This window comes from Palaemon carinicauda, chromosome 4, assembly GCF_036898095.1.
Source record: "Palaemon carinicauda isolate YSFRI2023 chromosome 4, ASM3689809v2, whole genome shotgun sequence".
Lineage (NCBI taxonomy): Eukaryota > Metazoa > Arthropoda > Malacostraca > Decapoda > Palaemonidae > Palaemon > Palaemon carinicauda.
Window position 1 is genome coordinate 60,072,839 of NC_090728.1, and position 66,388 is coordinate 60,139,226.

Here is a 66,388-nt window from a genome sequence, read left to right on the forward strand (position 1 = left end):
TCTCTTAGCATATCATAACTACTATATTTCTACATGGAATACATTGATCATAATTATGTAGTCATCACTACAACAACAATTACTTCAAGCACAAAAGGCATAACAAAACAAAAGAACGTACAATAAAAAGTCATTTAATCAATATACAGTAATTACAATTTTGTAAAAGTAAGTGAACTATGAAACCTCTAATCACAGAATTCTTTGGCAGCAGTGCCTTGACCACTGCTACTTTTTACACATAGTTATATACAGTAAAATACAACAGCATTAAAAAATACAGAGAAAAATTATACTCCAATGCATGGATACAAACTTTGTTCCATAGAATAACATGTAAAACAAAGCATATTCTATAACATTGGAATTGAAACACAAAAACAACCGTATCTTTAGTTGGAAGAATCATGGAAATAGTATTCAACACAACAACTCCACTTCTAATACCAGTGTGAGGAAGATCGTGCCACACAAAGAAAGTGAATCCAGAGCTTAATAAAGCCTTTCAAATAATCACTGGCACACTAAAGCCAACATGCCTACTATCTCTTTATAGACTGTCCAGTATTGTATCACCTCAAATTCGACGAGAAGCTATTACCAAAATTGAAACGGTCAAACAGATGAATGATCCAAGGCATTCACTTCATGGACATCAGGAAACAAAACAGCAACTAAAATTAAGAAAAACCTTCATAGACGTTGAGAGTTCTGTAACAGAAAGGAATGGATCACCTCTAAGTAGGGTAAGATCCAAGGTCGGGAAAACAGGAGATAGACTTCAAAAGTAGGGATATGTCACAAATGCTGATTATCCTGTGGTGGACAACATCCTTTGCTGCTGCCCACTGGAGCCTGCATGTTCTGATTTAGATCTACAGGAAGCAAATGACAGAGTAGTCCATTTGATGCACGAGTGGTGCGATGAGACATGATGATAAATAACCCCTAATACTCTTCCTCTTTCGATACCCATGTTCATAGTTTGAATCTATCAATTCTAAACACACAATTGAGAACGTTAGAAAAAATTTTCCTTATAAACAATAAGGAAGAGAACTTTACCCATTAAAATAAGTTTTTCAAATTAATCATACGGAAAAGCTATACAACAATACACTTTCCTCCCTTGAAAGTATTTTACTTATAAAAAAATATAATTACATTCCTCCTGTATAAAAGAAAAAGTTGCATTCCTATAAATTGAATCATTATTTTTTTAAAAATCACTACTGCCAAAAAAAAAAGAAAAAAAAAATTGTGGGTAATCTCTTTAATATACACAAGGCAACAAAAATTTAATAATTAATAACACAAAAATAGAGTTTCGAAATGTTTTCCTTCATTAGAAAAGTAGTAAAAACAAATTGAAATAATATCTCCCACACTTTTAAATGAAAACTCCAAATTGGAATATTTAATCATTTTAAAAATAGTTTTCTATTTCTGCATATTCCACAAGACTAAATTGTAAAATAATGAAATAATGGGATGCATTTTGCTATCAACTTAACAAGCTAATATTTTCGAATATCCCGTTTCTTAAAAGAGACTTAGGTATCCTGTCCAAAACTGAGACTACTCTACTGTAGAGATATTAATCCAAAATTAATGTTCACTAAGTACAATGAAATAATCAAGTCTGTCGATTGCACTGTAGTGCGTACCGTACATTAGACTGGGTTAACCAGAAGGCTTCTACATGCAGAAGAAACTTCATAACTCAGGTTGTCAATGGCATTTACAGAAAGTCCTTGGAGATGAACACAGAGCATTAACCTGAATAATTGTCTTAAAACACTTGATTGTGTCATATTTGCCGTGCACTTCAACAATAGAACCAGAAAATACTGAAAAAGATATTGCTCTAAATATTACATCACAAACTATTCTTATAAACTAACTGTTTAAGTTCCTCAAAGAGAAAAGAAAAAAAAAACACCCACATAGGAATTTAAAACTTGCATAAATAAATATTTAGCAGGCAAAAATTTAATGAGCTTTAAACTGATCCCAAAATATAAAATCTAACAGCATTTACATTCTAAATCCTCATATTTCACAGGAATAAATCTAAACTCATCAACAATAGATTTCAAAATAATTCAATGAGGCTACTACATCACATTTTGAGATTGGTTCATCTCACAAAAGAGAATTTATTTATGAATGAAAATTAAAATGGAAATAAATTTTCCAACGAACTAAATTATATCTAGTTAAATAAATGTGTCATTAGCAAAAATAAAAGACGACACACGAGAATTGAGGGAGGTTAGTTGCCCTACGAGTTATATCTTTTTTTTTTTTTTATTGTGAAAAGAAGCATAATACTGAAATTCATTTAAATTTTCATTACTTGAAAAAAAGTTTTTCACACGATTAGAACAGAGGAACATACGATTCCTAAAGAGTAAGATGTTCTCTCTCTCTCTCTCTACACTGGTTGGACAACTAAGTGGGAAGAAATCACAGGGAATTGGTGAAAAGCAATAACAGAAATTAATTCAGTGTGTTTGGCGGACCTTATGCAGCACACAGTAATCAGTACCTATGTAGGGGTAACTTTCCTACTCAAAGCATTATCATTAAGCATTTTAAATTTTGGAGAAATCAAAAACTTGTCTATGGTAAATCAGACTTATAACTTATAACAGAGCAACTTTTTTCTTTAATTGCTCACAGCAAATATAATGTATTTTTCCCATGTACAGTATATAGCTGGTTATGGTCTTGTTTTGGAACTAAATAGTGCTATACAGTACTAGAAAATGTCAACAACTGTAAAAAAAAAAATAAAAGCACACACTAAAGTTATCCAAAAAATACTCCATGTATTACTTAATTTGACATGATCGAAGTGTCAGTGGTTGTGAATCGGATAACGTCACTAGGCCTCATCGTAATCTCAACGGGTTAACTATTCCATGGTATAGTAGGTAGGTAAGAGGGCAATTTTACCTACGAAAAACATGTAAAAGACTTTTGAATCTTTTTAGAATTATTTCCTCTCAAAAGAAATTGAAGAGCAATAGTGCTTAAATCCTCCTCTAAGAATAATTAATGACTCACAAGCTTTTGCCATTTTTCCATTTTGTTGGAACTACTGTACTGTATATACATTTTGGTTTCCAGCAACAGCAAGAAAAATAGTTGGTGAAATACATAAACTGTAAGCATAAAAACAAACCACAAGTTTAGTGACTGTAGAAAAAAAATGAACTAAATCACCTTTACCCTACAATACTAACTACATAAAATTGGTTGCTTCATCATGAAAGGAATTACAGTATCAATTTGTAATAAATGCTCCCACACATGCATTCCCTTTCCTTGTCAAAATTTTCAACACTACTTATTACAAAGTACATGATCACAGTCTAATAACATAAACGATAGTCCTCTGATAAATTCCTTTATAATCTCAAGCATTATCATTGGCCACAAATATACAGAGGCATAAACAAAAAGGCTGGAGATGGAGTCACTATGAAGGGGATTTCATTGAGAAAAAAAAATAGTTAATGAAAAAGTTTATCAATATTTTTTTCATTGTAATTCCCTTCAACTACAATCATTGAATAATCAATTTGCCTATGCTTCCACAATAATTTAACAAACGTCCTTTTTTTTTTAACAAAATCTTCACACAAACCACATAACATTTGGAATTTTAATTTGGTAGTCTCGTTAAATCCTCCTCTATAGTAAATACTGTACTGTAACAGCCTCAGTCCGTATAACCCTTGCTATGTCATCAGTTAGTAAATTAACTGGTCATGGTAATTAGACGAAGATATCTCGCAGGATAAACTAAAACTTGAAAGTAGAATGCATAAAACAAAATAGTCTACTGTAAGTTAATGAATCTTAATCTTTTCAGCAAGCAGCATTTAATAACAGAGCTTAGTATTCCTATGGCCCAATACCAATTCAATATCATGCTCCAGAGGTGGGGTAACTGCTGCTAATAAACAAACTCTACACTATAGACACAACACATAAAAGACTCAAAAATATCTAGGATACAGGAGACTTTCCTATATCTTTGGTGCACAGTACAGTATCAAGTATCAATAGGTATTAGTTCTTATCTTTATTTTACAAGAACTTAGACCAATATTACTATCCTCAATGTCACTAAATCTAACTTTATCAAGATGTGTCCAGATATTTATCAATAGCTGGTCATGTCAAGCCCAATTTTGCTAATACTATCGTAGCTCCATCTAAGACACTATTATTCACATTTCTTTAAAGGAGGTCCTCGGGTTACAACAATTTACCGTTACAAATTGGCTCACATCAGGCACAGTACCTAAAAATACAATGCAACTCAGTTTCAAATAATGATGTTTGGTCCATTAATAATGCAAATTACTTGCCAACACAAGAGCTGCTAATACCATTGCCTGGCCACGTAGTAGTGTGTTACAAATCACCTTAGCATCAGTTCACCATCTTAGCTTATAACAAGCATTCGGCATTTATGAGTCACTCTTTTTTGGATATTTTTTTGCCATTTTTTTTTTTTGCATCATGTCTGGAAAGCATAAGGGACACTCTTCTGATGGCAGTGCATCCAAGAAGAGGAAAGTCATTGATGGAAATTTAAGTGGACATAGTGAAGCAAAACAAAAAAGGGGAGACCCCTACGAACATAGGTTGTGCATAAGGCCTTAGTCGTTGTGCGGTTGTGACTATTATCAAGGATAAACATCGAATCCTTGAGCATATGAAAGTATCTACCCATATGAAGTCGACCATTATTATCAAATAACACAGGTCTCGTCATTGATATGGAGAGGTTATTAGAGCTCTGGCTGGACGACCAGGACCAGCCGCGTATCCCAGTGAGCGTTACAGTGATTTAGGAAAAGGTTAATCGTTTGTTTGAGACTTTGAAAAGTCAAAAAGGGGGAGGGAGTGAAAGTGAAGAGTTTGTGGCCAGTAAGGAGGGGTGCATGAGATTTAAGGCTCATGTTAATTTGCATAACCTTAAGGTGCAAGGTAAAGCTGGTAGTGCTGATAATGAAGCAGCGACTTCCCTAATGAGTTGGCAGAGATTATTAAGGAAGGTAGGTTTTGTGCTGAAAAAGTCTTCAATGTAGATGAGACAATCTTATTGAGGAATTGTATGCTGAACCAGACCTACATAGCTAAGGGGGAGAAGACTGCACCAGGACACAGTTGGCAAGGTGAGACTGACTTTGCTTCTTGTGGCTAATGCTTCTGGCAACTGCAAGCTTAACCCCATGCTTGTGTATCATAATTAGAGCCCAGGACACTTGAGGGGGTTTGAAAGAGTTAGCTATCCATTATCTGGAAGTCTAATAGCAAGGCATGGGTGACCCTCTTGTTATTTGTGCCTAAAGTTGAGCGATATTGTACTGACAAGGGCCTACCCTTTAAAGTGCTGCTATTGCAGGACAATACACCTGGTCACCCTGACAATTTAGCTGACTTCCATCCCAATGTCAAGGTGATTTACTTGCCACCTAACACTAATTTTGTGTTAGAGCCTATGGACTAATGGGTAATTGTTTTCTTCAAGCCCTACAGTTGGAGGCAACAAAGAAGGAGGACATGTTCCCCAAGATGTTCTGGGAGTCCTACACCATCTGAGATGCCATCAAGAACATTGCTGAAGCTTGGATGAGGTGAAGCAAACCAACATGAATGGTGTATGGAAGAAGCTTGACCTTATTTTGTCAACAACTTCTTTAATTTTGAGGAAACAGTTAAGGCTGTCACCAAGAAGGTTGTTGACCTTAATAAGCAGCTGGATCTTGAGGTGGATGCTAATCATGCCACCGAGCTCCTGGCATTTTATGGAGAGGAGTTGTATGCTGAGGACATCATTGAGCTGAAGAGCAAGATGATTGTAGAAGAGGAAGATCACCCAATCTCAGAGCCAAAGAAATTTATAGCCATGGCCTTGGCAAAAGGTTTTCCCTTGCTAGAGGGAGCAATGACAAAGTTTGAGGTACAGAACCCCATCATGGAGGCTTATGAAGCTGTTCAGGTGGGTCATGGTTGCTATGAGGTGTTACAAGATCTTGCAAGAGAAGAGGATGCCATCCCGGCAGACAATCCTGTGTATATACTTTAAAAGATAGAGAGGACTGCACCTGAACCTCAATCTCTGCAGCTTCTCATCCTAATTCCCCAGCATCTTATCCCAAGTACCCAACTCCTCTTTCAGGTTTTCCAGCACCTTCCACTTCTTCCTCCCAATAAGCACATCTCTCTATCACTTGCAACACCCCTTCCAGTGTGCAAGCCAACCACAAGAATAAAGGTAAGAAATTGTTATATGTACAGTTTTACTTATTATCTACTAACTGTATTAATGTAGGTATACTTCTAACTAAGGTAAAAGATTGTTTTCACTTTTTAAACTATAATTTACAGTACATACACAGCAAGTATGTTTGTATAAATGTACAGTATGTTACATATATAAACCAGACTTATGACAAAACTTGACTTATGAAGCACCATAAGAACGGATCTCATTTGTAACTCAAGGACCTCCTGTATGTTACAATTGCAATAAAATTCCCTAAAAGGCATCGTTATTTTCGTTCATTTCATTATATTCAATGTTTGGAACATCATATACATACACTAATATATATAAATACTTTTTGGATTAAAGATCCCAGTCAGAGAAAATACAGTTTAGTGAAATAATCACCAGTCACCACCTTAGACGTGTCAGTTATATTGCATGTAAAGTGTGCTTCACGGCGTAAAGGAAATAAACTTTCTACACTGTTGAAAAAGCTTTGGATATTACCTTACAATCAAGAAATGATACTTCAAATAATGATAGTGGTAATGACTTTTCACTAAAAGAAGAATTTCCCAAGAGCTCATCAGAGTCAAATGATATTTCTGATGGCAAGGATGACTCCACTATACAAGAAAGTACTTCTCCAGATAGAAATCCTATCAATATTCTCCAAGGGATTGTATGGGTACCATTATCATCATCACGGAGAGGAAGATCTAGCTATTTTCTCTGTTGGAGCCCTTGGGCTTATAGCATCCTGCTTTTCAAGCTGGGGTTGTAACTTAGCAAGTAATAATAATAAAAACGCACATATTCAAAGCTCCTCCTGGTATGTCAAACACTGTAAGAAACGTGGCTACAGAATCACCATATTCAGCCTGGAGACTTTTCGTTGATGAAACGGTTACGGAATATAATAAAATAAACGGACAGTGAAGGTCGAAGTCATGATTAAAGTTGGGAATTATCTGGAAAAACTTTAGGTTTTCATTGCTCTGACATATGCAAGGGGATTGCATGGAAAATCTCAAAGTACTGATTTCTTGTGCAATAGGATTTATATGGAGAAACAATGTTTAGAAATTACTTCAAGGAAATATGAAGATATATACAAGCACAAGATCAGGAGGGATCAAATGTGACAAATTTAGGGAAATTTTTAACGTCTGTCAGAAAATGCAAAGGTGCCTAAACACCAACATAGTGACAATTTGCAAACACCTATTAAGCATGAAAAATAGGTACCATTTCATTGTTTTTAAGCCAAATAAACCCGATAAGTTTGGAATTAAATTTTGGGTCCTTGCAGAAGTAGAACACAAAATATATTGTAAACATGATTCCCTATCTAGGAGTTCCATTAGCAGAACATTTGCTCAGCCTTACTGAAGTAGTGAAGAATAAAGGCTATAATGTGACAATAGACAACTTTTTTACAGCACTCCAAGTAGCAAGGAAATTACAGGAAAGACTGTATTGGTACTATACAAAGAAACAGCAAGCAACTGTCAAAAGAAATTACTTCACAAGAAAGGGTAGAAAGTGGATCCAAGTCTGTGAATTACAAAAGCAAGAATAATAATGTATGCCCTTGACAATGATACATAGTTCTTAAACTGTTTCTGAAGGTAAAAAAAAAAAGCAGTTATAGATTTCTATGATACAAATAAAATCAGCGTAGATGTTCCTAATTAAATATTTAGGGAGTACAATACATGTGCTACAAGGTATTAGCCACTTGGATTTTTTTATGATGTTCCTGATATGGTATTCATAAAAGCATGGATTATCTACAAGCTTGCACCAGGGGAAAAATCAACCAGGAAAGCATTAATTTCACAGCTCATTGATAGTCTTAGGGAAGCTTATGTTTGTAAGCGTAGTTTGCCAGATCCTGCTGGGGTACCATCCACTGGGTCTTCAGAAACCAAAAATCATTGCTAGTGCCATGGGAAAATTTTTTAAATACTATGATAATAGTTTAGTTTGTCAAGAATGTAAAAACCCATTTGTGGTAAAGGCATAAAAGAAGAAAAAAGAATAATGTTTGTAAGTTGTAAAGATTGTGAAATTGAAAGTAATATTGTTCCTAACTAGTACAGGATTATAGGAAATAAGTTATAAACTAATTCCCAAGGATGTTCAAAGGACTGTATGAATACCTTCCTTCATTAAAGTTCAATATATTCCTTCATTGAAGTTCAAAACACTAACAACTAACCATCTTATTAATAGAATCTATAGTCAATGATTCAAAATATAAGAGTGATATGGTAAGATGTTTTAAACACCTCGGTCATCCTGGTGTTAATCTCACAAGCTAAATGTACAAAGCTGAATACATTACTAGATTTCTTAAGGCCAAAATCACAACATACAAACCAGACTCTAAACTTAACTTGCCAGTATACCTGCTGTCTGTAACATTAAGCTGAAGGAGACTGAGTTTGAATTCTGTAACAGTAAGGTGAAGGAAAGCCTGAACTTGGATTCTGTAACAGTAAGGTAAAGGAAAGCCTGAACTTGGATTCTGTAACAGTAAGGTGAAGGAAAACCTGAACCTGGATTCTGTAACAGTAAGGTGAAGGAAAGCCTGAACCTGGATTCTGTAACAGTAAGGTGAAGGAAAACCTGAACTTGGATTCTGTAACAGTAAGGTGAAGGAAAACCTGAACTTGGATTCTGTAACAGTAAGGTGAAGGAAAGCCTGAACTTGGATTCTGTAACAGTAAGGTGAAGGAAAGCCTGAACTTGGATTCTGTAACAGTAAGATAAAGGAAAACCTGAACTTGGATTCTGTAACAGTAAGGTGAAGGAAAGCCTGAACTTGGATTCTGTAACAGTAAGGTGAAGGAAAGCCTGAACTTGGATTATGTAACAGTAAGGTGAAGGAAAGCCTGAACTTGGATTATGTAACAGTAAGGTGAAGGAAAGCCTGAACTTGGATTCTGTAACAGTAAGGTGAAGGAAAACCTGAACCTGGATTCTGTAACAGTAAGGTGAAGGAAAACCTGAACTTGGATTCTGTAACAGTAAGGTGAAGGAAAGCCTGAACTTGGATTCTGTAACAGTAAGGTGAAGGAAAACCTGAACTTGGATTCTGTAACAGTAAGGTGAAGGAAAGCCTGAACCTGGATTCTGTAACAGTAAGGTGAAGGAAAACCTGAACTTGGATTCTGTAACAGTAAGGTGAAGGAAAACCTGAACCTGGATTCTGTAACAGTAAGGTGAAGGAAAACCTGAACTTGGATTCTGTAACAGTAAGGTGAAGGAAAACCTGAACCTGGATTCTGTAACAGTAAGGTGAAGGAAAACCTGAACTTGGATTCTGTAACAGTAAGGTGAAGGAAAGCCTGAACCTGGATTCTGTAACAGTAAGGTGAGGGAAAGCCTGAACCTGGATTCTGTAACAGTAAGGTGAAGGAAAGCCTGAACCTGGATTCTGTAACAGTAAGGTGAGGGAAAGCCTGAATTTGGATTCTGTAACAGTAAGGTGAGGGAAAGCCTGAACCTGGATTCTGTAACAGTAAGGTGAAGGAAAGCCTGAACCTGGATTCTGTAACAGTAAGGTGAAGGAAAACCTGAACTTGGATTCTGTAACAGTAAGGTAAAGGAAAACCTGAACTTGGATTCTGTAACAGTAAGGTGAAGGAAATCCTGAACTTGGATTCTGTAACAGTAAGATGAAGGAAACCCTGAACCTGGATTCTGTAACAGTAAGGTGAAGGAAATCCTGAACTTGGATTCTGTAACAGTAAGATGAAGGAAACCCTGAACCTGGATTCTGTAACAGTAAGGTGAAGGAAATCCTGAACTTGGATTCTGTAACAGTAAGATGAAGGAAACCCTGAACCTGGATTCTGTAACAGTAAGGTGAAGGAAAGCATGAACTTGGATTCTGTAACAGTAAGGTGAAAGAAAGCCTGAATTTGGATTCTGTAACAGTAAGGTGAAGGAAAGCCTGAACTTGGATTCTGTAACAGTAAGGTGAAGGAAAACCTGAACCTGGATTCTGTAACAGTAAGGTGAAGGAAAGCCTGAACTTGGATTCTGTAACAGTAAGATGAAGGAAAGCCTGAACCTGGATTCTGTAACAGTAAGGCGAAGGAAATCCTGAACTTTGATTCTGTAACAGTAAGGCGAAGGAAATCCTGAACTTTGATTCTGTAACAGTAAGTTGAAGGAAAACCCGAACTTGGATTCTGTAACAGTAAGGAGAAGGAAAACCTGAACTTGGATTCTGTAACAATAAGGTGAAGGTATGCCTGAACTTGGATTCTGTAACAGTAAGGTGAAAGAAAGCCTGAACTTGGAATCTGTAACAGTAAGGTGAAGGAAAGCCTGAATTCAGAATATCGTAGAAAATATACTTTAGACGTGTAAAGAGAGCTACAATGAAGTGTACCAACAGAGTCCTGACATTTACAATGCAGTATTTCCCAAGCTACTTTGTAATCCTTTACAGTTATTCATAAGACATAAATCAATTATTTTTACCCAGACCTCTGATGAGACCAATATAGATCATTGCAATTCTCCATTTGCAAATACATTACACCTCTGAGCATAATATCTTTCTTTCAAAGATGTGAAAACAAACCTCTCAAAATATTATTCATCTCCAATAATGATCCCTACATGAAATGAATTTCTCAACTTTAAATGCCAAAGAAATACACATCCTAATTTTAAAATACGTAACATTATAAGTAATATAAAAATTACCTTGACATCATGTAACTTTTATAGTACAAAAATATTTACACAGACATTAATTGTGGCAAAATTTTTACAACTGCCTAATGTAATTATAAAAAAATAGAAACAGACTCAGCTCTTTCAAAAATTACCAATAATTTGATAGACCATCTTATTCTACGGGTATACATTTTGACTTTTGTGCTTCTACAACCTACTCTTCCCTGCTTTCAACAGCCTTTGGGAGTTCCTCTTCCTTTGCAGAATCCCTTGGGAGTTCCTCTTCCTTTGCAGAATCCCTTGGGAGTTCCTCTTCCTTTGCAGAATCCCTCGTGTCATCATCATCTGTGTTAATGAGAGAGAGATCTTCATTATCCCCATCATCGGGGAGAGGAATATTGGCTCCGAGCTCTCTCTCTATTGAATCTGGCGAGGGTGGGTCGCTACTAGATGAATCTTCTTGAGGAGAGGGTGTTTTTTCTTGTATGTTATCAGTATCTTTCAAAGTGATAGGGGCATGGCACATTGGGCATTTGTCTTGCACATATAACCACTTCCTAAGGCAAGGACCATGGAAGAAATGATGGCAATGAGTGCTTCGAGCCGACGACATTTCTGCGTAACATATAGCACACACATCATTGTAAGCTTCCAACTGCTCTGGAGAAGCTTCAGGCAAAGCTGATATCTTCTTGGCAGCTTCCAAACGTGACAAGAAGCTTTTCCAACCTTGCTGTAAACGTTGCCACACATTGAAATAAAAATGGATGAGTAGAACGACAGCATTAATCCAGGACCACATGCCGGTTATGCATTCTTTCACTCCTGCCCCTACAACGAATACTGCAACTATAAATTCAAATACCCGTGTTGTCACTCTAGTGTAATAAACTAAGTCATCTAAACCAGGCCATGGCTGGGCACATACAGCATCCCATGTAAGGAGTATATAAATGGCCAAGAGTCCTAAAACTTGAACAGATGTCATAATACTTGTGGACACAACTAGCAATAGCCAAAAATCTTGCTCAAAAATGAGAGTGAACATATATACCATGTATAAAGGAAGAATTAAGAGCAGTAAACATGCAGAGATTGCTCTGGCATGTCTGGAAAAAGAGACTACACCCTGGGCACTAAGTGCTAGGACTACAGGTTCCACTAGTTCATACATGCTCTGGACTAGTGAAGTTACAACAATCAGCAGAATAATCGCAAGAACTGCTAAACGTTCACGCGTTTCCATGCTAAGTAAAGATGTTTGCACAGCTAAAAGAGCCATCGTAACTCCCTCAGTCCACCCTGAATGGACTAAATCATCTGGAAGGGGAGCTGCCCCTGGTCCAGCTGTATATGCCCTCGTTAAGGATAAAATTAATCGAGATGCATATGAGACAGCAACACATGTACCAGCCAACATTAGAGGAGTGTAACAAACTTCAGCGGCACTTTGAATAATCACCAGATACCACACCTCACCTGGTGCCCCATTTCCAACGGACGATACTGAGGACCCTATACCATCAACTACTGGGGATGAGACTCCCAAAACAACACCACTTATAGTAGTTGCTGTATGGGATCCTGATTTAGGAGCAACAGCAGTATTATACGAAGGTAGATAATGGTTGTATAGCTGTGTTGAAAACAGCACAAGCCAAAACAAAAGAAGCTGTATGGGCACAAAAAGTCTACTCCAAATATTTACAACAACCCCAACGGGCCCAAAAAACTCAATCATCTCTACCAGTGAAGTGTACATATTTTTTAAAAATCTAAATACATGAGGAACACAGAGAAATATATACTGAACTGTTAAGAATATGACAAAACAAGAAGCAAAGTTATGGGTCAAATGAAGTTCTGTGACAGGGAAACCTGCCAGTCGTGCAAACACAGGAACCAGGTACACCAACAGGAAAATCTGAAAGTAAGATAAATATATCACATATTTTCATTTAGCTTTAGTATTCTAGAAACATATCAACAAAGGTAAATTTGCATATATATACAAGTGGGCTATGCCCAGTAATATAGCGTGCTAATAAAAAAATATAAATTTTCTAAAGTAATTTGTATTTTTCCTAGTTATACAAACCCGAATCATTAAAAATAGGGAACGTGTCTCCAGTAGAGGTGGACAGCTGTTGAATTCGTTACTAAGCTAATTATAGACAGGAGATGACCATGGGCTCTTCACTTTAGACCTTTGGCTCAAGACTGAGAGGAGTGGTTGAGGTGAGAAGTTTAACTTTAAAGGACTAAGGTTTGTATAGCTAGGAGAAATACAAATTACTTTCAAAATTTGTTATTTATTCCTATGGGTATACAAACCTTTTGTCCTTTAAAATTGTGACACTCACTGATTGGTGTGGTTTTAAATTATGTAGTTTCTGGTCACGTGGTTTCTGAACACATAATTCTGCCAGCTGTACAGTTCCGGATTGCGGCTGATGATCATATGGTTCCTGATCACGGCTGCCAATCGTATGGTTTCCGATTACGGCTCCCAATCGTATGGTTCCCGGTCACGGCTATCAATACTGAAGCATGGTTTGTGATTGCAGCTGCCAATCGTATGGTTCCCTATTGCAGCTGCCAATTGTATGATTCCCAATCGCTGCACATGGCCATTATTATTATTGCTATTATTATTATTATTATAATAACTAGCTAGGCTATAACCCTAGTTCAAAAAGCAAGACGCTGTAAGCCCAAGGGTTCTAAAAGGGATAAATAACCCAGTGAGGAAGGGATACGGAAATAAATAAACTACATGAGAAGAATAAACAATCAAAATAAAATTTTTCAAGAACAGTAACAACATTAAATTAGACCATGGGAAATGAGAATTAAGGAGAGCAAGCACAGGGAGTCTTGTCTTACCGGGAGAAACATGAAAGGAAAGAGCTAGAGGAAAAATCTGCTCGTGAATGGAAGACCTCATAGCCTGTACAAGCGATGAAAATGGTCATAGCTTCCCCTTCCACTGGTATTGTGTACTTGTACAATACTGGGAAAGCTGGAACAACGCACATGGCAGAAGCTCTGTGCCCCTAAAGCCACTGAAGAACAGGCGTGAGGTGCATACATGAACCGTGTACTGAAACGCATTCCCAAGGAAGGGAATGTTCCCGATAAGTAACCCCTCACTTTGCGTAAGAGGTGAGAATGTACTAGGGGCCCCTCATAAGTAGATACATTCCTGGAACAAACTGTCCCTTTCAAGCATACGTGGGTTGAGATCGATCAGGAGTGTTCTTGTCACTCAGCTGAGCCAAGTAGATACCTTCCCGGAACATACTATTCTTGTGATCCGGCTAAGAGAAAGAAGACTAATCACTAGGCACACACAGACTGCTCACGATGACGGAGAGTTTGGACACCAGAGATAATCTGAAACTTAGCACGGGGAAATACTGTGTGTGGCGATTGCGCTCTTGAATAATTATGGGTATAGACAATCGTGGTCCGGAGCCATCATGCACATGGATGACCAAGGGCTTAGATGATCATGTCTGGAATTTGTGGCATGGGTGATCACGTTTGTGGTGGTCGAGCTGGTGGACGACCGTGTGCGTGGTTGCTCTTATGTGGATGATCATGCATATAGTTCTTAGTGCGTGTGGATGGTCGTATTTATAGATGATTGTACACATGGCCATGATTGTGTGATAGTACATAATGAATCTTGTGAGCATGGACGATCATGGGTGTAGAATAAGATGAATGTGGGCACAGATAATCATGCGGGTAGCAACAATCTAGTCTGTGAAGGTGATCATGTTTAGAAGACAAAGCATCTAGCAGATCTAACATAGACATCCTTTGAGGTTCATGCTTGTAGAGAAGGAGTCACCGAAACATCCGGGGAACATCCTTGGCAAGAGAGGGATGAGAGCAAGGCTCTTTGTCATAACGAAATGGGTTCGTGCCTCATCTCTTTTGAGACTTAGAAATGGTAGCAGGGTTGTGTGCCTTTGTATCTTGTACCTCAATGTCTTCCAGGGAGGTCAAATTTGTGTAAAGTACTGTTCCTCCTGAGAAGTCACGCAGAGGAAACAGAGTGAGATTACAGCGAGTCAGATTGATCGGTTATGTTATGCCTCAGTTATTTCTTCCTTAGCAAGCATCAAATCCAAAGGTTTCAGCAGTCATCTCTGCAACTCTGCAACAGGCGAAGAGGAAACACCAGCAGCAGCGCGTACCGATATCTCTTTGGCATGCACCACTTTTCTTTCCCCGAGAGAAAGAGAAAGAGATATATCATCCAGGAAGAGGAAAGGAAAGGCAGCGCCCTTCATCCAGACCTGCAGGGTGTATGATCAGTTTATATGAGAGTTGTTAGAACCAATGTTTCTTTCTCGCTATGGGACAACTCTTTTTTTTTTTTTTGTCCTCACTCCTCCTGGCATGAGATCAAGCTGAGGAAAAAGGTGGGAAAACAATCCCACCGAGTACCCAAACACTTCCTTAGTTTCTTTCCACTAAGGAAAAACTCTTGGTACTCACTCAAGAAGGGAGGTTCCTGGTACGGTGCTGCACTGTCCCTCCCATTGGAAGAGAAAGGGTAGGAGTTACATATACAGTACGTAACTTGTATCGATCAGACTTCCTGGCCTTCTATGATGTCTTCTACTTGCTCTTCTCCAGAAGTTATAGCGAAGACTCGGCGAACATGAGGCAGGGAAGAAGGGAGAACTTGAAGTTCGTCTTATTCAGTCTTGCAGGCCAATGATAACACTCACAGAAAAGAAGACGCAACATCACAGCCAGGTGATACATTCCTAGCGCCTTATGAGGTCATCAAATGCTGAAGGAATGAAGACCGGCACCAGCAATATCCAAGGAAAGCCATCTTTTTTAGGTTCACATTGTCATCACTGTAGTAGAGCCACACACAAAGGATAGAACAGCGACAGATATGCTGCCTGACTTGAACAATTACTGTACACTGGATAACAGCAGGTAGCACAAAAAACTGTAACACAATTACAGCTATCATGAATCACTCCATATCCTTGACTCGTTCCATTAATCTCCCTCAAACATGATTCTCTTTAAAACAATCATACAATTTGAAAGAAGAATCAAACGATTAAAACAGCCACATGTACGCCTGCACTCTCTGGTGGCAGAAGTCAAAGTAATGGTTACGCTACATGGTACATGGGCCACACCTATACACCAACTGCTACTACTACTATACTACCTCGTTAAAAGTTTAAATGGCCGTTCTAGCTTCTCTGAATTCCTACTCCTGTTATAGGTCGAAGGTTTGTATTACGGGCAGGAAAAAATCAATGCTAGCCTAACTTCTTAATGGTTTTACTTCAAAATTCTTGGACATATATGACTGCAGCTTCTCCTATGAGTGAACAGTGTTATATACATAATGTCATCTTTGGTAAGCCATAGTGGTCAATAACTAAGGCTCCAGATCAGCCTGCATCTTGGCAGTCTAATATCTCCAGCTTGGTAGCCAGAGACAAAACTGTTTTCTGCCGTTTGGCAGCTATAAGCACGCATACAAAGATGCATGCCAAACACATTAGTACAGTACTTCCAAACCAGATGAGACTGCTACAAAAGCTAAAGCTTGCATCATGAGACACTTTTAAGCAAAAAATTATAATTGTGAGCCAAATTCACGGGGGCTAAGAAAGACACCTTGTGCAAAATTTCCACAATACAATATGCAACCCCAATCAAGTAAATTCAGACAATCACCAAACAATATTCTCATAATGCCCATCAGAACATACTCACAATGTATGGTTACAGCTCTAACTGACTGAACAGAGGTATTATTTTGCTCTCAATCCAGTCCGTTTGTTGATCCACACTATCAGGTATTTGCATTTTTCACACCAATTGTGGATATGGCTATTATTATTATTATTATTATTACTTGCTAAGCTACAACCCTAGTTGGGAAACCAGGATGATATAAGCCCAGGGGCCCCAACAGGGAACAAGGAAAAAAATATTTAAAAACAGTAACATAAATAATTCCTATATAAACTATAAAAACTTTAACAAAACAAGAGGAAGAGAAATTAGATAAAATAGTGTGCCCGAGTGTACCCTCAAGCAAGAGAACTCTAACCCAAGACAGTGGAAGACCATAGTACAAAGGCTATGGCACTACCCAAGACTAGAGAACAATGGTTTGACTTTGGAGTGTCCTTCTCCTAGAAGAGCTGCTTACCATAGCTAGAGAGTCTCTTCTACCCTCCCCAAGAGGATAGTAGCCACTGAACAATTACAGTGCAGTAGTTAACCCCTTAGGTGAAGAAGAATTGTTAAGTAATTTCAGTGTTGTCAGGTGTATGAGGAGAGAGGAGACTATGTAAAGAATAGGCCAGACTATTCTGTGTATAGATAGGCAAAAGGAAAGTGAACCGTAACCAGAGAGAAAGATCCAATGTAGTACTGTCTGGCCAGTCAAAGGACCCCGTAACTCTCTAATGTTAGTATCTCAACGGCTAACACTAAAGTGAGCAATTATTGGTGAGAGCAGATGTGCAAGGGATTACTGTATGTTTATCATGTCTGTTTGTATTCTATAAGAGGAGTTAGTATAATTGTAAGGCAGGTGAAGGCTAAACACATCTATTAATTTGACCTTACAGTACAGTACAAGAATTATCTAAGCTAATAGGATAACATACGCTGGTATCAGCAAATGAAATTCCAATGTAAATAACTACTGGTATTCACCTACAATAATTTACACTCTTGATTCAGATAGTACTTTAAAAGTAATTTTTCACACAAATAGTTCTTCCTCAAACTAATTATATAATAACACATTTATGCAACAAATCTTTTTGATACACTTACCTTGTCTTTGTTACAATCTAAATCCAGGAAGAAAGTGACGAACGTTGCCACTAACGTGTGAAATACAATAGCAGCAACCTGTTGCCTTAAGAACAAGGTTTCCATATCATTGTGAGGATCGAAAAGCGACTTTTGAAGCATCAGCATATTGGAAAAACCCTGAAATAAAAGATTCATTTAAAATAATGTCTTTAATAGAACTGGCAATCAAATAGTGGAAACAAAACATGAGTAGTTTTATATATAAGAAACTTGACTTGATAATAATTAGGACAACAAAATCCTTTGTAAGGGTCAAGCAGAAAATAGGATTACTATACAATAACGCCATCAATCTCATGTTTGGCAAAAGTATCCTTTTTACAGGATTTGCATCTGAACTCTTTCCAATGTCTCATATGTTGCGCATTCCATGTTTAAATAACCGTCTGGTCTAAATCTACTTGATGGTTACTGCCTGGTACAATTACTTTACATGATTCACCACCTTATTTCAATTTCCTTTTTAATATTTTGATAATGATGGAAAAGGCAAACCACAATTACTTAACTCTCACTAGCTGACCAGAAGGAAACACAAGTGTACTGGCAACATATGAAAAAGCTAAACAAAAATAATGCATGCAATGTAAACATGCAATCGCTTCATCAGAAGAAAAACAAGAGTACTGTATAGTAATGTACAAAATTAAATATAGAATTAAACAGATGGCATAATTGCTCTTATAGAAATGTCCCAATACTCACCTGGAAGCTTACTGTGCCATAATCAGGCCATTGACTGACAAGGCGCTTCTCCCCCTCAATATAATAATTTGAAAAAGTGTCGGCTGCGGCTAGTACAGCTATAGTGAGGTAGTGCATATACAACATGACTAATTGTTGCAGTGGTAGTAACAGCACTAAAACTCCTTGAATCACAGCTGTAAAACAAAAACATATTTTTATGCGATGAAAAGCACAACAAGATCTTCCTATGCAAACTATCTAACCAAACTACAGTTTATGAAAGAATCGGAAAATTCTGCAATAAATAAACACATTAGGTAAATAAATATTCTATCAATATAAAGAATGAAATAATACATAAAAATGACAAACTTATAACAGAGTTAGTATTTTTCCTAACATACAAACCCGGATTCTTTACTATAGGAGATATTCTAGCGCGAGCTGGAAAATACGGAAGAAAACCTTAACAAGGTCGTTAACGACTGGGCCGGTAGTTATCCCCCTGTTGGGGGTGGAGGACTACCGGCCGGTAGCTACCGAGTACCTTCAATCGGATTCTAGCTAGGACTATATTAGGGGGCGGTGACGGCGGGAAGATTTGAGTAAAGAATTCGGGTTTGTATGTTAGGAAAAATACAAACTCTGTTATAAGTTTGTCATTTGTTCCTACACTAAATACAAACCCTCATTCTTTACTATAGGAGACTTAGTCTTGAGGTCAGGGTGGACGAAAGGTTCTCTATTCCTAGAGAAGATAGTCCATAGACTAGACTCTATTAATGAACAATCTCCAATTAACTTTCTTTGTAGATCCCCAAATCCAGCATGACTGAAGGTTTGTAATTACGTAGAAACCAAAGTTTCAGCATGAAGAGGGTCGGGAGCAATACCAGGACCCTTTCATACAAAGGGTTCCCCTGACCTTGAAAAGGGGAACCCTCGTGACTACGAGTATAACTTATACCCTGTGATAGGAGTCAGATGAGTTTCATACATTATTTCCATTGATGAACTGGTCACAGACTAGGATACCCAGATGGGAGGAAGAAGAAAGAGCAGAAGATAGATGGATGTTCTTCTAAAACCTAGTGTAACTTAGAATCCTCGATCAATGGCTACTGTCCCCTGAAAGGGTGTAAAGGTAGTTACAGCACCTGTTGACCTGCCCCAATAGGTCCTATAGAAAAGGTGTTTAGAGACCTATGTGTCACATCTCATAGATAGTGAGAGGTGAATGTAGATTGGCGCTTCCAGACTCCAGCTGTTAAGACTTGGGAGACTGAGAAATTCTTCTTAAATGCCAGTGAGGCAGCTACTCCCCTAACTTGATGGGCTTTGGGTTGAGCTGCCTCAGGGTCTCCGTTAATGGCTCTCGCAATAACTTTCTTGAGCCAGAAAGAGATGGTGTTGCGAGAGATTCTCTTCTTAACCTTGTTGGTTCTGAGGAAGAGATGACGGAGGCGTGGTCTGAAAGGTCTGGTGCGCTTCAGGTATTTCTTTAGCGCCCTGACCGGGCACAGTAGCAATTGATCAGTATCCTGAGTTGCCCTATTGAGGCTGGAAAATTGAAATTCTCTAAACCTCTCATCGGCAGATGAAGGATTCTAGGTTTTGGCCACAAAGCTTGGCACGAAGTTGAGAGAGACTTCCCCCCATTCTCTAGTATGGGTGACTTCTTAGGATAGACCGTGAAATTCACTAACCCTTTTTGTCGAGGCCAGAGCTACTAGGAAGACGGTCTTAAGGGTAAGGAAGAAATCAGAGGCCTTATTTAAGGGCTCATATGGAGGCCCCTTTAAGGAGCGTAAGACCAGGGACACGTCCCAAGGTGGTGGTCTAATCTCCACTGGGGGGCAAGATCTCTCAAAACCTCGAATCAACAAGGTGATATCTTCTGAGGTGGAAAGGTCAACTCCTCTCAGTCTGCAGATGAGGCTTAAGGCTGAACGATAGCCCTTAATTGCCGAGACTGAAAGGAGTTTCTCCTCCCTGAGGTAAACTAGGAAGTCTGCCACTAAAGGAAGAGAAGGATCGAGTGGAGACACGCCTCGCCCTCTACACCAAGCTGCAAACACTCTCCATTTTGCTTGGTAGAGGTTTGTAGAAGATTGGCGCAGGTGCCTGGACATGTGTTCAGCCACCTTTCCTGAAAAGCCTCTGCTTCTGAGGAGAGACTGGACAGCCTCCAGGCGTGAAGTTTCAGGAAGTGGATTCTCCCGTGGGGGATACCACTGTGTGGCTGCATCAACAGATGGGGTTCTGGAGGCAGGAACCTCGGCACTTGAACCAGCAGGGAAAGGAGATCTGCGTACCACTCTCTGCTTGGCCAAGCCAGAGCTATTAGTGTTAGCTTGCAGTCCTGTGAGATCCTGAGTTTGTTGATCACCTTTCTGAGCAGGCAAAAGGGAGGGAAGGCATAAGCGTCCAGGTTGTCCCAGGAGTGTTGGAGGGCGTCCTGGATTGCTGCCTGATGGTCTGGAACTGGGGACCCGTAGCGGGGAAGCTTCGCATTCAGAGAGGTAGTGAACAGATCTATTGTGGGTAAACCCCACAAAGCTATTACTGTCTTCGCTACTCGAGGATCCAAAGACCATTCTCCACTCAGCACTTGGTGATGCCTGCTCAGCTGATCCGCCACGATGTTTTTCCAGCCCGGAATAAACCTGGCTGAAAGAGAAATGTTGTGGCTTTCTGCCCACTGGCAGATCTGGACTGCTAACAGACAGAGGTCTCTTACCAGAGTACCCCCTTGCTTGTTGATGTATGAGACGGCTGTGGAGTTGTCGCTCATCAGAACCACCTCTCGTCCGTGTAGATCTTCTACAAAGAATTTTAGGCCTTTCCAGGCAGTTAATAATTGTAGGGGGTTTAAATGGAGAGACTTCTCTATCAGAGACCAAACTCCTGATGCTAGTTTGGGGCCTAGGTGGTAACCCCATCCCCGTAGCGACGCGTCCGAAAAGAGTTCTAACTTCGGACTCAGGTTTTGGAGGGGAATGCCCGTTTGGGTGTTCTCTCTGGTTGACCACCAATGAAGATCTTGTAGCACCAGACTTGGAACCTCCACTGCCAAGAATGGGGAATCTGAATTTTGAGACCAATGGGTCTTCAGATGCCATTAGAGACTTCTCATTCTCGATCTCCCGCCTGGAACCAGTTTTTCCAGAGAGGCAAGATGGCCCAGAAGACACTTGGCTGAAGGTGGTAATGGAGACAAGAGATGGGTGATGGACTGATCCAGTCTCCACAGCCTGTCTTCCGACGGAAACACTCTCCCTGCCTGGGTGTTGATGGACATACCCAGATAGTTCAAGACTTGGGTCGGAGTTAAGCAAGACTTTTCTGCATTTACAAGGATCCCCAGATCCTTGCAGAGATTCAGAAGTCTTCTCAGATGATCCAGAGCTAGCTCCTTGGACGAGGCCAGGAGCAGCCAATCGTCCAGATATCTTAGCAGACGAATTCCATGTTTGTGCGCCCACGAAGATACGAGTTTGAAGATCTTCGTAAAGACCTGTGAGGTGGTCAAGAGGCCGAAGCACAGGACTTTGAACTCGAAGATTCGACCCTGAGCCAGAAAGCGTAAGAATTTCCGAGATGTGCGATGGATTGGCACTTGGAAATAAGCATCTCTCAAGTCTACAGATGCCATGGAGTCTCCTGGACGTACTGCTTGGGTGACGGAAGCCGCTGTCTCCATTTTGAATGGAGTCTGCTTCACGAACTGGTTCAGAGTCGAAAGATCTATTACTGGTCTCCAACCTCCCGAGGCTTTCTCTACCAGAAAGAGGCGACTGAAAAACCCTGGGGAAGAGTTGGAGACCTCTTGAATGGTGTCTTTTAGAAGCATGCTCTGTATCTCCCGAGCTAGGGCTTGCTGTTTCCCGGGATCCCGAGGGACCTGGGAGGACGAGATCCGGGGAGGAATTAGAGGAGGAGGAGAGTCTATGAAGGGAATGCGGTATCCCAACGAAGCACCCTCATGGTCCATTGCATGGCCCCCATAACTTTCCACCTCCTACAACTCCCCTGCAGGCACCCCCAACGCACTGTGAGGGGGGAATCGAGACCCTATTTCTGTCTAGGGTTCCTCCCTCTGCCTTTAGCCTTAGGAGGAGCCGACTTTCCTCTGCCCATAGGTTTGGGTGTAAAAGAGGGGCGGCTGAGGTTCTTGGCTGGCAGTGGAGTTGCGATTGTTGCCTAGGGTTGTGAAGTTGGCTGCTGTTGCATTGGACGAAAGGAAGCAGCCTTTTGCATTGCAGTGTCCTGCGTCTCCTTCCTTCAAGTCTCTAAGGTAGAGTAGACTGCTTGTCTAGCGAAGAGGAGAGGTTGTAAAAGATCACAGTTCCTCAAATCAGATTTCTCAGATTTACCGATGCTCCTATGCAGTCTGGAGACTACCGATTCCCTCCTTTTGAGAAGCCAGTTGCCCCACATCGTTGCAGCTGTAGCAGTTAGAAAGTCCATTGTCTTGGCCCCAGCAGCCAGGACTTCCTGCAGAGACTGCATGGAATTTTGGTTTGAAAGGTCCTCGTGACTTGCAAGATAGCCCACTGTGCCAGACCATGTGTCAAACCAGGATAGTGCCTCTAGAAGAGACATTGACGCTGCTTCCATTGTTGAGGCTTCTGCTGCGGTAAAGGAGACTGGAAGGGAAGAGAGTCTCTCTGCAGAGCAGCCAGGAGTAAGCCTTGCTGTGAGGGAATCAAGTGTCAGAGGCGAAGGGTTGGCGTCTCTGACCTTTTAAAAGCGCCTTTGCCTCGAAAAAGGAAACTGCTGCAGTTTATGGGATCCTTGAGACTTCAAGGAACTCGTTTCCTCCGAGACTGCCTGCGAGACCTTCCTCAGACGGCCTGCAGTGGGAATAGACAAGGGAAGTTCGATTCTGGTCTTAGGGTTAGGTGGAGGACGACATAGCCTGTCTAAAGCTGGAGCATCGGTATGACGAGGCGACAGGTGTAAATCTCTGAGACCTGAGATATTACACATCGTTCTTAGAGCCCTCAGATAGGCGGACTCTAAATTTTTTGATGGTTGTTCCTCCGAGGATTGATTGATTGATTGATTTAAAGTTTTCAAGCATCCTGACATCTAAGGTCATTGACGCCAATATCATTTAGTTTATGTATTAAAAAAATAAAAATAAAAAATAAAAGAGTATTCAATTAAAATCATAAAAGTTGAATGTCATGAAAGTTAAATAGTTTTCAGAAGACCTGCTTCTGAAATAAATCTAAAAATGCCACTTGTATAGTAGGACACATCATGTCCAAGAATCTTGGCAAGGATGAACCTGCCACCCTCACCTCGAGCCTCAAATAAATATCTATTCCTTAAGTTGTTATAATTGGGGCATTCGGTCAACAAATGCCTCACTGTTAGAGGTACTAAACAGTCGTCACAATACGGTTGGTGTTGGCCTTTCAGCAAAAACTCGTGTGTCAATCGAGCGTGACCAATACGGAGACGACAAAGAGACGTCTCCCATTTTTGGGGCATCATATTATACCTCCAAGGAGATATGACATTTGTTACCTCTCTCATTTTATTGCCATCTACGCTATCCCATTGCTGTTGCCATTTATTGCAAACCAATTTCTTGATGTCAGGTAAGAAATCATTACAGGGAATGGGATACCTTCTTGGCAGCAACTCGGATGCAGCATTCTTAGCCAGTGAATCTGCCTTCTCATTCCCAGACACACCTACATGTACTGGGACCCAACAAAATCGAACTGTTATACCTCTCCGTACAATAATAAAAAGCCATTCTAAAATCTTTAAAACTAGAGGGTTATTAGAATTAAAAACTTCTATAGCTTGAAGGACACTCCTTGCATCACTAAAAATTGTAAAATTACCCTCCTTCTCCAACGCTATTTTCTCAATAGAAGTTAATATGCCATATAGTTCGGCAGTAAATATGGAAGCGGTCAGAGGAAGTGCACCTCTACAATTAAAACCATTACTATGTACTCCAAATCCAACGCCAGCATCAGATTTGGAGCCATCAGTATAGATAAAAGTTGATCCTCTATGTTTTTTAACATGTTCATTAAAAAGAGACCTGGCTTCTAGGTCTGACATATTCTTCTTATCTCCAATAAAATATTTACAAAAAGATATCTCTGGTAATTTCCATGGAGGCGTTGATGATACCTTGAATGGAAATACCTTACTTCTAATTATATCCAGACTGTTTAATAATTGTTTCACCCGAAAGCCATAGGGTTGAGGAGATTTTGGGTGCAACTCAAAGTATGTTTGGTGCCTTACAAGGCTTGCAGTCTGGAAGGCTAAAGAATTAGGGAGTCTTTGCAATCTAAACCAATACCGAATAATGAAAGACATTCGGTAAAGGTCCAGAGGCAACTCTCCAGCATCAACAAGGAGACTTGGGATAGGCGAGGTTCTAAATGCTCCTGTGGACAATCTAATACCAGTATGATGTATTGAATCTAATATCTTTAATCGGCTTGGGGTGGCTGAGGGGTATATTTCACATCCATAACTAATCTTGGAAAAAATCAAGGGCTTGTATAATTTTAAAATAGTATTGCGGTCTGGCCCCCATGATGTATGTGACAATACCTTTAAAAGATTCAGAGCCTCAAGACATTTAGCTTTTAATGCTTTAAAGTGAGAAACCCATGTAAGTCTACAATCAAATATCAAACCTAAAAATTTAGCTTCCCCTACACATGGGATACGTTAACCTTTAATGTATATATCCGGGTCTAGATGTGCTCCCCGGATACAACAGAAATGTACAATAGTAGTTTTACTTGTCGAGAACTTGAATCCATTCATATCGGCCCACTGGATAATTTTGTCAATTGAGAGTTGCAGTTTTCTCTCAACCATTGCCATTTTAGCTCCAGCAAATAATATGGAGAGATCATCCACGAATAATGTTGAGAGAACATCCTGGGGAATGGCTGAGGATATCCCATTAATTGCTAGTGCAAAAAGGGTCACACTCAGCACACTACCCTGAGGAACTCCTTCTTCCTAGCACTTACTCTCCAATAGAGCTTCCCCCACTCTTACTTGAAAAACTATATTTGAAAGAAATGCCTGAATAAATAGCGGAAGCTCGCCTCTCAATCCCAAGTCATGAATTGTTTCAAGTACACCATACCTCCAAGTGGTATCATATGCCTTTTCAAGGTCAAAAAAGACTGTCACATGGTGCTGTTTGGAAGCAAACGCTTCACAAATAGAGGACTCAAGTCGTATCAACACATCAGTCGCTGAGTGCATTTTTCTGAATCCACATTGAATCGGTGATAAAATATTCTTCTTTTCAAGGTACCAAATTAGTCTTGCATTGACCATCTTCTCCATTATTTTACATAAACAAGATGTCAATGCAATAGGTCGGTAGTTTGCTGCTAAAAACTTGTCCTTACCGGGTTTTAAAAAGGCTAAAATGATGGGTAGTTCCCAAACACTTGGATAACTATGATCATGCCATATTCTATTAATAATGCTTAAAATAAATAACTTTGTATTAAAATGTACATGTTTAATCATTGCATATGGAATTCCATTGGGTCCCGAGGCTGTATTGTTACAATTAGTAAGAGAGGAATCATATTCTCTTTCAGTAAAAGGAGAATTATATGACTCTTCCCTTCCTGTTACAAAATTTAAAATTTCTTTTCCTCGTTGCTCCTATACTGGTGACCAGGAGCTCCTTCACATTTGCTGGATACATTTGTAAAATGTTCAGCCAGGGCATTGCTGACATCATTTGCTTCAGTCACATACTGACTGTTCATCTTCAACACTGGTGGTGGGTTCAGGGTAAATTTGCCGGCAATCTTTTTTATTTTCCTCCACACAGCAGATGGTGGTGTTCTACTGTTAATGGAGGAAACAAAAGACACCCATGATTGGCGCCTAGCTTTCTTCATGGCACGACGGAACTGTGCTCTACATTTCTTGTATATAATCAAATTGCTCTCAGTGGGGTGTCTGCGCAGTCGAGTTAAAGACCTTCTTGTGGCTCTGTGCAGAGCAGTTAGTTCTGAAGACCACCAAGGGACTGGTCATCGTTTGAATAACCCTGTTGTTTTAGGAATTGAATTAACTCCTGCTGTATGAAGGGTTCCATTAAGCAAGTCTATGGCATCATCAATATTTTCAAACTATTATGCATTTCCTTCAATTTCACTTAGCTCACGAAATCTATCCCAGTCCGCCTTATCAAGATTCCATTGCGGAGATCTTTGTAAAGGTGGACCATTGTTGGTGTTTATAATGATTGGTGCATGATCACTAGTATGCCAATCATCTAATGTCCTCCAATCGAAATCAAGGAGACAGTTAGAGCTTGCAATTGAAAGGTCGATGCATGACAAGGTACCCGTCTGTACATGGAAGTGTGTGGGTTCTCCTGTATTAAGGAGTCCGAAATCCTCGTTTTCCACAATTGATGATATAATATTGCCCCTGGTGTTTGCTAAAACATCACCCCACAATGGATGTCTACCATTCAAATCTCCAAGTAAAAGAAAAGGTTGAAGAAGCTGTTGAATCACCTCTACTAAATCTTCATACAATATATTATCATTTGGAGGCAAGTACAGTGAACAAATTGTATATTTTCTCCCTATATCAATCTGTACAACCACTGCCTGCTGAGGTGTACGGACAGATATAGGTATTTGGGGAACATCTTGACGAACGTATATGAGACTTCCGCCATGGCTCCCCACTCCGTGATCATAAGGTATCCTATAACTAATATATTCGCGAGGACAAGGGGTATTAGCATCAAGCTTGCTCTCCTGTTGACTTGCTATTATGGGAGAATGCTCGTAAACTAAGAGCTTAAGTTCTTCATATTTGGCCCTTAAACCCTGACAATTCCATTGCAAAATGGAGGAGAAAACTATGGTTTATTTTTTGGAAGAGCTTTTGGATGAAGTCTTCCCATTAGAAATTTTTGATCTAATGCTATTTCCCGGTGGTGTTATTAGAGAGGGTCTTGATAAATATGGTTTTTTGTTTGTGCTTTTCTTGTTGTCGTCCTGATCCAATTGTTGAGGGGGATGGTGGATCTCAACTTGAATTTCTGATTTATTGAAATTGTCTTCTGGTTGATCAGAAACATCAACAGACAAAACATCATATTTATTTGATGTCATAACTCTAATATTTCTTATGGAAGGGGGTGAGAGAGGTGGAGGTCTCTCTCTTTTCCTATTTATAGGTGGTGAGGATCTACCAGATTTTTGCACCTTCCCTACCACAGGTGCACCTGGTAACTTTGTTTCGGGTGGAACCTCCATCAAATCAGGCAAGGACATGGCCTGAGAGAGGTTAGTACTATTGCTGGTAATGGTGGATGAAGTTTGTATAGAAGTGGGCAGTGCCGCAGTTTTAATACACAGTGGCAAAGCCTTGGAAGGCAATATGCTTACTTTGTCACGCAAAACTCTACTATCATTAGATGATGTATTTCTTTTCTTGGAATTACTGACAGCACTATGTGGGTTCGATGTCTCCTGTGGTATATTTTCTCTTGATTTCAGTGCCTTTGCATAGCTTTTTGTTTTTTTCAGTAGTCTTTTGGCATGTCCTACGCTTATGTGTTCTACACTGGATTTGTTGAGGGCTGCTTCTTCAAACTTATAAATCTCGCAGCTCCTGTCAGTGGATTTATGGTTTGAATTGCAGTTCAAACAGCTGGGCTCAAGTGTACTCTCTCCATGATAAGGTTTGGAACAGTTGCTATACATTTTTTCATTAGAAGGATGCCCAAATTTTAAACACTTGAAACATTGTAAGGGCTTTTGTTTGAAAGGTCGAACTTTTATTCTTTCATTTTCAATATCGATGTGGAAAGGCACATCAGCATCCTGGAAAGTAAGGATAATCATTGACATCCCAGGAATCTTGTGCACTTTCCACACTGTTAATGGGCACATGGCTAGTATTTCCTCTTCTGTAAATTCATACAGATCTTTATTGAAGACTACCCCCCTTCCGTAACTAAAGTTTAGGTGGGGTTTGACATCTAACATATCCTCATCACTGCTTGTCTTAAGGTTAGACAGTATAACTGACTGCGTGTATGATTTTGCATGGATTAGGAAGCTATTTTTCCCAAAGCGAGATATATCACATGGTGCAATGGTTCCTACCTTTTTCTGAATTAGTTTGCTAATTTTAAAATAATTCCCATTACTGTACTCCCTTTAGGCTCGGCAACAAGCCACATTGGTCGTTTTGGCTTTCTTTGGGGGAGCATAGTTATATCGATATCTTTCTCAAACCAGTCAGCAGGTCTAGGCCTATATACATCCTAACAGTTTGGTATCTTATCACATAGGGCACCCATGACATTTAAGTTATTAATTTTGATATCATTGATGTTACATATTGCATTGAATGCTTCTTCATGATTATTATAAGTTATCCATGAATGCCATTTTTCATTTTTAAGTTTCATTCTAATTTCTTTTATCACTCCATAGCATCTAAATGATTTATATATCATATCATAATCAGTATTTATTGGAATTTGGGTAACATGAAGGATTCAAAGTTTCCCTTTGTTACCCGACTTAATTGGTTTTAAAACATTAGTAGAGGGATTCTTTTTTGTTCCTAGGTCGTCAACAGAATTTTCCTTAATTGAATTAGCAGAGGTCGTCAACAGGGGATGGGGGTTCATTACTTAAAGTATCCATTAGACGAGAAAGAGAGAAAAGGGTTAGTTTGATGTACCTGCTCGAGAATGTTAGGCCATCACACGTAAGAAAGGAAATTTGCACTCTCCACTATCGGCACAATGAGAGTATACTTCCCAGATGGTCCACTCCATACCCTACCCGAAGGATAGCATCAAAACAGATATAGAGGCACAGGTGTAAGCTGAACCCGCCTGTTAGGATTGAGACCAAGAAGCTATGGAATCATCCTCCCCATATCTGTAATGACGGGCTTCCGGCCAAAAGCCGAGAGTCCTACCCCAAAGCATTGGATCCCCCTGGATTCCGAAGACCCAACAATTGAGAATAGTTCCGCCAAAAAGGTCCAAACCATCTTCGGGATGGCTGAAAACATCTAATACTCTTACATATAGCTTTGAATGCAAACACCTCCCAACCGTGATACCTCCTCCCACTCATCAAAGCAGGCAGCAATAAAGGATGTATGAACATCCCCGCCGGGGCTACAATGGATGTAGAAACATCCAAGCCATAGGAGAAAAAAAAAAATAATAAATATATATGTACATAATATATAAACACACATAATGAGGGAAATTTTTCTCATAGAGTTTGGAAAGCAAGACGAAAGAAAGTTTATGAAATTAGGATAAGGTCGAAGTAATATTGAGTAAAAGAAAAAGGTGAAGGAGAGAAATTTAGATTCGAACTGGGGGAGCAATTTCCCCAAGTTCAAGAGCCTTCTTGCCCGTCACCAAGTTTCAGCACGGGAATGAAATGCCGGGCTGAAGCTCAATGACTTTATCAAGGCATTCTCTCATTAAGAGGGTGTTCCTCCGAGGAATCCTCAGGTCGCGTTAATTCCTTGTGAGAGAGGGCGGTCGAAGCCCGAATGTCTGAAGGTAACGTCGAGGTAACATGACATTGCCGACAATCCAGAGGAAGGCTGAGCGCTGGTTGATGGCACCGCGAGCGCAAGATCCTGCCTGGAAGTTGAAGGTTTAGGCGAAGGCGACCGAATTAACGGTACTGTCTCAATAAGAGAATACGTTGATCGGCGGCCTGGCCTTTCACCTCTGTTCTCAGCTGAAGAGGAGAAGGGCTGAACCCCTGCGTCTTCTTCCGAAATTCTCGCGAAGCCCATATTTCTTAATTCATTAGAAAGTACGGGAATAGGTGCTGTTCTGTCTGAAACGCGAGGGCGCAGTAAATGACCTCGTGCGGATATGTCCGGAGACTTGTGCACTCGGAAGTTTGACATACGGGAGCGCTCTCTCTCTGATGATACTAAGCGACGGCAAGAAGAAGTGTTCTCTCTCGCTTTCCCAGCGCGAACTGAGCTCTTCGTGAAGAAATGTGAAGGAGAGGAAACACGCTCAGAGTGTTCTCTTTCCTCGGTTGCACTCTGGGCACGATCTGATTTAACCTCGTCCCAACGGGAGCGCTTGTTGCACTTGGGAGAACTCTATCGTGAAGAAGAGCGCGAACGTCTCGTAGAGCTCTTCTTCTTATAGCGCCTAGATGATTCCTCGAGAGAGAAAGACGATCGCAAAGTAGAACGATAGCACGAAGAAGTATTCCTCTTATGTTTGTGACGAGAGCGCTTATCGCGTATCGGCGAGACATTTCGTGAAGAGATATAAGGCGAGGAAGAACGAGAACGATGACGTCTCTTCCTATGTCACCTCTCTCTCCGACGAGAACGTCTTGGCGAAGGAGAGCGAGCTCTCCCTTTCCTCTTCTCTCTCTCTCTCCTATCCTCTAAGGAGGACGAATACGACGAGGAGGAGGAGGTATCCCGATGATCACGCTTGCGACGTTGTTTCGTCGTAATGCAAGCGAGGAGCGAAGTAGGCTCCGCAGGGGCTGACGTTATTACCTCCGCTGACACCTCAGCGGCCGCTGATTGAGCTGACGGGATATCAGCGAGGTCCGGAACTCCCGAGGATTCCAAAACAGAAGGGACCTGAGGTAAAACTGTGCCTGCGAGGAACTGGTTCCCCACCTCCACAGAAGGAGAACCAGGAAGTCCAAGGGCAGGCCATACCGCTCGCACGTTATCTGGAATAGAATTATTTCCGATGACGAACGAAACTATCCCACTGGGGGGGGGGCAACTTGATTCGCCTGCCCCGGGGGAATAGGTGTTAAGTCAATGGTGCCGCTCTTCCTTGACTTCCCCCCGGAGGAAGGAGGCAAGGAGGCAAGGAAGAGTCTGAAGGAAGAGATCAAGGGGCTGAAGAAGAGGCCCGAGACTCCTTACCTTTCGATGGCGAACCTGGAGGTAACGAATCCTTCTTGGATTTCTTCTTCTCCCTCTTCATGAACTTATCCCACTGCGTAGGCGACCATTCCTTACATCAGCACACTTATGACCTTTGCATGAAGGGCATAAGGAATGAGGATCCACCTCCGGTGGTGACATAAACGTGCCACAAGATTTCGTGGGAATCCCGGGACACTTTCTCAAATTAGAGGACATCACATCTATTTAAAGAGTAAAAGAAAAAGTTAATGAAAAAGAAAAAAACACATTTAAAGAAAGGCTAGTCTGCCAGTCAAACAAAAGTGGGAGCAGCGGTGTTACCACTGCGACGGCTTGAATTTGATTGAAGGTACTCAGTAGCTACCGGCCGGCAGTCCTCTACCCCCAAGAGGGGGATAACTACCGGCCCGGTAGTTAACGACCTTGTTAAGGTTTTCTGCCTGATTTTCCAGCTCGCGCTAGAATATCTCCTATAGTAAAGAATGAGGGTTTGTATTTAGTGTAGGAACAAATAACTGATAGAAAATACTGTACATGAAGCAAATTTTCTTGGCCAGTACATCAACCACAAATGAGAAAAATGTTATTTTCATTAGTAAAATAAATTTTTGAATATACTTACCCGATAATCATGTAGCTGTCAACTCTGTTGCCCGACAGAATTCTACGGAAGGGATACGCCAGCGATCGCTATACAAGAGGGGGGTGTACTCACAAGCGCCACCTGTGGCCAGGTACTGCAGTACTTCTTGTTGACACCACTTCAATTTTTCCTCGGTCCACTGGTTCTATGGGGAGGAAGGGTGGGTCAATTAAATCATGATTATCGGGTAAGTATATTCAAAAATTTATTTTACTAATGAAAATAACATTTTTCAATATTAAACTTACCCGATAATCATGTAGCTGATTCACACCCAGGGAGGTGGGTGAAAACCAGTGTACATGTATATCAAGAAGCTAAGTATCCCGTATTTCATATTATCAGTTATTCAAAATAACAATGAAATTACAAGTACCTGGTAAGGAAGTCGACTTGAGCCATTACTCTGCCTTAAATAAGTTCGTCTTCCTTACTGAGCGCAGCGTTCCTCTTAGGAGGCTGAACAACTCTAAGGTGCTGAAGTATCAAGGGCTGCAACCCATACTAAAGGACCTCATCACAACCTTTAACCTCGGCGCTTCTCAAGAAAGAATTGACCACCCGCCAAATCAACAAGGATGTGGAAGGCTTCTTAGCCGACCGTACAACCCATAAAAAGTATTCAAGAGAAAGGTTAAAAGGTTATGGGATTATGGGAATGTAGTGGCTGAGCCCTCGCCTACTACTGCATTCGTTGCTACGAATGGTCCCAGGGTGTAGCAGTACTCGTAAAGAGACTGGACATCTTTGAGATAGAATGATGCGAACACTGACTTGCTTCTCCAATAGGTTGCATCCATAACACTCTGCAGAGAATGGCTCTGTTTGAAGGCCACTGAAGTAGCCACAGCTCCCACTTCATGTGTCCTTACCTTCAGCAAAGCAAGGTCTTCTTCCTTCAGATGAGAATGTGCTTCCCTAATCAGAAGCCTGAATAGTAAGAAACTGAGTTCCTAGAACTTGGAAAAGAAGGTTTCTTGATAGCACACCATAAGGCTTCTGATTGTCCTCGTAAAGGTTAAGACCTTTTTAGATAGTACCTAAGAGCTCTAACTGGGCAAAGTACTCTCTCCAGTTCATTCCCCACCAAGTTGGACAGGCTTGGGATCTCGAACGACTTAGGCCAAGGACGTGAAGGAAGCTCGTTTAGTAAAAACCGAGCTGCAAGGAACATGTAGCCGTTTCAGATGTGAAAACAATGATCCTGCTGAAGGCGTGGATCTCACTTACTCTTTTAGCTGTTGTCAAGCACACGAGGAAAAGAGTTTTAATGTGAGGTCCTAAAAAGAGGCTGATTGGAGAGGTTCAAATCTTGATGACATAAGGAACCTTAGGACCACGTCTAGATTCCAGCCTGGAGTGGACAACCGACGTTCCTTTGAGGTCTCAAAAGACCTAGGGAGGTCCTGTAGATCTTTGTTGGTGGAAAGATCCAAGCCTCTGTGGCGGAAAACCGCTGCCAACATACTTCTGTAACCCTTGATCGTAGGAGCTGAAAGGGATCTTACTTTCCTTAGATATAACAGGAAGTCAGCAATCTGGGTTACAGTGGTACTGGTTGAGGAAACTGCATTGGTCTTGTACCAGCTACGGAAGACTTCCCCTTGAGACTGATAGATTCTGAGAGTGGATGTTCTCCTTGCTTTGGCAATCGCTCTGGCTGCCTCCTTCGAAAAGCCCCTAGCTCTTGAGAGTCTTTCGAAAGTCTGAAGGCAGTCAGACGAAGAGCGTGGAGGTTTGGGTGTACCTTCTTTACGTGAGGTAGACGTAGAAGGTTCACTCCTAGAGGAAGAGTCCTGGGAATGTCGACCAGCCATTGCAGTACCTCTAAGAACCATTCTCTCGCGGGCCAGAGCGGAGCCAACCAACGTCAGCCGTGTCCCTTTGCGAGAGGAGAACTCCTGAAGTACCCTGTTGACAATCTTGAACGGCGGGAATGCATACAGGTCGAGATGGAACCAATCCAGCAGAAAAGCATCCACGTGAACTGCTGCTGGGTCTGGAATCGGAGAACAATACAATAGGAGTCTCTAGGTTATCGAGGTAGCGAACAGATCTATGGTTGGCTGACCCCACAGGCCCCAAAGTCTGCTGCAAACATTCTTGTGAAGGGTCCACTCTGTGGGGATGACCTGACCCTTCCGGCTGAGGTGATCTGCCATGACATTCATACCGCCCTGAATGAACCTCGTTACCAGCGTGAGCTTTCGATCTTTAGACCAGATGAGGAGGTCCCTTGCGATCTAGAACAACTTCACGAAAGAGTCCCTCCCTGCTTGAAGATGTAAGCCAGGGCTGTGGTGTTGTCAGAGTCCACCTCCACCACTTTGTTAAGCTGGAGGGTCTTGAAGTTTATCAAGGCCAGAAGAACCGCCAACAACTCCTTGCAATTGATGTGAAGTGTCCTTTGCTCCTGATTCCATGTTCCCGAGCATTCCTGTCCGTCCAAAGTCGCACCCCAGCCCGTGTCTGATGTGTCCGAGAGGAGACGGCGGTCGGGTTTCTGAACAGCCAAAGGTAGACTTCCTTGAGAAGAAAGCTGTTCTTACACCACGCGAGAGAAGACCTCCTCTCTTCGGAAACAGGAACTGAGACCGTCTCTAGCGTCATGTCCTTTATCCAGTGAGCAGCTAGATGATACTGAAGGGGGGGAGGTGGAGTCTCCCTAACACGATGAACAGGGCCAGCGATGAAAGTGTCCCTGTTAGACTCATCCACTACCTGACTGAGCATCGGTTCCTTCTCAGCATGCTCTGGATGCATTCTAGGGCTTGGAAGATCCTTGGGGCCGACGGAAAAGCCCGAAAAGCTCGACTCTGAAGATCCATACCCAGGGAGACAATGGTCTGGGATGGGATGAGCTGAGACTCCTCAAAATTGACCAGGAGGCCCAGTTCCTTGGTCAGATCCATAGTCCATCTGAGAATCTCCAGACAGCGACGACTTGTGGGAGCTCTTAAAAGCCAGTCGTCTGACGGAGCCGGACACAAGATCATGGTACTGCTGCACAGTCTGTGAACTGTCAACCATGGGGAAGCGAGGAAGTACAGTGACAACCCGAAGCTGTCTAGACTGTCTGGGTCGTACAGACAACTCCTTATCGGGTTGCTGAGGTTGCCGCACTGTGTCACAACAAGTCACTTCTGCTGGTTGTTGAACGTCTTCCCAGTGACACACTGACTCCGTAAACAAAAAATCCTTTAACAAGGACTAAGCTTGGACTGCATGTCTTGCAACACAGCTCAAGGTCTATGGGAGCAGGTGTGGTAACAGACGGGGTTAGTGACTGAAGTGGAACCATTACCTTCCCTGGAAGCATGTTATGCTTAAATAAAAGTCCATAGGAGGCTACGCAGCTAAAGGCTCCTCTCCAAATGACAGAGTCCTCAAGGGAATATCAGAAGGAGGGAGAAAAGCACTTTCTCATCTACAGGGACCATATCCGAGAAAAGCTAAGTTCTCTCAGTGAGGGTTTCAATGGTGCAAAAGCAGCAGACTAGAAGGCAACGTTATGAAACTGCTTGACAGTCTAGTGAGTTGGCAACAACCAAAGATGTGTGACTGAGAAGCATGCGGTAAGGTATGCAGAGCATGTTGTATGCAGAGCATGCTGTATGCAGAGCATGCTGTATGTAGAGCATGTTGTATGCAGAGCATGCTGAATGCAGGGCATGCTGTATGCAGAGCATGTTGTATGCAGAGCATGCTGAATGCAGAGCATGCTGTATGCAGAGCATGTTGTATGCAGAGCATGCTGTATGCAGAGCATGCTGTATGTAGAGCATGTTGTATGCAGAGCATGCTGAATGCAGAGCATGCTGTATGCAGAACATGTTGTATGCAGAGCATGCTGTATGCAGAGCATGCTGTATGCAGAGCATGCTGTATGTAGAGCATGCTGTAAGGTAAGCAGAGCGTGTTGCATGGCGTGTAACATTTCTCAGAAATTCCATGACCAGTGCTAGAGAGAGTAATATCGCATTACCGTCCATTGAAAGTGCACGTGCCGAGGGAATTGATTTAGACTGTTTTGTTGATGAATTTGATAGCCGGCATGATAATCGTAGAATTAAGCTACACTAAATGTACTATAATCTACTTCACCTCAGGAAAGGGAAACTCGCCCTGTTGGCAACACTGCATTACTTCATGCATGCTTGCATGGGGTTTTAATATCAACATAATATTTACCTTACATTCATAACTCATGATTCATTTTTGTTTTGAAGATATTTTTGCCATATTTTGCGATATTGTTAAAAATATATTGCAAGGAAAACATATATATTTTTATATAAGTAATACAAATAACCTCCATTATCATAATGTTTGTGTAGGCATACATGTATATGATTACAAATGCAAGTTATGAAAGTAATGAGGTGTTATTATTGTCATTTGTTATTTCCAAGTTGAATGGGAAGAGGCTCAAGTTGAGGAGAAAGTGGCAGATGCATGCGTTGAGGTGGTTGACTCATAGCATGAGGTTGCTGCCTCAAGAGTTGCGCTTGCTGTAAGGGGTGCGGATGCGCAGTAGCAGGTTCCTGAGGAACGAGTTAAGGTTCCTGAGGTGTGAGCTGCGAGAGTTGAGGTAGCGGCTGCGCAGAACGCAGTTCTTGTCTCGCGAGTTGAGGTTCCTGAGGTGCTAGCCTAAGCTGCAGCGAGTGCTGAGGTGGCTGCCTCATTGATGGAAGAGGTTGTCGTACCTCAAGAGATTGTTGCCTCGCTGGTGGAACCGCAAGCGGAAGCGGAGGAAGTAAGGCATAAGATTCCTGCTCCCATTGCTGAGGTTGCCTTAAGGAAGGCGGAGGTTGCTGCACACCGCTGGTAACTGGCAACTCAGTACGCGGTAAGGTATCCTGAGGAACCTCAACATCGTACGCCTGGCAGACTGGACTGCGGTGAGGCGGAGCGATCGCAGGAGGAGGTGTAACCTTCTCAGCCTGACACTCACGCATTAAGACCGCAAGCTGTGACTGCATGGACTGCAGCAAAGACATCTTGGGGTCGGCAGACGCTAAGGTCTGCTGAGGCAAAGCCTTAACAGAAGATGAGGTCTGTTGCGGCATCACCTTACCTCTCTTAGGAGGTGTGCAGTCACCTGATGACTGCGGAGAGTCAGAGCTAACCCAATGACTGCATCCGGGTTGTTGAACTCTAGAGGTCTGGACTTTACGTTTAAGAGGTCTTGAGACCTGAGTCCAGCGTTATCTCCCCGAAATTTCTTCTGCAGACGAGTAAAATAAGGGCTCAATCGTCTGCGGGTGGGAGTGACGGTCTCTGTAAGACACGCCCGCAACCACCGAGGATACTTCTGTGCGCCGATCAAGGCCTGCCGAACCCTTTTGCCCTTCGACATTGCTTCTCCCCTGGGCTTGGGAGCTTGCAAGAGGTCCCGGACTGGGAGGACGACTGGCACGCAAGAAGTACCCTCACGCACAACACTGACACACTTTGCGCTAATCACTTATCACTTTTGAATTTCTGTTTGCACTTATTTCACTGAACTCGAAACTTTAAGTGGTTTGTACCTGAAACACGCAATTCTATCCTTCTTTAAAAGTTAGTAATTGCGAAAACAGAATTACAATGTAACAGAAAAATCTAATGAAAGATAAATAATTCAGTGGCTGGCAAGAGACTAAACACTAGATCAAATAAACTACGTTTAAAATCTCTCACCGCATAAAGCTTGAGAACAAGAATAAACTCTAGAAACGTTTACCTTCTTCCCCTAAAGAGACTAGGGAGAAGAGCAAAAACGATAACAACGTTACTCACTTGAACGAAACGTTTATCCAGCTCTCTCTCCCTCCGTCTCTATCTCTCTCTCTCTCTCTCTCTCTAGACTTAGAACCTGAGAGAAGAGCCCAATCATATATACTCGTTAAAACATATTATTGTTAAAGGAAAAAAACAAAGATTTCCCAAATAAAAAGTTCCTTTATTAGAATTAAAACCATTAAGCTAAGAAAGAATGAACAAAACGTTATAAACGGTTTACTCTTACTGCAACGTGACACCGTGAAAATTCTCTCTCTATCGTAACGATAGAGCGCAAGTTGAACGTTCTGAACGTCAACAACTGCAGAGACAAAACAAAACGTTAGTTCAACTTTGAAACAGTACGAGACTATCAAAGAAATTCTTTCAAAAACATTAAAATAGCATAATATGTTAACAGGTAAAACCGAAATGACGGGCTCAATGTTAATTAACTTCGGTACAAGAAAAGACCGCCTACTATTAGGAAAGGTCGAATATAAACAAATATAAAAATTAATTTTAATAATTTTATAATAAAAGGAAGTTAATCGAAGAGGCCTATAAAAGGCGGAGAGATATAAAATAAATCTATAACTTTTGTTAAGCAAAATTAAGAAAGAGAGTCTATACTCTCTTAGACACCAACACTTCCGTCTAAGGGAAGGGTCGGCCATTTAAAGGTGAAAGAGAGTTCATACTCTCTTCGTCACCATAATTAATCAAATTAATTCCAAAAGCTAGCTAAGCTAATAATAGAACTTCCTGAATAGCGAAAGCTGAAATCTTAGAGCAATACTTCACCAAAAACCGTGAACAAGACTCCAAAATTATAAGCGTATCCATGAACGTCTTGCCGGAAGCACGACAGAGGAAAAATTGAAGTGGTGTCAACAAGAAGTACTGCAGTACCTGGCCACAGGTGGCGCTTGTGAGTACACCCCCCTCTTGTATAGCGATCGCTGGCGTATCCCTTCCGTAGAATTCTGTCGGGCAACAGAGTTGACAGCTACATGATTATCGGGTAAGTTTAATATTGAAAAATTAAAGCATGTTTCAACATCAATACATCAATAGCAATATTTATGACTTTTATGAAACTCTGCTGATGTTCATACTGTATTGCTTTTACTCAAAGCTGTGTTGATGCTTACCCACAAAATGACAAATTCGTAGGTAATTTGTACTTTTCCTAACTATACAAACCTTAGCTATTTAATATGGGTTATTACTTTCGGCGTAGCTGAAATAACGAGCCATTAGAATTTTAACGAGGGTTTATTACCCCACCGCTAGTTAGCGGGGGGTAGGGAGGGTAGCTTGCTACCATCCCCCCCCCCCCTCACGCACACCTGTGCTTGAGCTCACTTTGCTTAGAGGTAGGACTTCACGGGGAATAGGGCTGGCAGGCAAGTTTGATTAAATAGCTAAGGTTTGTATAGTTAGGAAAAATACAAATTACCTACGAATTTGTCATTTGTTCTGTAACTGACATACAAACCATGCTATTAAATATGGGTGACTCAACCCTTAGGAAGGGTGGAAAAGTCCCAGCCATACTGGCTTTTGGCTTTGCCCAGGGACTCATTATCTGAGTGTGTCAGCACTCAACCATAAAGTCCCTGCACCTTGCTCGCACCTTGCTATGCAAGGGCTGCGACCTACATAAGCTGTGTGTGAAGGATTATGTGTGACTCGTCCTACGAAGTTGACCTGAAGTTCTTAGATGGAAAAATTTAGGCTAGGGCTTTCCCAATACCACCTCGTCAGGTTATGGGGACGTGACAGTATTAACTTAATACTAGGAACACAAGGAAACATGGTTTACCTGCAGTGGTTTGAGGTCAGCTGTGCAGAGAACCCAGGATGCTGCTTTCCCCAAGAGAGGAGAGGATGAAGAAAAGAATATGGGCCAGACATACCTTTTCTTTTATGCAGACTAAAACCGGGTAACAATGCCCTCAACCCTCTGCTACTTGTCCATTAAGGAGCCTGAGGTTTAAACCAGCTGTTGTGCAGCCACCACAGGGCCGATAGAGAACGTATCGAGTCTCCAGTGGGTCACGTCTTGCAGGTAGTGGGCTGTGAAGGTCGTCTGACACTTCCACACCCCTGCTTGTAGAACCTGCATCACTGAGAAGTTCTTCTTGAAGGCCAGGGGCGTAGCTACGCCCGACATCATGCGCTCTAAGGCGACATGATGGAGAAGGGTCAGGATTCAGGGACAGATGGATCACCCTACGAATCCATGCCGAGATGGTATTCTTGGTGACCCTCCTCTTCGTTCTCCAGTGCTCACAAACAAAGCTTGCACTTGGGGACAAATACAGTTGTTTTTTGAGATATAACCTCAGACTCATTACTGGACACAGTAGGGGATGGTCTGGGTCATCTGTTACAGAACGAATACTCGAAATCCGGAAAGAGTCGAATCGAGGATCCGGCACTCCCGGATTCTGTCTTAGCCACAAACTCAGAAACGAATCTGAACGTTACCTCCCCTCATCCCCTTGCATGGGCGATGTCATAAGAGAGACCATGAAGTTCAGTGACTCGCTTGGCCGAGGCCAAAGCTAGTAGGAACACCGTCTTCTAAGTTAGGTGGCGATCTGAAGCCTGCGTAATGGTTCGTAGGGAGGTCTCTTACGAGAACTGAGAACTCTAACCACGTTACATGGAGGAGGTATCACTTCTGACTGAGGGCAGGTAAGATTATATCTGCGTATGAGTAGGGAACGCTCCAGCGAGGAAGAAATGTCCACACCTTTGAGCCTGAAGGCTACACTTAAGGCTGAGCGATAGCCTTTCATTACCGAGACTGAAAGGCGCATTCTTCCGGGAATATACGAAGAACTCCGTTATCGCTGGAATAGTCGTATCGAGTGGAGAGATACCCCCTCACGACTCCAACCACAGAAAACTCGCCACTTTTCCTGGTAGACCCCTGCGGATGACCTACGCAGGTGTCCAGACATCCCGTTCGCAACTTGTTGCGACAATCCTCTCTTAATGAGGAGATGCTTGATGGTCTCCAGGCGTGAGGTCGAAGCGAAGCTACGGCTTTGTGAAAGATGTTGGCATGTGGTTGTCTGAGTAGATTGTGTCGTGGCGGGAGCTCTCTCGGTAACTCTGATAGCAGTTGGGGAAGGTCCAAAAAACATTCTGCGTGATGCCATGTTGCCATGTGGTTGTCTGAGTAGATTGTGTCATGGAGGGAGCTCTCTCGGTAACTCTGATAGGAGTTGGGGAAGGTCCGGAAAACATTCTGCGTGATGCCATAGCGTAGCTATAAATGGTCATCGAAGGATTGACCGATATTCTGGTCTTGTTGAGCACCTTCCTCATCAGACAGAACGGGGGAAAAGTGTACACGTCGGTGCTGTCCCACCGTTGTTGGAAGGCATCTTGCCAGAGTGCCTTGGGATCTGGGACTGGGGGGCAATACAGCGGGAGCTTGAAGTTCAGCGCTGTAGCGTACTGATCCACAGTCGGGTAACCCCACAAAGTCAGGACTTTGTTGGCTACTGAATGATCCAAGGACCACTCGGTACTCATTATCTGAGACGCTCTGCTCAGACTGTCGGCGAGCACATTCCCTTTGTCTGGAATGAAGCGAGCCGATAGAGGAATCGAGTGGACTTCGGTCTACAGTATCTCAGTATCTCTATTGAGAGATGGGATAGCTGCTTTGAAAAGGTACCTCCTTGCTTGTTGATGTAAGCTACTACTGTGGTGTTGTAGCTCATCACACCGCAGAATGATCCGCCAGGTCTTTGTAAGAACTGTTGAAAGGCCAGGAAGACGGCCTTCATCTCTAGCAGATTCATATGGAGGCACTTTACTGATTCTGACTACAGGCCCGAGGTACTGTGGTACAGAACGTGGCACCCCCCCCCCCCCTCTTTTGTGGTGTCCGAAAACAGCATCCAATCCGTGGGAAGGAAACAAGAAGATCCATTCTTCTTCGTAGGTTCTCGCCTGTCACCCACCACTGGCGGTTCGTCTGTTCCGTAGGATCCATAGGGATCATGATGTCCATGGAATCGCAGTCTTGATTCCACTAGGACCTGAGTCGCCCCTGGAGAAACCTCATCCTGAGGCGACCGTTGAGAACTAGACGAGCCAAGGGTGGAAGGTGACCGAGGAGACGTAACCACGATTGGGTTGGAAGCTCTTCTCGTCTGAGGAAAGGGCTTGTGACTCTTCTCAGCCTTGCTATCCTGTCATCTGATGGAAAGGCCTTATGGAGATTGGTGTCTATAATCATGCCTAGGTGAACCAGCCTTTGATTGGGCAGCAGAGCGGACTTCTCGAGACTTACCATGACCCTTAGGTCCTGGCAAAGTCCTAGAAGTTTGTCTCAGTGTCAAAGAGGGAACGACTCCGAGTCTGCTAGGATCAGGCCGTCATCCAGATAATGGAGGAGACGGAAGCCGATCCTGAGTGCCCACAATGATATTAGGGTAAACACTCTGGTGAAACCCTGTGGTGCTGTGGAGAGACCGAAACACAGCACCTCTAACTGGTACTCCTTATTGTCTATGCTGAATCCTAAGTACTTCCTTGAAGATGGATGGACTGGGATCTGGAAGTGTGCGTCCTTCAGATTCAGTATACACAAGAAGTCTTGCGGTTTACATCAAGACTGATTGTGTCTGCGGTCTCCATACTGACAGGAGTTTGCTTTAATCTGGGCCTCTGCCCACAGAGTTCGCCCCCTTGCTGATCCCATGGCAAGGGTGCTAAATGACACCGGATTCATCCTCAGGGGAGGTAGCGGTGTTGTGAACAGGACGCGATATCCCTGACTGATTACGGAAATCGTCCAGGAAACGGCCCCGAGTTGCCACAACCTGTCTGCGCAACCTTGTAGGTATCCCGCCACTGACGGACATGCAGGGGAACTGGCAATCCTAGCGTTTGCGGCCTCGGCAGCTCCTTCTAGGATTCTTCCCTCCCCTGGGGGACTACTGGCCTTTCTTGTCCTTGACCTGAAAGGGCTTAGACCCCACTGTCTTAGCTGTCGTTGTTTTGGTGGGACATGGTTGCTGAGGTGCTGGAGGTTTATAGGGCTTGAATGTCAAAGCCCCATATAGGAGGGAGTCTTGGTGACTTCCTACACCTCTCAGCCGCCTGCTTCACGTCCTTAGGCTCAAACAGGTTCGTTCCCATAACGAAAGAATGTCTGAGCCTGTAGATTTTGGTGCTAGGGGACTCCCGTTACTGTCTTGGAGTCCTTTGACTCCCTCCCGGGAGAGATGCAGGACTCCAACCACGACGGAGGAAGGCTCTTTTCCACCCCTATTCGAGAAGACTTTACCTCGCGAGGTGGGGTTTCCCTCAATGGTGTGATTGGGGAACATCTCACATCCCGTGACTCTCCTGAGGGCGGGAAAACTTCGTCCGAAGGTGAGGGAGAAAAGTCCGAGGGGGGAGAGTGCCTGCCTCGAAGACTTACGAGGAGACAGCTACGTCCTCGGAGAAGTTACCTCGTCCGAAACTCCTCTTTTCCTCATCGGGGGAGTGGATGCAGCCAAGGATTTGTGGCTCAACTCAAAGAGAACAGCTTAAAAGCCTGTGCTACCGCTCTGATTAGAGTCCCAAACCAGGCTGCCAGCTGATGGCTGCGCTGTCAGACACTCCCTTTGGAGGGGAAGTCGCCTGTAAAAAGATAAGGAAGGCATGTCCCTGGGCCTTTCTGGAACCTTCCCCCCCACCGGCAAGCGCGCTATTCTGTGCTTGGGGGAGGGGGGTGTGGAATGTGGCGATGGCGATCTACTGCGCGATGTCCGGCAGCCTCGCGCGGGGGAGGGTATTGGTGATTGCGCTAGGGAGCGCGCTGGCGCTCGCGCGATAGGGAATACCCGGGGGTCGCGCACGACTGTCGAAGCGCTGATGTGGGCGCGCGGGAATACCCTGGGCTCGCGCGCAGGAGACTGTTGAAACGCTCGCGTGGACGAGACTTCATTGAGTGCGCAGGAATCAGACTGATGTGCAGGATCAGAATGAAGAGCCTGTGTGGACCAAAATGTTACAGCGTGCTGCAGCGCGTAGGAGTTTGTTGGCGCGCGCGTGGAAGACCATCGGTGCGCGCAAGGTTATTGGCGCGCGCGAAAAAGATCGTCGGCGCTTGCGCGCGCGAAAAAGATCGTCGGCGCTTGCGCGCGCGAAAAAGATCGTCGGCGCTTGCGCGCGCGAAAAAGATCGTCGGCGCTTGCGCGCGCAAAAAAAGATCGTCCGCGCTTGCGCGCGCGAAAAAGATCGTCCGCGCTTGCGCGCGCGAAAAAGATCGTCGGCGCTTGCGCATGTAAGAAGATCGCCGGCGCTTGCGCACGTAAGAAGATCGCCGGCGCTTGCGCGTGTAAGATCGTTGGCGCTTGAAGATCGTCGGCGCTTGCGCGAGTAAGAAGATCGTCGGCGCTTGCGCGCGTTAGAAGATCGGCGAGCGCGCGCTGCAAACCATTGGTGCCCGCGCGCGGACAATCGTCGGCGCTAATGCGCGTAGGAAGATCGTCAGCTCTTGCGCGTGAAAGAAGATCGTTGGGGCTTGCGCGCGTACGAAGATCATTGGCGCTTGCGTGCGTAAGAAGATCGTCGGCGCGCGCGCGCTTCACGTGCTAGGTTGAAGGGTCAGCTGACAGGACGATCAGGACCTGGGATGTGTCCTTAAAAAAGGCGGGCATCCCCGATGAGGACCATAGGCAGGGCTGCTTTAGAGTCCAGGGCCGAAGTCATCCGTTGCAGCGAAGGGTTGAGCTGGAAGATTGGTAGGTCAGCTGGCAGGACGATCAACACTGGAAGTTCTGCTTGATCCTCCGAGGCGGGGTCTCTATGAGAGACCTCTCCCGCGAACGAGAGAGGTACCCTTCGTAGAAGAGACTTGGAGACACTCGCAGGCTGAAGCACTGGAGAGCGCCTATGTGCAATCTCAGGAAATTCCAACGATGTGCGCTGATGCGCAGGTGAGCGTTGGCGCGCAGGGGAAACCTGGCGCTTAAGGGAAGTATGTGCATTATTTGCCCATAAGCCCTTTTTTCCCCGAAGGGATCGATGCCTGTTTAACAACAGGAAGCTTTGGTGTCCACAGCGCGTCAGCAGTCAGGAAAGGAGACGGCAGGTCAGCAGGTCAGGGAGATGGCGAACAAATCTGCGGAGAGGTCCGGATCAGCAAGCTGATCTAATCAGGAACAATCCTCCGAAGAGGAGTCTTTATGAGTGGCCTCTCTCGCGAACGAGAGAGGTGAACACTTCGTAGAAGAGACTTGAAGACACGGCTGATGGCGCCCCTTAGGGCCGTTGGATCAGCAAGCTGACCTTATAAGGAGCAAACCCCCGAAGAGGAATCTCTATGAGTGGCCTCTCTCACGAACGAGAGAAGTGAACACTTCGTAGAAGAGACTTGCCAAGACTGTGCTCCACCCCTGAAGGAAGAGAAACTCCGCATGGGGGGAGAAAAGTCTAGCCGAAGAGCAGCACAGTAGTCGACGGCGATGAATTTTTAAGGTATGGGAAGTTCTCCCTCTGCAGGGAGAAGATCTCACATCCGGGGAGGGAACCTCCCTCGGAAGGGAAGTTATCCAACCCCTGGAGGCGAACCTCCTATAGCATTCTAAGATGATCTGGAGTGCTGGCATGTTGTCACGGGAGAACTTCTAAGAGAAGAGATAACGCCCATGACGACGTCCTTTGAGGGACGGCAGCGACAGCAGACTCCCCAGGCACAAACAAGACAGCTCTGCTTTGTTGGCACTCTTAGTCAAACGAAGAAAAACTGCATAGTTAACTGGGAAAATAGAATTAAATAATTATTTAACAGAGATTCCCCTTTGAGGAACTCCGAAGAGTAACCCGGAGGGAATAGCAAGAAATAAGAATTAAAAATTAAGTACAGTGGAACCTCTACATACGAATTTAATCCGTTCCAGAACCAACTTCGGATGTAGAAATTGATCGGATGTCGAAACGAATTTTCCCATAAGAATACATTGAAATAGGATTAATCCGTGGTTGAGCCCAAAAACCTATGATAACTTCTTAATAAACTACTACACATAATTTTCCCATGAGAATAATGAACACTAAATTAGATAATAGACATGTAAATAAGAAGAATAGACATGTAAATAAGAAGAATTAGCAAAAAATGATAAATAAGAAACGGGTTTTTAGCGTCACTTTACCTTAGAAACTCCAGCGCAGGTGTTGTTCGTCTTCGCTACGCAGAGAGGAGAGAGGAGACGGACGGACGGCGAGGAGGTAGAGAGGTTAACTACGATAAACGTAACACTACCGTAACTTATTCTAACTTACACTAAGTGAACTTTAACATAACTTAGCTTATTTTTTTTTTATTTTTATATTTTATATTTTTTTTTACATTTTCTTTTTTTCTTTTTGATGATTACGTAATTTTAATCACTATCACTTACATTTAAAATTGACTGAATTTCTTTTGCTTCACTCTTTTCCGTTTTCTGTGTTTCACTTTCTTCCTCTTCACTCTTTGCCGTTTTCTTCGGTTCACTTACATCCTCTTCATCGCGAGTTCGCTTCGCAGTTTTTTTAAAGAAAGCATCGATAGATAATTGCTTCGTACGGCTTTTCAGAATGTTTCGAAAGTGCGTTAGGCAAACATCATCGAATTGAGAAACTACACGACAAACCTGCAATTTCTTTGGATGGTATTTGTCGATGAAGTCGACCACGTCTTGATATTTTCCTAACACCTCTTTTATTTGCGCTGAACCTAACACATGTTCTACCTCCTCGCTCTCTTCCTCGTCATCACTCATGTGCTCCGACATAGCATGGAGTTCCTTGAGCTCATCCGTCGTCAGTTCGTCGTGATGTTCGGCGATGAGTTCCGTAACGTCATCTGCGTCGACCTCCAGACCCATGGACTTGCCAAGGGAGACGATTTCCTCTACGGCTTCCGCTGCACCGACCACGGGATCAGGTTCGGGGTTAAAACCCTCGAAATCTCGGGGAGAAACTGCATCAGGCCACAGCTTCTTCCATGCAGAATTGAGGGTCCGTCGAGTTAATCCCACCCAAGCCTGATCAATGATCTTTAAGCAGTGCACGATATTGAAGTGGCCCCTCCAAAATTCACGCAAAGTTAAGTTGGTGCTTTGCGTGACATTAAAGCACTGCTTGAATAAGTGCTTGGTGTACAGCTTCTTAAAATTAGAGATGACTTGCTGGTCCATGGGCTGGAGGATAGAGGTGGTATTTGGTGGAAGATACAGCACCTTTATGAACTTGAATTCATCGAAGATATCATCTTCAAGTCCGGGGGGGTGAGCGGGTGCATTGTCAAGGCATAGCAGGCACTTTAAAGGCAATTTCTGCTCATGAAGATACTTCTTCACAGAAGGACCGAAAACTTGGTTTACCCATTGCACAAAGAATTGCCTAGTGACCCAGGCCTTCGAGTTGGATCGCCAGAAAACATGAAGCTGATCCTTATCGATGTTGTGTGCTTTAAAGGCCCTAGGGTTCTCTGAATGGTAAACAAGCAAGGGCTTAACTTTAAAGTCCCCGCTAGCGTTGGCACATAGAGCAAGAGTCAACCGATCCTTCATTGGCTTATGCCCAGGCAATTTCTTCTCTTCAGCAGTGATGTAGGTTCGACTCGGCATCTTCTTCCAAAACAGCCCGGTTTCATCACAATTGAACACCTGCTGCTCTACGTAGCCTTCTTCCTTTACGATATTTTCGAATTTCTTAACAAAGTCAGTTGCAGCCTTTGTGTCCGCACTAGCAGCCTCTCCGTGGCGAACAACTGAATGAATCCCAGACCGTTTCTTAAATTTCTCGAACCAGCCACGAGATGCCTTGAAATCATCTAAGGAAGGCTCGGTTGAACTCTCCCCAGCATCACCCACAGAGCTCTCCTCCTTCAAGTCCGTAAAGATGGCGTGCGCCTTCTCGCAGATGACTGTTTCGGTGATGGTGTCGCCAACGATCTCTCTATCCTTAATCCACACTAGTAGAAGTCGTTCCATCTCTTCTATGATAGGGGTACGGCGTTTGGAAATTATAGTGATCCCCTTAGAAGGTTTCACTGCTTTAATAGCTTCCTTCTGTTTAAGGATTGTCGAGATCGTCGACATATTACGGCCATACTGTTTAGCAAGTTCACTCACGCGGATGCCACGCTCATGTTTTTCAATAATTTCCTGCTTAATTTCTATAGAAAGCATTTCCTTCTTCCTTTTCTCACCACTACCACTACCACTGGCAAAACTAAGCCTTTTTGGACCCATGATTTACGTAAATTATCGTTAATGGATGCACGTAAAAAATCACGATTAATTCACAGTTAATATCACAACGCAAAGAGCACAACCACACGAAGCCGGCGAGAACAGAGGACTGACCCAAGCCGCGCTAATTGAGCGTCCCTCCGAGGTCGATGTGCTGCCTTCTATCGGCAGAAATAAAAAACACTTCAGGCGCTATGAGCACCGACTATGCGTACGAGTATTGTTTACTTCGGGTGTCGAAAAAACATTCGGGTGTAGAGTCGGAACGTGTTCGAATTGTACTTCGCGTGTCGAAAAATTCGGATACAACCGGTACGACGAAAATTGCTACTTCGTGTGTCGAAATAAAATTCGGGTGTAGAGTCAAAAATTTGCTCGAATTTTACTTCGGATGTTGGAAAATTCGGATGTAGATACGATCGGATGTAGAGGTTCCACTGTATGCGCCCTTCTCCCCCACTGACATTCACGGGAGAAGGGGGAGGGCGGAGTAATTGTGATAAAAACAGAATTATAACAGAATTATAATTATCTAAATCATCTGAGAATGTTCACTAATAGTAAGAACCACTGACCCCCGAAGGGAAGTTTTCCCCACAGAGAAGCTGAAAAGTTGAAAATACAATTAGATTTCATTAAAAATAATTGAGACAAATAAACAGAATAGCAACCCAACCCGCAACGAGAAAGGAGCTTCTGTAATAGTATGTAGTAGTAGTAAGGGGTGAACGACCTCTAGTAGAGAGAGAGACCGTAGTCAATCTAAACTCCCAAATTCCCTTCGCTGAGAATCCAAGTTCCCCGTAGGAAAGGAGGAACAGCGAAGATAATAGATGAATGAAGAAAGTCCAGCGATGACCATTCCCCACGGCGGCCGAGTTAACGGAAAAGACAAAGGAACGACCGAAGGACCAAGAGGGAGAGGCGTACCCCATGACGTGTAACCGTGGTGGCCTTGCACTACGCAGGTGTCGTACATCACACACACAGCACAAACACTGAAAAGAAAACTTACTACATTTCTATACACAAATATATACATAAACATGAAGAATGTTTATATATATTTACAAGTACTGTATAAGAAAAAGTAAGTAAAAAGACAAAAACCATTAATGGCTGTCAAAGAGGCGAGGGAGAGAGCGGACACATCCGTCTCCCACCCGAGCCGATAGTAAAGTGAGTTCAGCACACAGGAGTGTGAGGGGGGGGGGGGTGTAGCAAGCTACCCCTCCCTACCCCTTGCTAACTAGCGATGGGGGTAGTAAACCCTCGTTAAAATTCTAAAGGCTCGTCATTTCAGCTACGCCGAAATAATACCCATATTAAATAGCGTGATTCGCATCAGTTACAGAAAAACTTATTTTCAATATACTTTCAGGATGCTAAAGGCTCATGTTTTGATGGCAGTAAGCCCAGGCCAATTTAAAATTTTATCTTGAATTGTTCTCAACTGATAGATGTTTTAACGAAAGGTTAGTACATTTTCTTACATATGAGTTCCTTTCCTAAAGAGGTGTAAAGTATACAGAAACTTATTTTGGTAGGATGTCAAAATAAAGTGGTCTTGACAAAGGAAAAATCTAGTTTAGAGGTGCTGTGTGGTCACCAGCGGCCTTTACGTCAAAGGTTAGAACAGGGAATACAATGTGATATAAAAGACCAGTTAAATATTTTCCCCACTGCTATAGGGCTAGTGCTTCAATGTGAAAAACATCGACAGGGCTAGTGCTTTAATGTGAAAAACACCGACTGTTTGTATAAGGGCGACCTTTAAGTCCAGGTGCTATTCAACTCAATTCTCTTGCTTGACAGTACACTCAGGCACACTATTCTATCTAATTCTTTATTTCCTTTCCTCACTGGGCTACTTTCCCTATTGGAGTCCCTGTGCAAATAGCATTCTACTTATTCATCTGGTTTGTAGCTTAGCTAATAATCATATGTCAGCAAAAACTTTGGGCCTAGAGGCAGGAGGGTATTACCTTTGATAGAGAAAGATAATTCTCGTGTCACACTCCAAAGAACTCTATCAGGAAAGTGCAGAGGTCTCCTTCTTCTTACTTCCTACAACGGAGGAAGCAGAGCTTGCAGCAGCATTTGAACCTGAAGAAGGGAGGAAGGAGCCAGAGAGCTTCTTGGGTATCAGTTTGGGCATGTCCAAAACTGAGTCCAAAGACCCTTCTTCGACTTCTTCTGCTTCTTAGCGAACTCAGATCATTCTCTAAACTCAGATCACAGGAATTTATGCAAACAAGAATGGCCTCATACAGCAGCTACAAAGTTGATGGGGGTTGACTTCAAGCTTCCTTATGTACTGGCCACATCCTTTACCACGTTTTCTGGGACACAGCAGTATGTTTGACCAAGGCACCCACATCAACAACTGCAATCAAAGCACACAATCTGTAAAGAGAAAGTAGACCAATCATGAATTTCCCACAAGAGCGCCAGGAAGTATGTCTGTACTCTTCGGTGGCCAGAGTCAAAGTAAGGGTTAGTGCTACGTGTTGGGTGAGCCAGCTGTGTTTACCTAGTTGGAAGCTTAACGGCCGTTTTTCAACTTTGGCGATGTCATACTCCCATTAATGGTCGAAGGTTTGTGTTTCGTTTAGGAACAAATAAAGATTAGCGAATGTAACCAATTTTACCTGAAAACTGCCTTCTGTAATGATCAAAGCTCATAAGAGTTAGGATTGTTTTATCAAAAAAGAATGAATAATACTTCTATTATTATAAACATATTAAAAGTAGTACTGTACTGTATATCTTGAACTAATAATGCTAATATTTGTGAATTTGAGTACAGTATAGACCAAGAAATAAGCTTATAATCAACGGCAAATTATTGAGTTATCACTTACCAAAAATGGCAAACCCTGAAGAAACAACATCAGGCCAAGCAAAAGATCGAGGAATACAATTGTTGACATCATTCTGATACCAATAATCCAGGATGAAGTAACCTGGCACTCTCAGGATGAGAGTTGCAATGGCTTCAAATTGTTCATCTCTAAGTTTCCATCGGCTTGAAGCTGGAAAAGTAAGAATCAAACATTATAAAAAGAAGTAATGAATAGTGCATGTCAAAATATACAGTTAACTTCACAACTTGAAAAACACTTTTGTGCTTTACTGTATATCATAAAATATTGTGAGCATAGTAGTACTGTACAGTAATACCTTGGTTGACAAATACTGTAACTCAGAATACAAGCATTAAAATTCAAATATTTCCCTCTGTATTTGTATTTTTTTTGGAAAAATACTAAAGAGGCTATTATGCAATGGATCTCAAACCATGCTGTGTCTATGTGATTTTTATGCCATTTTATCCCCCACACTCTAACCTCGACTTTCATTCTCTCAACAGCACTCGTACCAGCATCACCTCACTTTACCTTGCGAGTGTCTTTGGCAGTGTTCTTTTGTAAAGTTGTGACCACAAGTTCATTATAGAATTGATTTCTATTGTTCATGTCAAGTTAACAATATCATCAGTATAGTAAAGCATCTACATAATGGCCCCCAAGATGATCAAGAACTTTGGCAAGATGATAACATTACTTATAAAAAAAAAAAAAAAAATATTGAGATGCACAATCAGAGTACGTGTGTGGAAGCCTTGGCAAAAATGTAAAATTGTAAAATATTGACAATTTGTATAATTTTGAAGAACGAAGAAATGAAAAGCAACTGTTGCTGTGAAAGGGGTGTTTACATTTACGAAACAGGAACGTTAGATATCGCAGAATGCGAATCATGTTCGAATGGGCCCAAGCTGAGACCAGTGTGAACACTTGGGAAGTGGTAGACAGTCTGAGGCATAAGACTGTGAACTGGTACCCCGATTTCCTGTTGGATGAAGCGGAAATACTTTCTGCCGAAACGATGGATTGGCATTTGAAAATATGTGTCTTTCAGATCAACATAGAGCATGAAGTTTTCCTTTCTAATGGCAGCACAAACTGTGCTCGCTGTCTTCATTCTGAATGGTGTTTGTAAAATAAATTTGTTCAGGGGATTTTATTGGAAGCCTCTATCGCTAGAGTCACTGATTTCCGATAAAAAATAAGGTACAATTTGTTCTAAGCGTATCAAAACATGAACTATATTTTTAACTTTGAAATACAACCGTGATTGAAACTAAAAAGGTACCTCTTATATGAATAAAAATATTAAATGTAATTTTATGTTACAGACCTTTCTAACCTAAAATTTACCCCCTTAGGGCTATTACCGATAAACCTAGATATTTGCACGCTTTGTCGTAACCAAAGTGAAATATGGTTTTCCAGATATATTTTACAGTTTCAGAGGACTGTCCTGGAAATTCATAGTTTGAGAGTATAAATATATTTTCTGTAAATCCAAAGCTTAACAATTTTCAGTCAAAAAAACTTATTAAAACCATCCAAAACACATAGAAATCGGTATGAAAAACCATACATATTTCACCAGGCCAATATCAAAACATCATGTGACCTAGTCATTGTTATTTTAATAACATTTCTAAGGTGAATGTAGTTCGTTGGGACAGGTGTAAATTTTCTTATTACTTGAATCTATTTTCTTTATGGAGAAGTTGTTGCTTATTTTCATCTGATTACGATAATTAAAAATGTTATTTTCATTAGTAAAATAAATTTTTGAATATACTTACCCGATGATCATGTAGCTGTCAACTCTGTTGCCCGACAGAAATCTACAGTCGGGATACGCCAGCGATCGCTATACAGGTGGGGGTGTACACAACAGCGCCATCTGTGAGTAGGTACTCAAGTACAGTACTTCTTGTCAACAAGAACTCAATTTTCTCCTCGGTCCACTGGTTCTCTATGGGGAGGAAGGGCGGGTCCTTAAATTCATGATCATCGGGTAAGTATATTCAAAAATTTATTTTACTAATGAAAATAACATTTTTCAATATTAATCTTACCCGATGATCATGTAGCTGATTCACACCCAGGGTGGTGGGTGGAGACCAGCATACATGTTAACAAAGAAGCTAAGTATCCCGTATCTTATTTTAGCCGTTATTCAAAATAACAAACATAAAATAAATAAGTACCTGGTAAGGAAGTCGACTTGAACCATTACTCTGCCTTTTTAAGTACGTCTTCCTTACTGAGCCTAGCGATCCTCTTAGGATGCTGAGCGACTCCTAGGTGCTGAAGTATGAAGGGCTGCAACCCATACTAAAGGACCTCATCACAACCTCTAATCTAGGCGCTTCTCAAGAAAGAATTTGACCACCCGCCAAATCAACCAGGATGCGGAAGGCTTCTTAGCCTTCCGGACAACCCAGAAATATTTCAAGAGAAAGATTAAAAAGGTTCTGGAATTAGGGAATTGTAGTGGTGGAGCCCCCACCACTACTGCACTCGTTGCTACGAATGGTCCCAGAGTGTAGCAGTTCTCGTAAAGAGACTGGACATTCTTAAGATAAAAGACGCGAACACTGATTAGCTTTTCCAAAAGGTTGCGTCGAAAATATTTTGCAGAGATCTATTTTATTAAAAGGTCACGGAAGTTGTGATAGCTCTAACTTCGTGTGTCCTTACCTTCAGCCAAGCTTGGTCTTCCTCATTCAGATGGGAATGAGCTTCTCGTATTAACAGTCTGAAAATAATAGGATAAAGAATTCTCTGACATAGGCAAAGATGAATTCTTAACTGAACACCATAAAGCTTCAGACGGGCCTCGTAAAGGTTTTTAAAATAGAACTTAAGAGCTCTACAGGACATAATACTCTTTCTAGTTCATTTCCAACCATACGATAAGTTTGGAATAACGAACGATATTGGTCAAGGCCGAGAAGGCAGCTCGTGTTTGGCTAGAAAACCAAGATGTAGAACATGTAGCCGTTTCGGATGAAAATCCGATGTTCTTGCTGAAGGCATGAATCTCACTGACTCTTTTAGCTATGGTTAAGCATATCAGGAAAAGAGTCTTAAAGGTGAGATCTTTCAGGGAGGCTGATTGAAGTGGTTCGAACCTGTCTAACATAAGGAATCTTAGAACCACGTCTAAATTCCAACCAGGTGTAACCAAACGACGCTCCTTCGTGGTCTCAAAAGACTTAAGGAGGTCCTGTAGATCTTTATTGTTGGAAAGATCTAAGCCTCTGTGACGGAAGACTGATGCCAACATGCTTCTGTAACCCTTGAAAGTGGGAGCTGAAAGAGATCGCTCTTTTCTCAGATATAAGAGGAAGTCAGCTATTTGAGTTACAGAGGTACTGGTCGAGGATACGGATACTGACTTGCACCAGTTTAGGAAGATTTCCCACTTCGATTGGCAGACTCTAAGGGTGGATGTTCTCCTTGCTCTAACAATCGCTCTGGTTGCCTCCTTCGAAAAACCTCTAGTTCTCGAGAGTCTTTCGATACTCTGAAGGCAGTGAGACGAAGAGCGTGGAGGCCTTGGAGTACCTTCTTACGCGTGGCAGACGTAGCAGGTCCACCCTTAGGGGAAGAGTTCTGGGAACGTCTACTAGCCATCGAAGTACCTCGGTAAGTTATTCTCTCACGGGCCAGAGGGAAGCAACTAGTGTCAACTTTGTCCCATCGTGAGAGGCGAACTTCTGCAGTACCTTGTTGACAATCTAGAACGGAGGGAATGCATATAGATCTAGATGAGACCAATCTAGTAGAAAGGCATCTAAAAGAACCACTGCTGGGTCCGGGATAGGTGAGCAACGTATTGAGAGCCTCTTGGACATCGAGGTTGCGAAGAGATCTATGGTTGGCTGGCCCCAGGTGACCCAAAGTCTCTTGCATACATCTCTGTGGAGGGTCCAATATGTTGGAATTATTGTCCCTTCCTACTGAGACAAACTGCTAAGACATTCAAGTTGCCTTGGAAGAAATTTGTTACTAGTGAAAAGTCTAGACCTGTTGAACAGGAGAGGAGGTCACTAGCGAACTCGCACCATGTCAGAGAGTAGGTCCCTCCTTGCTAGGAGATGAACATCAAAGCAGGGAGTTGTCCGTGTTGACCTCCATTACTTTGTCTTGAAGGAGAGACCTGAAGCTTTTCCAGGTCAGACGTACTGCCAGAAGCTTCTTGCAGTTAAAATGCATTGTCCTTTGACTCGAGTTCCATAATCCCGAGCATTCCCTACCGCCTAAGGTCGCACCCCAGCCTACGTCCGATGCGTCTGAGAAGAGAACGTGGTTGGGAGTCTGAACAGTCAGGGGAAGACCCTATAAAAGGTTGATAAAGTCCTTTCCTCAGGTTAGACCAGACTTATCTTCCGGAAACCGGGATCGAGACCGCTTCTAGCGTCTTGTCCTTTTCCAGTGAAGAGCTAGATGAAACCGAAGAGGACGGAGGTGTAGTCTTCCAGGTGAAACCAATTGCACCACGGATGACAGTGTCCTAACCAGACTCATCCACAGCCTGACAGGGCCGTATTCCTTCTTCAGTATCTTCTGGATGGATAGCAGGGCTGGGGATTGATCTTCTTGTTCAGCCATGTCCTCATCAGAGGGTTCCTCATCCGAAACTGATGAGGAAACGGCAACGGAGTGGGCAACGTCTGACTCGCTGAATCCGGTCGCACTGGTGGATGCGTGACGGAGCCGGACACAAGATCATGGTACTGCTGCACAGTCTGTGAACTGTCAACCATGGGGATGCGAGGAAGTACAGCGACAACCCGAAACTGTCTAGACTGTCTGGGTAGTACAGACAACCCCTTATCGGGTTGCTGAGGTTGCCGCACTGCGTCACAACAAGTCACCTCTGCTGGTTGTTGAACGTCTTCCCAGTGACACACTGAACGTCCACAACCACCTCCGAGAGTAGCTTAACATCAACGTGCGACTGGCAACCCACACTGGGTCGCACCGGTGGAGGAACCATCTCAACTGGCGGACGTGAGTAGGATACCTCAGCGTCAACAGGGCGTACAACCAACCGGTAGGAAGGTCGTTGGCAAGAAGGTTCTTCTCCGTAAAAAATCCTCTATCAAGGACTAAGCTTGGACTGTATGTCTTGCAACAAAGCCCAAGGTCTATGGGAGCAGGTGTGGCAACAGACGGGGTTAGCGACTGAACCGGAACCATTTACCCTCCCTGGAAGCATGTTATGCTTAAATTAAAGTCCATAGGAGGCTAAGCAGCTTAAGGCTCCTCTCCAAATGACAGAGTCCTCAAGGGAATATCAGAAGGAGGGAGAACAGCACTTTCTCATCTACAGGAACCATATCCGAGAAAAGCTAGGTTCTCTCAGTGAGGGTTTCACTGGTGCAAAAGCAGCAGACCAGAAGGCAACGTTATGAAACTGCTTGACAGTCTGTGAACTGTCAAAAACTGAACTGTCAACCACAACAGGAGCGTGAGGACATACAGCACTGGTGTATAAGTAGCAGACCAGAAGGCAACGTCATGATAACTGTTTGACAGTCTGTGAGTTGGCAACAACCAAAGTTGTGTGGGGAAGCCTCAACTCCTGACTGACTAGTTTGCTGCGGGCGAGTGGCGGTAACCACAGTGTGTTGCGGAGGCTGACACACCGTGTCAAAACACGGCAGCTTGTGGTAGCTCACGCACGGCAACGGAGTGCTCTGTGTGTGGGAGTCATCATACATCTGGCAGGGTTGACTGTGCATGGGTGGAGGAGCTCTCACAACAAGAGTGTGAGAGCAGGAAGCCATGCCGGGCGCACAACCGTGGGAGGTGTAGGCCCACGGGTGCATCGTCAACCTTCTCCGCAGTCGGAGTGTGGGAGCTGGCAACAACAAAAGCAGAGTGCTGGTGCGTGGGAGGGGCTGCGGTGGGTTGCGGAGCATGCTGAAAGGTATGCGGAGCATGCTGTATGGTATGCGGAGCATGCCGCATGGGTTGCGGAGAATGCCGCATAGAGCTGGAACCCGGCAGCTCTACAGCACCTTCCCACTGCTGATGCGGTAGCTCACGCATGTCAACGGATGGTGCAGCAAGAACATGCGTCTGGCAGGGTGGACTGCGCATCGGAGGTGGAGCTCTCACAGGTGGAGTGTGGGAGCAGGCAGCCGCAGTATCTGCTGAGCGTACAACCTCGGCGGGTTGTAGGTTAACAGGTGCATTGTCAACCTTCCAGCACGATACTCCTGCATGAAGGAGCAAGCTGAGACTGTATAGTCTGCAGCATGGACCACTAGGGTCTATGAAAGACAATAACAAACGGAGCTACTGTCCGTTGTGACTGAGGGTCTAAAACAGCTGGTGCGGCAACAGACGGAGTTACTGCCTGTTGCGGTACCACCTTGCCTCTCTTGGGAGGTGTGCAGTTGTCGTACTGCAGCGAGTCCGAACTGACCCAGTGGCTACACCTAGGCCGTTGGACTTGCGCGGAAGGGACCGACTTGCACTTAAAAGCTGCAAGATTTGGTCCATGGTTTCTGCGAGAAACCTCTTCCGCAGACGAGGAATAAATGGGCTCTCTCGTCTTTGTGTGGGTGGGGTGATCACGTCGGCAACGTGTGTAGATACACCCGAAACCACGGAGGGAAACGTTTGTTCGTCGATCAAGACCTGTGGAACCCATAAGTCCTTCGACATTACTTCTCCCCTGGGCTTGGGAGCTTGTAAGAGGTATCGGACAAGGTGAACAACTGGCACGAACAAACGAACCCTCGAACGCAACACTGTAACACTTTGCGCATATCACTTTATCACTTTTGATTTTCTGTTTGCACTTATTTCACTGAACTCGAAACTTTAAGTGGTTTGTACCTGAAACACGCAATCCTATCCTTCATTAAAAGGTAGTAATTGCGAAAACAGTTTTACAATGTAACAGAAAAACATAATGAAAGATAAAGAATTCAGTGGCTGGAAAAGAGACTAAACACTAGATCAAATAAACTACGTTTAAAATCTCTCACCGCATAAAGCCTGGGAACAAGAATAAAACTCTAGAAACGTTTTACCTTCTTCCCCTATAGCGACTAGGGAGAAGAGCAAAAAACGAGAACAACGTTACCCGCTTGAACGAAACGTTTATCCTCCTCTCTCTCCCTCCGTCTCCATCTCTCTCTCTCTCTCTCTTGACTTAGAACCTGAGAGATGAGCCCAATTATATATCGTTAAAACATATTATTTGTTAAAGGAAAAAAACTGAAAGGTTTCCCAAATAAAAAGTTCCTTTATTAGAATTAAAACCATTTAAGCTAAGAAAGAATGAACGAAACGCTAGAATCGGTTTACTCTTACTGCAACGTGAAACCGTGAAATACTCTCTCTCTATCGTAACGATAGAGCGCAAGTTGAACGTTCTGAACGTCAACAACTGCGGAGACTAAACTAAACGTTAGTTCAACTTTGAAAACAGTACGAGACTATCAAAGAAATTCTTTCAAAAACATTAAAATTAAAATAGCATAAATTCTTAACAGGAAAAACGATATGACGGGCTCAATGTTAATTAACTTCGGTTCCAAGTAAGGACCGCCTACTATTTGGAAAGGTCGCATATAAACAAACATAAAAATTAATTTTTATAAGTTTATAATAAATGGAAAGTTAATCGAAGAGGCCTATAAATGGCGGAGAGATATAAAATAAATCTAAAACTTTGTTAAGCAAAATTACCAAAAACCTAAACACACTTCCGTCTAAGGGAAGGGTGGGTCATTAAAAGTGAAAGAGAGTCTATACTCTCTTCGACACCAACACTTCCGTCTAAGGGAAGGGTCGGCCATTTAAAAGTGAAAGAGAGTCCATACTCTCTTCGTCACCATAATTAAATCTATCCAAAACGAGTTCAAGTTTTGAAATGAAGATAAAACCCCTGCATAGCGAAAGCTCAAAACTGGAATAGTGTACTTCACCAAAAAGTTGTGAAAACAAATCCAGTTAGGGACGGCGTATTAGTAGGTCTTGCCGGTGGCACGACAGAGGAAAAAATTGAGTTCTTGTTGACAAGAAGTACTTGAGTACCTACTCACAGATGGCGCTGTTGTGTACACCCCCACCTGTATAGCGATCGCTGGCGTATCCCGACCGTAGATTTCTGTCGGGCAACAGAGTTGACAGCTACATGATCATCGGGTAAGATTAATATTGAAAACTTAATTTTATGACTTTCGATATATTATGATCTAGTGTTACCTTGCTGGGGGAGCAAATACAGTATTGAGACCGAGTTTTACGGTAAGCTAAGAATACAGCGGTCTCAGAGGGGTCACGGGCGGGCATAGGTCCCCCCGTAGGTAAAGGAATGGCTTCTAGGTTAGGTTAGGGGGAAAACCTTTGGATAGATGATGTTCTTGTATTTGTTTCCCTTATAAAATGCTGAATTACGATAACAAGAACTTAAAATTATGATTTACATTATACAGTATTATAATCTAATGTTACCTAACCTTGCCAGGGAAACAAACACAGTCTTGAGACATAGCTTTAGGGTAAGCCAAGAACCAGGCAATCTAAGAGGGGTTGCGGGGGAGGGAGGGGGGCGTACCCCCCAGTAAGTAAGTAGGTAAGAATACGGCTTCTAGGGTAGGTTAGGTGGATTTCCCGAGGTGTATGCATGATAGCGGCCACCTGTATGTATGATTATGTCTGACTTTGAATACGGCAATGTAAGGGAGGGGTAGCAGGGGGCGTTAGCCCCCCGTTAGGAAAGTGGGTAAAGACATGGCTTGTAGGTTAGGTTAGGTCGCAAACTTAGGTTAGTTGATGTCCATTGTTTAAGCGCGCTGCAGGAACTGGCCGCTGATATACAAAGGCTCCTGTTTCCCTTTTAAAATGTGGTTTTTCAGTCATAACTTGATATTTTACACCCTTTCAGTCCCAACGAACTGAAAAAGGCTGTTTTTACCATTAAAGTTTTCTCTCTCCGTAACTATAATAAAACCGTTTCTCCACCTAACCCGACTTACATTAAAGGTGTCCGTAGTCCCCTTGCAAACACCTTTAGGTGTCGTAGATAGTACACAGTGATGTGTACATCCATTAATATGGAAATTTTGAGAAGGAAAAGGCATTATTTTTATAGAAAATGTGGCAAAATAAGAAACTAGTTTAGCCTTGAAACTATATTATTCTTAACCATATCAAGAACACTTAACACTAAGCTATTTTTTAGTATTTTTTTCAGACTAGTGAACAAAACTATACTATATTATTCTTAACCCTAACAAGAACACTTTAGGCTATTTTAAAGTATTTTTTCAGACTTGTGACCAAATGACAGCATACTATTGTTTGCTACTATTGAAAGAAAGGTTTTAGCCCCTTATAGCCATAAAAGTTGTTTCTTAAAAAAAGAAAAAAATTTACCTCTTAAACGTTGCCTTATGTTGTAATCCATGATAGATTTGCTTCAGAGAAAAACTAGTTTCATTTTAAACATATAAACTGTAGTAAGGGCAAGACGTCACTCGTCCTGCAACCGAAATAGCGTCTGTTACCTTGACAACAAACTGCAGGGTTACCAGATTAGTTCAACTGGATTATCGTACATGAGCCTTAAAATTGTCGTTTTTTCAACCAAAATTATCGTACAGAGTTTCAATATAATTATTAAGGAGTCTATGATTGACTTATTTCAAAATATTTTAGTAAAATTGTTTAATTAAACACACATACCACACATATGTATATACCTAAGGTATGTATCGTACATCGTACTGGACCTAAAATAATCGTACATGTACGATAATTATCGTATGATGGCATCCCTGATAAGGAGAATGTTTTGGGAACGTCAGGTTAGAGTTCAGGGTCGAAGAAGAGCCTTTGTAACGGAACCCCTAAAAATCTAAGAATTTCTGTTTTATCCTTTTTTTTATATTGTTTTGCCTTTTTATTATGATTATTATTACTTGATAAGATACAACCCTAGTTGGGAAAGCAGGGTGCTATGAGCCCAGGGGCTCCAAAAGGGAAAATAGCCCGATGAGGAAAGTAACAAGGAAAAATGAAATATTTTAAGAACAGTAACATTAGAATAAATATTCCCTATATAAACTAAAAAAAAAAAAACTTTAACAAAACAAGAGGAAGATAGATTATATAGAATATTGTGCCCAATTGTATCCTCAAGCAAGAGAACTCTACCCCAAGATAGTAGAAGACCTTGGTACAGAGGCTATGCCACTATTATTATTATTATTATTATTATTATTATTATTATTATTATTATTATTATTATTATTACTTGATAAGATACAACCCTAATTGGGAAAGCAGGGTGCTATGAGCCCAGGGGCTCCAACAGGGAAAATAGCCCAGTGAGGAAATGAAACAAGGAAAAATAGAATATTTTGAGAACAGTAACAACATTAGAATAAATATATCCTATATAAACTAAAAAAAACTAACAAAACAAGAGGAAGATAAGTTATATAAAATATTGTGCCCTAGTGTACCCTCAAGCAAGAGAACTCTACCCCAAGACAGTGGAAGACCATGGTACAGGGGCCATGACACTATTATTATTATTATTACTGTTAAATGCCAAGCTACAACCCTAGTTGGAAAAGCAGGGTGCTATAAGCCCAGGGGCTCCAAAAGTGAAAATAGCCCTCATGAGGAAAGGAATCAAGGAAAAATAGAATATTTTAAGAACAGTAACAACATTAGAATAAATATTTCCTATATAAACTAAAAAAACTAACAAAACAAGAGGAAGATAAGTTATATAAAATATTGCGCCCTAGTGTACCCTCAAGCAAGAGAACTCTACCCCAAGACAGTGGAAGACCATGGTACAGAGGCCATGACACTATTATTATTATTATTATTATTATTATTATTATTATTATTATTATTATTATTATTATTATTATTATTACTGTTAAATGCTAAGCTACAACTCTAATTGGAAAAGAAGGATACTATAAGCCCAAGGCCCAAACAGAGAAAATAGCCAATCAAGGAAAGGAAACAAGGAAAAATAAAATATCTTAAGAATAGAACAACATTAAAATAAATATTTCCTATATAAATTGTAAATAGAAAAAAAGAAGAGAAAATAGATTGAATAGTAAGCCCGAGTGTACCCTCAAGCAAGAGAACTCTACCCCAAGAGAGAGGAAGACCATGGTACAGAGGCTATAGCACTACCCAAAACTAGAGAACAATGGTTTGATTTTGGAGTGTCCTTCTCCTAGAAGAACTGCTTACCATAGCTAAAGAGTCTCAGTGTTGTCAGATGTATGAGGAGAGAGGAGAATCTGTAAAGAATAGGCCAGAGTATTTGGTGTATGTGTAGGCAAAGGAAAAGTGAACCGAAATCAGAGAGAAGGATCCAATACAGTACTGTCAGGCCAGTCAAAGGACCCCATAACTCTCTAGTGGTAGTATCTTAACGGGTGGCTGGTGCCCTGCCCAACCTACCTACTTTCTTCTTTCCTGTATAAATTTTGCTGAATAAAAATATCTTAATATTTTCTGTCATTCTTTTCTATATTCCTGGCAAAATGACAAAAAAAAAATGGTTAAACCTTCCTCCTTTAAAGAAAAATTAAAATTTACACTTCCCCCTTTATTTCACTTTAAAATGCTTATTTTTAACATATTTGTTCTTGTTCTAAAATATACTACTGATGCAAATATATTGTCATATATTTGTTCTTTAAATTCTGTACATTCTGTCTCCTTCTGTAAATCCAGCTTGACACTCATTATCTTTCGCCTTTGTTCCTAGACGATTTTCTTTTTTTTTATCACAATTATGAATATCTTATATGGAATATTTTAATATAACTATAAGTCTTGTGTCTTTTGTTATTGGTCTTCTTTTCTTTTCAATAATTTTTGTTCTTGATCTCTTTTAAGTATTTTTTTCCTTCATCTAAGTCGTTTTGGGACATGTTAAGCTTAGAGAGAGAGAGAGAGAGAGAGAGAGAGAGAGAGAGAGAGAGAGAGAGAGAGAGAGAGAGAGAGAGAGAGAGAGGAGAGAGAGAGAGGAGAGAGAGAGAGAAAGAGAGAGAGAGAGAGAGAGGGTGTGCGTTTAAATTAGTTACTGCTATAGTTAGAACTTAAATCGTTTTCTATGTGCGCAATTTTTATCTGGTTTTCTATGAATGCAGAGCCAGTTTATTTACAATCAACATTGTTACGTAATTCCGACAACATTATGCCAAAGATTGCACATAGAAACAGCTTATCATTGATCAATAATATTACGCTTTGAGCTATATGCTTTAAATCGAGTAAATAAGAGTAAAAAAGGGAAAAAATTTACGCCAAAAAAGAAGCAGCGAATAATGCAGAGGGCGAGTATTGAATTTCTGCCAATTTTCTCACAATAAAATACCTTTTTAGAACCTCGTATAATAACACATCGTCATTCGCTGAACTGAACATCGAGTTAAGGGTGTTTTTTCCAGAACTCTCAAACGCCTTCCAATTCTAGACCAATTCATTCTTGGTTTACAGACACAAAATAGATATGTGGAAAAGAATATATTGACATTGGATTCACTGGAAGCAGAAATTTAGTAGTCAAAATCAAGGACCTGAAATAATTACTTCAAATTCAGTATTATTTCATCATAATTTATAGGTCGCCTTTTAAAACTTACTAAGAGCAAGTCTAGTTCAATAGCATAACTCCAAGATTCGAATATAAATTCAAATGAATGTTATAACTATGAAAGAGCTATTTAGAAACTCAAATTAATTTCATAACTATGAAAGAAGTTTGGAAATTCAAATGAAATTTATAACTATGGAAGAGCTATATAGAAATTCAAATTAGTTTTATAACTATTGAAAGAGCTGTTTGGAAATTAAAATTAATTCTATAACAGGGAAATGATGTCTAGAAATATGAGAATAATTGTGAGTGGAAGCTTTTAAATAGCGTATATATATATATATATATATATATATATATATATATATATATATATATATATATATATATGTATGTATAAATATATATATATATATATATATATATATATATATATATATATATATATATGTATATATATATATATATATATATATATATATATATATATATATATATATATATATATTTAAATATATATATATCCATATACCAAAGGCACTTCCCCCAATTTTGGGGGGTAGCCGACATCAACAAGAACAAAACAAAAAAGGGGACCTCTACTCTCTATGTTTCTCCAGCCTAACCAGGGACTCAGCCGAGTTCAGCTGGTACTGCTAGGGTGCCACAGCCCAACCTCCCACATTTCCACCACAGATGAAGCTTCATACTGCTGAGTCCCCTACTGCTGCTACCTCCGCGGTCATCTAAGGCACCGGAGGAAGCAGCAGGGCCTACCGGAACTGCGTCACAATCGCTCGCCATTCATTCCTATTTCTAGCACGCTCTCTTGCCTCTCTCACATCTATCCTCCTATCACCCAGAGCTTTCTTCACACCATCCATCCACCCAAACCTTGGCCTTCCTCTTGTACTTCTCCCATCAACTCTTGCATTCATCACCTTCTTTAGCAGACAGCCATTCTCCATTCTCTCAACATGGCCAAACCACCTCAACACATTCATATCCACTCTAGCCGCTAACTCATTTCTTACACCCGTTCTCGCCCTCACCACTTCGTTCCTGACCCTATCTACTCGAGATACACCAGCCATACTCCTCAGACACTTCATCTCAAACACATTCAATTTCTGTCTCTCCGTCACTTTCATTCCCCACAACTCCGATCCATACATCACAGTTGGTACAATCACTTTCTCATATAGAACTCTCTTTACATTCATGCCCAACCCTCTATTTTTTACTACTCCCTTAACTGCCCCCAACACTTTGCAACCTTCATTCACTCTCTGACGTACATCTGCTTCCACTCCACCATTTGCTGCAACAACAGACCCCAAGTACTTAAACTGATCCACCTCCTCAAGTAACTCTCCATTCAACATGACATTCAACCTTGCACCACCTTCCCTTCTCGTACATCTCATAACCTTACTCTTACCCACATTAACTCTCAACTTCCTTCTCTCACACACCCTTCCAAATTCTGTCACTAGTCGGTCAAGCTTCTCTTCTGTGTCTGCTACCAGTACAGTATCATCCGCAAACAACAACTGATTTACCTCCCATTCATGATCATTCACGTCTACCAGTTTTAATCCTCGTCCAAGCACTCGAGCATTCACCTCTCTCACCACTCCATCAACATACAAGTTAAACAACCACGGCGACATCACACATCCCTGTCTCAGCCCCACTCTCACCGGAAACCAATCGCTCACTTCATTTCCTATTCTAACACATGCTTTACTACCTTTGTAGAAACTTTTCACTGCTTGCAACAACCTTCCACCAACTCCATATAACCTCATCACATTCCACATTGCTTCCCTATCAACTCTATCATATGCTTTCTCCAGATCCATAAACGCAACATACACCTCCTTACCTTTTGCTAAATATTTCTCGCATATCTGCCTAACTGTAAAAATCTGATTCATACAACCCCTACCTCTTCTAAAACCCCCCTGTACTTCCCAGATTGCATTCTCTGTTTTATCCTTAATCCTATTAATCAGTACTCTACCATACACTTTTCCAACTACACTCAACTACATATATACATATAAATAAATATATATATATATATATATATATATATATATATATATATATATATGTATATATATATTTAAATATATATATACATATAAATATATATATATATATATATATATATATATATATATATATATATATATATATATATATATATATATATATACATACATATATATATATATATATATATATATATATATATATAAAATATATATTAAAAAATATACATATATATATATATATATATATATATATATATAAATATATATATAAATATATACATAAAAATATATATATATATATATATATATATATATATATATATATATATATATATATATATATATATATATATATATATATAAGACATCTGATTTATTAGCGCTTAAGTTGTCTGTTAGAGAAGGTTCTCAACTAACAAACATTCGACTTACAAACATTCGACTTACAAACATTCGACTTACAAACATTTGGGATACAAGCAAAAATCCAACTGATAATAACAAAGATAAGATAAAGAAATACCGTAATAGAACGATATCATTTAAAACAGTAAGCAAAATAATATTTATAATAACTTGATGTCTATTCAATATGAAACCTGACTATTTGTTGACCTTTGTAGCTGGAAATCATAGGCACGGAATTCAG

The 66,388-nt window shown here is 41.8% G+C and overlaps 1 protein-coding gene across 1 annotated transcript; it reads right to left on the minus strand.

Annotated features, from left to right (window-relative positions):
• Positions 1-10,279: 10,279 nt before the first annotated feature.
• Positions 10,280-60,608, minus strand: LOC137639975 (RING finger protein 145-like). The gene is made up of 5 exons (XM_068372308.1): positions 60,472-60,608; positions 51,064-51,234; positions 18,590-18,765; positions 17,843-18,001; positions 10,280-12,920 (listed from the first exon to the last, which is right to left on the minus strand). The coding sequence occupies exons 1-5, from the start codon at positions 60,500-60,502 to the stop codon at positions 11,211-11,213; spliced, it is 2,247 nt and encodes a 748-aa protein (XP_068228409.1). The 5' UTR covers positions 60,503-60,608; the 3' UTR covers positions 10,280-11,210.
• Between the last annotated feature and the right edge of the window lie 5,780 nt (positions 60,609-66,388).

Excerpts from the sequence above, each read along its gene's own strand:
- LOC137639975 (XM_068372308.1), bottom strand. The coding sequence starts at position 60,502 with ATGGATTACAACATAAGGCAACGTTTAAGAG. Across the intron at positions 18,766-51,063 it reads TTCAGGGTTTGCCATTTTTG|CTGTGATTCAAGGAGTTTTA; the intron begins GTAAGTGATAAC and ends TTTGTTTTACAG. Across the intron at positions 18,002-18,589 it reads ATGGCACAGTAAGCTTCCAG|GGTTTTTCCAATATGCTGAT; the intron begins GTGAGTATTGGG and ends CTTTTATTTCAG.